The sequence below is a fragment of the Zea mays genome, chromosome 9, assembly GCF_902167145.1.
Source record: "Zea mays cultivar B73 chromosome 9, Zm-B73-REFERENCE-NAM-5.0, whole genome shotgun sequence".
Lineage (NCBI taxonomy): Eukaryota > Viridiplantae > Streptophyta > Magnoliopsida > Poales > Poaceae > Zea > Zea mays.
This window is the reverse complement of record NC_050104.1, coordinates 54,567,293-54,639,381: the sequence shown is the minus strand read 5'-3', so window position 1 is coordinate 54,639,381 and position 72,089 is coordinate 54,567,293. Positions and strand designations below refer to the sequence as shown.

Below are 72,089 nucleotides of genomic sequence, written 5' to 3'. Positions count from 1 at the left end.
TACACACTTTAAGTCTAGTGAATGTGCATTAGGTTTATAGGAGTTGCTTGGAAACCCTTTGATGCATTGGCTACCTTGAAATCCATTCCTTTTATAGATACTTCTGGTGAAGTATCAAAATATGAGTTTCAAAAAAATGCTTAGCCCTGCTTATAAGCAGATAGAGTTTGTCCTTTGCACTTATGCCTAGCTCAGGTTTATCCTGAGGAAGGATGACTCCTACCTGCAAGAATATTTTCATTAGGAGCATGGTGGAATCTTACTGCAAAGTTCCCTATAATGCTCTTTTCATCCTAAGGAACACAAACAATCCTAAGGGTGGAAGTACTTAAATCGGGACTTGGGCTAGGAACAGGTGATGTTCCGTCCGGGTCAATTAAGGATTGGATGCGTATGTAGGCCTGTATGATCAGGGACTATCTTAACTGGCCACATGCCCTGGAAATGGGACAGGGTAAGCTTGAACCCGGCTATTCCATACGTGAAAAGACAACCGCGCACTGGGCGTGGGAGATGGTGGGAGTAGCGTGTACCCTCCTGGCTAGAGGCTGGATGGAGGAGTACTGTGCTCCCGGGTAGCGCGGACCGGTTCACGTTGTGGAGGATCTGTGGGAATGGTTGACATATATAAGGGTTAAGTGCTACATATGTCGTGTGGTTAGAGATCCTCAGCTAAGTAAATCGATTCGGATCGCCTTTATATCCCCGGACAGTGGAGACTTGATCACTGACCTGCAACCTAAGTCTGGATGTGAACTTCATGAATAAAAATTATGTTGTACTGATGAGATGGTGAAATTAGACTAGGTGCAAACAGAGTCTATTAATATTTAATTTGGCGTTAAAATATTGAAAGTAAGGACTCACTTTAGTAAGCTATTTCTGCAAAAGTATCTAAGTTGATTTTTGCTAAAGCCTCTCCTTGATTCCCAAATCCAGCATATCCTTGAGAGTCTTTTCTTTAGTCGGGTAAGTCTTGCTGAGTAATTCCATACTCAGGGTTTTATTCCCTGTTGTTTTTCACGTTATAGTTTTGTGCTGCTGTTGATGGTGTTAAGTGCCGGTGGGCTCGGCCTTCTTATATAAGTATACCCCATCTTTATCTTCTTATTGAGGATGGTCACTTGAGCTAGCATATATTTCAAACTTATAAACAATTTATAACAATTCAAACTTATTTCTTTGAATCACTTTTGTAACCACTCCGATCATGTACATTGTAAAACTTGATGTAACATGTAAAATTTGGTAATAAGATTTCCGCTGTAAAATTGTTGGTGTGTGATTTGTGTTTACTTAATCCCGCGGTTCTGGTTGTAAGTGGTTTATCCGATGTCCTTGGGGCAATCAGACAGATCCTGTTAAGTTATCTGGTGCACATGCATAGCCGTCTGAGGTCTTTGGGACAAGGACAGGTGCATGTGGGCCCAATAACTTGGGAGGTTCTGCCACAGCAGAAAAGTTCGGTTAAAAAATATCAAGCCAGGGCACTTGGTACTTCGGAGAGTTGCCAACCCAGATACAGTAGGCAAGCTACAGTTAAAATGGGAAGGACCTTTTCTGGTAGTATCTTTGTCAAGACCCGGTTCTTACAGATTGAAGGATATGGACGGCAACGACATTCCTAGATCTTGGAATGCGGATGAGCTTCGGCGATATTATGTGTAGCTTGATGTAATCTTTTTTATTTTTCCTATTTTTTCCATGGCATCCTTTTCCTTTCTAAAGGGGGAGAAAAGTTTTTAATGGGGCCATAGCATGTAATTTCTCTCTTTCTTATTTCAGCTCTACAAGAGCAACATCCCCCAAAGATGTAAATGTAAAAGCTGAGCATGCACCATCGAGTGCAAAGAGAAAAGAAAAAACAGGGAGAAGCTCGAAAGACGTCCCTAAGGGGATGCAGAGCACGACGAAGCTACAAAAAGTCGCTCCTAAGGGAGCGCAGCGTAAGTTTTCTGCTCAAAAGTCGTTCCTAAGGGAATGCAGAGCTTACAGTGGAAAGTCAACGCTGATTCCACCGAAGTATAAGGCGAAGCGCGAAAAGTCATCGCGATACCGCCGAAGTAGAAGGCGAAGAAGTTTAAAAGACGTTCCTAAGGGAATGCAGAACTTACAGCGAAAACTCAGCGCTGATACACCAAAAAATAAGCGGTGATGCCGAAAAATAAACGACAAAGAGACTATGATTGTTCCTAAGGGAACGAAGGCTTTGGTTATGGCTTCGTATGTGTGGGTTTGACATTCATTTGCAAGATACATTACATCATACATTTGCATTCATAAACATTCATTCAGACATACATAGGATCATCATCATCATAGCATAAATAGTTGCTTCGGTTCTAAAGAGGAGATTTCGGAAAAAAGAAAAAAAAGAAGAAGCAGTTTTATGCTTCGCTGTGTACGAAAAGAAGGGAAGGTGTTTTTCGCCTTTGGCTCAAAAATCCTGATTTCGTTCACATCAAAGCACTTTACACATTGACGGAAGGGTAAGAATATATTGCAAGGTATGGACAAGGTCCACGAAGTAAAATTTACACTAGTAAGAATGTGATCATCAGTGACGATTTTCTAGTGACGCTGGTGACTTCAGTCACAGATTGATACATTTCTATGACCAAATTTACATCTTCGTCAATAATTACAAGTGACAAAGATTAGACTTGAATATTAATGACGAATATGAAAGGAACGTCATAGACACAAAGTTTGGACGCAACAAGTTCGTCACAGATTAGATTTGATATCGTCATCGCTAATTTGCCTTGATCGGCTGACGTAATGATGAAATAAATTGGTCACAGATGAGTTTTAGTAAAAAACGCCCCACGTGTACACACCACTTGACGGCGTGGGATCCTTGGCCTACATGGGCCGCAGTTTTTTGGGACACAGCCCCCACCTGGCGACGCGGCCCCGGCCCACCAACGGGAAGCGGTATTTGTTTATTTGGCAAAAAAACTTGTGCCGGCGGAGCTTCGAACCATAGACCTGCGCCTTTCTTCGAATCGGTGTTACCACCAGACTACTCACTTGTTCTTGTAAATAAATAAAGTATCGTTCTGTTAACGGGTGTTCCCATCTGTCGTTCTGTTAACAGGTTTTTCCAGCCGCCATTCTGCGATCTGCATGGTTGTTCGCCTGTTCTGCTTCTGCCTTCTGCGATCTGCCTTATGCGGATATTGGGCCCGGGCCACCTGGGCCGCGGCCCGGGTCGTAGCCCAAAAAAATTTATATATATAGTTGTGATTTTGGCCAAAAAAAACCCTAATAGTCTGTTTTCTGCGTTCCTATAGCAAAACCAGCCGCCAGCTGCGAGATCGACGAGAGCAGAGGGCGCAGCGCAGCCGCGTAGGGGCCAGACGCCCATGTCGCCAGGCCGCCAGGTGGCCAGGTCGTAGACTCGTAGCCGCGTAGCAACCGCGTGCGCGTAGGCCGAGGCACCAAGCAGCAGACTAGCAATAGCAGAGCGCCTCTGCTAGCTGCCAGGCAGCCAGACTAGCGTAGCGTGCCTTCTCTAGCTCTCTGCGCCATTGGAGCTCATGGTAATGGCATAGATCACAATAAGTCTAGAAGGTTATTGTTGTGTATGATCAAGTTATTGTTGTGTATGATCATCATTTCAAAAATGAGATATTTATTGTTGTGTATGATCAAGTTATTGTGGAATTAAACAACCGTTTCACTGAAAGATCTACTCAATTATTGAGATGCATTTCGTGTCTAGATCCAAGAAATTCATTTGCCAGCTATGACAAAGCTCAGCTGATAGAATTGGCTAAGATTTATTCTGCAGACTTCTCTCAATATGACCTCTTGATCCTTAGAGACCAACTCGATATATTTATTGTTGATGTGAGGGGTAATTCTGATTTTGCAAATTGTGAAGACCTTGGTAATCTGGCTATTAAGATGGTGCAAACCGAGAGACACCTAGTTTTTGCATTGGTTTATCGTCTCATTGAATTAGCCTTAATTTTGCCTGTTGCAACTGCCACGGTTGAAAGAGCCTTCTCAGCTATGAAAATCATCAAGACAGAATTGAGAAATAAGATGGGAAATGATTGGTTAAATCATAGAATGATATGCTATATAGAAAGAGATATCTTTGCAAGAATTCAAAGTGATGATATTTTATATCATTTTCAAGAATTGAAGAGTCGTATGAAAAAGCTACCTCCACAAAGTTCAAGTGGTATATTTTTGTGCTCACTTATACATTTTTGCATTCATTAGTTATATTGTCATGTTGTATCTCTCATTTTATACAAATATTTAACTTGCAATGTGTAGGTTCAAATTCACGTGCTAATGTTGATGAAGTTATTAGAGGCGGGGAAGGACCAAATCGTCTCTAATTAGGTATTTTTAAATTTTTTTACCAAGTTTATTGTATTTTTAGATGCTGAATTGAAGTAAATATTATCTTAGTCTATGTTTGTGCTATATTTTGTTTTAGCGGTATATTTAGCCGCACAATATATTAGAGGTTGTTTAAAATAACCTTAAAGTGGCCCGGGACGTTAATTTTATAGAGCTCCGCCACTGGTTGAAGACGGTCTTATAAACGAGTGTGAGAAACTATTTATGGGTGTGAACACAAAATAGAATTTACGCAAAGTATCCGGATACGTTCCTAGCACCAATCGAGTCCCTCCACTCTTGATCCGTCGGCTATGGGCCTGTGGCTGCTGCATAACACGGTGGCATCGCAGGGTCAGCAGATCATTAGAAAACGACGTCTCGCCGTTCTTCGTCTTCAGATCTAGGGTTCTCTCGTGCTCTGTTCTCATCTTCTGCTCGCTGGTGTCCCCTCTCTCTCACCCATGGCTTCGGCGGCAACTCAGGTACTCCCCCTATCCATCCCCCATGGGGTTAGTGGTGTAGACTGGGGAAGGATCTCCCTTTACCCTCACGCGAAGCAAAATCCTATCCCCTTAATCCCGCCCGCCACCCTCCGCGGCGGCTCATCGTCGTTAGCTCAGGGATTAATCTGCCCCACGCGGCCTGGGTATGGGTTCCGGTGGTTTTCGCGTGCGATGAGTTGATTATGCGGCCTGGCTATGGGTTCCGGTGGTTCCCGTGCGATGAGTTGATTAATCCGTGGCTTGGCAGGTGGGGACTTACTTCCTGCGGAACTACTACAACCTGCTGCAACAAACCCCCGATGTCGTCCACCAGTTCTACATCGAAGCCAGCACCATGGTCCGCGTCGACGACCTCACCGGCACGACCGCGGCTGCCAACAACATGATGGTTTGTCGCAACCTTTCTGTTCGCCCTCACTGTCCATCTTAGATTGCGTTTCTTCTTTATTTGCCATCGTATCCTTTGGTTTAGGATTTTTGCCTACTCAATCTACACATGAGCTATTGTTGTAATGTACCACTATTCATGGCCCATCACTTAGCTCATAGAACCTTACTCACTGCTATGTGGCACACTTACAGGCATATGTAAGTAAATATTACCTTGTACTACTACCTGCACTTTTGCACTCAACAACTTCTATTGCATTTGATCTGAGCAAACTTCGCTGTGATTGTTTATCCACGAAACAGAAGCAGAAGAGAAACCGAGAAGAACCCAGCTTAGATCAGACTGAAGAACTAGATGCGGTGGACGCCTTCAAGACCTGCTGACATGAGGGCTGCTATTCAGAGCTGCTGTTTTTGGCCTGTTCTTTGACATGAGGGTACCCAAAAACTCTAGTTGCTCGTGGGTGTCAACTTTTTATTATATGCTGTTATGTTTGTGCAAAATCAACTGAAATGTGAAGTCAAGTGGTGATGCTGCGAACTGAGTTTAGTGTTGTCCACTTAGTTTGTATGATCACTGGAATACTAGTTGTATTCATCTACGGAATATGGAATTGTGTGCTGATTCCTCTGTTCTAGTATCTTTTGCAATTTTCAATAAAATTATTCTCTGCACATCTGTGACCAAACTAGTGGCATATAATAAAACATATGCCACGTCAGCGCTGACGTCAGCTGCCACGTCAGCGCTGACGTCAGCTGCCACGTCATACGCCATCGGGACCTTTCAAACGGCTGTTAATGACCAAACCACGGCTCTATCTATGACGATATCGTACCGTCACAGAAACCAAACGACGTTAACAACGCCGTCAGGTTGCTCGGGCAGACGACGAATTATGACGGAAAAGTGCCTTCCTCTATGACCAAACCTGATCGTCATAGAATGAATTCACTTCCATGACAACGCGTATTTCGTCACAGAATGTATACACATCGATGACGAAAATGGGTAGTCCGTCACAACACAACAAATGTGACGCGACCCCTATGACCAAATCGAACTCGTCACAAATTCGTCACAAATCTTTATCTGTGACGATATATACAGATTCCGTGACGCAATACAAACGTCATCGATGATAAGATCTCTACTAGTGTTAATTACATCATTCTTTACAAAAATTATTACAAGAGTTTTTGAGTATTTTCTACAGACTATTCAAGCTTCGTCTGTGTCCATGGAGCTTCGTCTTTTTACTCCTCAGCTTCGGCCTCGACTTCGTCATCCTGTAAAAGTACTGTAAGCAAAATTCAATTTCGAAGGAAGAAGTAAGTACAAGGTATGATTCTGTTACCAGCTTAAGGTGACTTCGAGCTTCATCACCAGCTTGGCTTCGTCCACCCTTTGTCCATACCAATTTTATAAATCTATTGGCTATGCTTCGGGCAAGGTTCGGAATGTCATCCAGATCTGCTGGTGATAAGCTGAAATTGGGTCTACTGATAACCTTTTCGTGTTCACAGCCAGACTTCAGGAAGGCAACGGCTGTGCCCCGAGAAGCTACCAGGGCACAGAAGTCGCCATGCCCAGCTATAACTTCGTCAAGGTCATCAATTTCACCTTCAATATGTTCGAAGGCACCTGGCTGGTCTTCAGCCGAAGGAGTAAATTTCTCGCTGCTGGCCCCGACAAAGTAGAACACCTGCTTCAGCCGTTGAACGCATCGATTGCTGAATTCCAGACATTTATCCTGAAGGCTTGTCAATGATTTTTTCAAATCTGAGCTTTTTTGGACTTCGGCCTCAAATTTTGCATTAAGCTTCTCCTTTTCTTCTTTGAAATTTTCTGATTGAGAGAGAAGCTTCGTATTTAATTCTGTTATTTTAGCTTTAGCTGCCGCCAGCAAGCCTTCCGTCGTCGGAAGTTCGAAGTCTTTCTTTTCAATAGTAGCTGATTGCTCTTTTATTTTGCTCTCTAAATTTTCAATTATAATTTCGTGTTTTTTATCTTCCAAGTCCTGCTGCATTTTCAAAGCTTTGCTCAGCAGCATACTCTGCACACAAACAACCTTCGTTAGAAAACATCTCCGCCACTAAAATATATATATATATAATAAAAGTCAGAGAAAAGTTGTTTACCTTGAAATTGGAATAAAACAAACTACCGACGATGTATTGTCGTCGGTAGCGGCTGATATCTGTTTCGAGCTTCGGGAAACCGATACTCTTTGATAGAGTACCGATAACCTTCGCACCAGTTTGATCTCGCACGCAACCTAACCTTTCGTCATCTATGCCTCCGAAGAGAAGTGCTCCAGGCCGGTATCCGCAAGATATTGCATATTCTTTCAGCTCTTCTTTTTCAGCTTTGTCAGTTCTTGACCAACTAAGTTTTGAAACATAAAAGCTTCATCTTCCGAAGGGTCTTCGGTTATTTCTTTCTTTCTCTCGGGCTCTGAGGCCGTAATCTCTTCGGTGGCTGCGGCAGCCTCTTCTGCGGCAGCTTCTTCCGCGGCCATGTTTAATAGTATTTTATCTATATCAGCAACCATGCTTTCTAAATTAATGTCATCAGCTCCGGTAGCTTCGGCATTTGTAGCTTCAGTAGCTGTTGTGCTCTCAACAGCCGGCGCCTTCAGAGCCAAAGCTTGTGGTGGTGTCCCTTCGATGGCTTCTGTCACTGTAATAATTCTTTGCTTTTTTGGCCTAACCGCCTTCTTCGTTTCCGCGGGTTTTTTGTCCTTCTGAAAAAGCTTCGTCAGATGTGGCCCTAATGGACTCAGCTTGACAGGCAAGAATTCAGTCATTACCTTTAAAATTTCTTCCACATCGGTGGTAGAGGGTGATGCAGCAGTTTCTTCTTCTTCGATTGCTTTTTGCTTCAGAGTCGAAGCTTTTCTCTTCTTTGAAACACCTATTTTTGGTTTAGACTCCAGCTTTTTCTTCTTCGGTTGTTCTTCATCGTCTTTATTCAGAGCACCAGCTACTCTTTTATTCTTTTGGCCTTCGGCGTCCTTGTCTAGACGCTCGTAGTCAGGATACTCAAAATTCAGAGCATCCATTACTCGATTTAACCTCCGCTTCGGAGAGTGCCGAAGGCCGCAGTCATCAACTGGTCTTCTTTTTTGGAACAATTTCCCAGTATTTCATTGCACATTACTTCAATTGTGTCCAGCCACTCTTGGCAAGGCACTTTGAAATGTTTCTTGAATTTGTAATAGTAAGGCAACCAAACAAACTCCCCCTTCTTCTTTTCTTCTTTCAGCTTCGGCATTTCCCACTCCTTCAATGTTGGGAACACTTTGAAGGCCAAAAATTCTTGCACTAGGTCCCTAGTACCAATATGATCTGCAATAACTCGAAATTCAGCTAAGGCAATTTGGCTCGGGCTCCCAGGTGTCATATTGCACAGGGGCCTGATTTCTCCGAAGGTCAATTCCAACGGACTCTGGACTAGCTTCTCCTTCTCTTCGTCAACTTTGACATAGAACCACTCAGATTTCCAGCCAACTGGCCACTTGCTTCGGTAGCTAATCACTGGAAATTTTGTATTCTTGCGGTAGGCAAAGTTGTAACAGCCAAAATTTTCATGTAGCCCATCTCCTCTAGCCTTCGTCTGAAAATGTAGCTCATGTATCCGGCAGAAGCCCACACCGAATGGCTCCACTCCTTGGCTTCGGAGAGCCTAGATATAAACACTAAGCCTAACGATAGCGTTAGGAGTTAACTGATGAAGGTAAATCCCAAACTTATTCAGTACATCAGCGATCATCTTGTTCAAAGGAAATCTCAAACCAGCCTTGAAAAAACTTTTGAAGGCCACTACTTCGTCCTTTCCTGGCTTCGGAGTAGTCTCTTCCCCACCGAAATGAATCAGCCCTTTTTCGCGTCACTAAAATAGCCCAATTTCAACATCTTAGGCAGATCATCTTTGGAGATAGTGGATTTCCCGAAATCCAGATGGCTGGGTTTACTTGGCGCTGTGCTATAATCATCTTCAGACTCAGTCTCCTCAACTTCAGCTTGCTCTGTTTCGGCGACAGGTGCTTCCTCCGATGTTACCAACCTAGACCGCTTCATCGCTTCTGAAATCGGAACAGTCTCAGTAGCTTTGGTTTCATCTCCCTCACTACCAACCCTAGCAGTAGAACGAACTCTTGCCATTTGATTAAGAATTTCTTGAAATTTTGTTGTTGACTTTTTTGGTTTTTCCGAAGCTCTTCCTCTTACGACGAAGCAAAATCAAAAGCGGCGCTTCGTTTGAGCACGATGATCAAGCTTCGGCTATGGTTAAAATTTTGGCAGCAAAACAGTACAATAGCAATGAATGTTGTGGTAACTTAACATCTACTCATCTGTTTATATAGTGTTGTAGCTAGGAAGGTGAATCGTCAAGGTCTCTCGCACCGAACAAACAGTCACCCGCACTCGCTGAACGGTGGGCCACGGGGTCCGAGAGGGTGAATCGCCAGGGCGCGCGTAACTGCTGCAAGGTGGAGCCACCTCGAGCGCGGATTATTTTAATCGTTTCTCGCCAACGAGCTCAGGGAAGGTGTTTTTCGGATCTTCGGCATCCCGAAGCCTAGAAGACTTTTTCACGGATCAAGCTCGTTACGAAAAACGATCTAGCACCGCGAAGGGGCTACTGTTGGGGGTATGCTTCGTAGCCGAAGATCCTAAAGAAAGAGAACACCTTCGGCAGATCCTATCAGAAGCGGCGCCGAAGCTATCACCTATAAAGCTTTGACACAGTGACAGATCTCATGACGAAGGGGTGAACCGACTTAAAGATGAAATGACTTAAAGACCCACGATGTTTCGTGTCATTATTATAGTCGATTGTAAAGGACACAAATGTAATTCTACACAGGCTGCGCCCTGTGCCTATAAATAGATGAACAGTACCCCTGTACTGTTCACGCAATCTTGTAACTGCTGGCACATCACGCTGGAATTATTGTTTTCTGTCAGGACGAAGGTATAAATGTACCTAAATAATATGTTTTAACATTTGTGTTCACATAATAAAATATACTAGTAATGTTATCTATTTTTAATATATCTTTCTATAATGTTTTATGTTTGATATTTTTATATTGTCTTACAAATTTGATCACGAAGGTGTGACCTTCATGATATTTTGTTCATGGCCTTCGTCCGAAGCTCATTAAATCCTTGGGGAGATAACGCTTCAGCGGACGAAGGGCATTAATATTTAACATTTTATGTTGCCTTGTTCTTGATTCATAGCATTTGAGAACAAGTCCCCAACAATATTCACTCAGTCAGAGTTAAACATGAGGCAGCGAAGATGGCTAGAATTGATCAAAGACTATGAGCTGGAGATTCATTATCACCCAGGCAAAGCAAATGTGGTTGCAGATGCTCTTAGCAGGAAAAGTCAATTCAACATGTTGGCCGCTCATCCGATGTTGTTTGAGCTAGAAAAGGAATTCGACAGGTTGAGTCTCGGATTTCTGAATAACTCTCAAGGAGTGACAATTGAGCTAGAGCCCACTCTGGAGCAAGACATCAGAAAAGGACAGAAGGATGATGAGAAGATCAACGAGATCTGGCAGCTGATCATCGATGGGAAAGGTCCAGATTTCCGTGAAGATGTAGAAGGAGTGGTATGGTTCAAGGATAGGTTGTGCATTCCCAACATCATCTCGATTCGGGAACTGATTCTCAAGGAAGCTCATGAGACAGCGTATTCTATACACCCTGGTATTGAGAAAATGTACCAAGACTTGAAGAAGAGATTCTGGTGGTATGGTATGAAAAGAGAGATAGCAGAGTATGTGGCTAGATGCGACAGTTGTCAGAGGATCAAGGCAGAACATCAGTGACCCGCAGGTTTGTTGCAGCCGTTGTAGATTCCGCAGTGGAAATGGGATGAGATTGGGATGGACTTTATAGTTGGTCTGTCCCGCACTCGAGCTGGTTATGACTCCATCTGGGTAGTAGTGGACCGTTTGACAAAGATGGCCCATTTCATACCAGTCAAGACCACCTATAACAGTGCAGTGTTGACAGAGTTATACATGTCCCGGATTGTGTGCTTGCATGGTATTCCAAAGAAGATAATATCGGATAGAGGCACCCAATTTACTTCTCACTTTTGGCAGTAGCTACACGAAGCTTTGGGTACGCACATGAAATTCAGTTCAGCTTATCACCCACAGCCAGATGGTCAAACTGAGAGAACCAACCAGATTCTTGAGGATATGTTGAGAGCTTGTGATAGGAACGGGGGTGCCCGATCTTCCGTCGGGTGAAGGTAACTCCGGATGTCGCAGCACCAAAACAGAATCTGAATGTTGAATTGATTCGACGATTCCCATTGACTCCGAATGAATTTTAGGGTGGAACCAGTTGGGTTGGTTAGATAATCTCTTTATCTTTCCAACCATATCAAGCCCGTCGCAATCGGAGTCTGGATGCATCTTGGGCGTCCATTTTAGTGCAGACTGGTCCTGGAACCCGAGATGGAGTCGCAGCCGAGTCGGACTTGATCTCCTTCCTGTTGTGGGCACCCATGCTGCTCCTCCTCAACACCTAGGCCTTTCCCAAGTCCTTGCTGGTCCTCTCCAAGGTTCCTAATCATCAAAACATCCATGGCCCCAAGCGTAAACTCTAAAACACAATTGACTATGGTAGAACGTACCTGGAGAATTAGCTGTCGTGCACGCGATCGTGTTATCGATCCATTCATTGTATGTATAGAAGTGATGTCCTCATCATCCTCCCCCTCTTGAAGTGGAGTCGTCCTCGACTCAAGCTCATCTTCTTCCCCAAATACGGTTTCAAATCTGCAATGTTAAATGTAGGACTAACCCGGAAGTCGGGAGGCAACTCAAGTTTATATGTATTATCATTTATTTTCTCCAAAATCTTATATGGACCAGCAGCACGTGGCATCAATTTAGACTTTCTTAACTCTAGAAATCTATCTTTTCTCAAGTGCAACCACACTAAATCACCCACTTCAAGCTTAACTGGTTTTCTACCTTGACTACCAGCAATTCTATATTTTTCAGTCATCTTTTCAATGTTGGCTTTAGTTGAAGCATGAAGTTTCAAAATAAAGTCAGCACGCTCTTTAGCATCACTATGTACTTGCTCGGTAGTAGGTAGAGGCAAAAGATCAATAGGAGCACGAGGGTTAAAGCCATACACTACCTGAAAAGGACTTACCTTGGTGGTGGAGTATTCCGCCCGATTATATGCAAACTCCACATGCGGCAAACACTCTTCCCACATTTTCAAGTTTTTCTTCAATATTACTCGCAGCATTGCAGACAATGTTCTATTCACAACTTCTGTTTGTCCATCAGTTTGGGGATGACAAGTAGTAGAAAACAGCAATTTTGTCACCAATTTGTTCCATAGAGTACGCCAAAAATGACTCAAGAATTTTACATCACGATCTGAAACAATAGTAGAAGGCATACCATGCAAACGAACAATCTCTTTGAAAAAGAGGTTAGCAATATGAATGGCATCATCCGTTTTGTGACAAGGTATAAAATCTGCCATCTTAGAAAAACGATCAACGACAACATAAACACTATCGCTCCCCCTCTTTGTCCTAGGCAATCCCAAAACAAAATCCATAGAAATATCCGCCCACGGAACTGAAGGAATAGGAAGAGGCATATACAAACCATGTGGGTTCGGTCGTGACTTCGCTTTTTGACACATCGTGCATCTTGCTACAAAGCGCTCAACATCACGCCGCATTCGAGGCCAAAAGAAGTGTGTGGACAGCACAACCTCCGTCTTCTTGGCACCGAAATGACCCATCAAACCACCACCATGCGCTTCCTGCAACAACAAAAGATGAACCGAACCAACTAGGATGCATAGGCGGTTAGCTCTAAACAAGTATCCATCATTTAGCACAAATTTATTCCATGTATGGCCCTCTTTACAATTTAATGCAGCCTCTTTAAAATCATCATCAAAAGCATATTGTCCCTTAATTGTTTCAAGTCCAAAAATACGACAATCAAGTTGAGACAACATAGCATAGCGTCTCGACATAGCATCGGCAATCACATTATCATTCCCCTTTTTATGTTTAATGATGTAAGGAAAAGTTTCAAGAAATTCTACCCACTTAGCATGTCTACGGTTCAGATTTGTTTGACTACTAAGATGCTTAAGTGACTCATGATCAGAATGAATAACAAATTCCTTAGACCACAAATAATGTTTCCATGTTTGCAAAGATCGTATGAGAGCATATAATTCTTTATCATATGTGGAATAATTAAGAACATGACCATTCAATTTCTCACTAAAATATGCAATGGGTTTACCTCCTTGCATCAAAACAGCACCAATGCCAACTCCACTTGCATCACATTCGAGTTCAAAAGTCTTACCAAAGTCAGGAAGTTGGAGTAGTGGCGCGTGAGTAAGCTTCTCTTTTAAAAGATCAAAAGAATCCTCTTGTGACTGCCCCCAATTAAATGAAACACCCTTCTTGGTCAACTCATGTAATGGGGAAGCAATGGTGCTGAAATCCTTCACGAAACGACGATAAAATCCTGCAAGTCGAAGAAAACTCCGCACTTGTGTCACTGTCGATGGCATTGGCCAACTCTGAATAGCATGCACCTTGGCCTCATCAACCTCAATACCCTGTGGAGTGACAACATAGCCAAGAAACGATACGCGTTCGGTGCAAAAGGTGCATTTGTCAAGGTTAGCAAATAAGCGCGCGGCGCGCAAAGCATCAAAAACAGCACGTAGATGGTCAAGATGTTCAGATAAACAAGTGTTGTAGATCAAGATATCATCAAAATAAACCACCACAGATTTTCCAATAAATGGGCGCAAAACCTCGTTCATCAAACACATAAAAGTACTAGGGGCATTAGTTAATCCAAATGGCATTACTAACCACTCATACAAGCCGAACATGGTTTTAAAAGCAGTTTTCCATTCATCGCCTAATTTCATTCTAATTTGGTGGTACCCACTACGCAAATCAATCTTAGAAAATATTTTAGAACCACTTAACTCATCAAGCATATCATCTAATCAAGGAATAGGATGACAGTACCGGATAGTGATGTTGTTAATGGCTCTACAATCTACACACATGCGCCAACTGCCATCTTTCTTTGGAACCAAAATGATAGGAACAGAACAAGGACTAAGGCTCTCACGTATATACCCGCGGTCCAAAAAGTCTTGGACTTGGCGCTGAATCTCCTTAGTCTCCTCAGGATTTGCTCGATATGCAGCACGGTTGGGCAAGCTCACTCCAGGAATCAAATCAATCTGGTGCTCAATCCCACAAACGGGAGGAAGTCCTGGAGGTAACTCAGAGGGAAAAACATCTCGGAACTGCTGCAAAAGGTTAGTCATAGATGCAGGCAAAGTGCTAGCAATATCATCAATAGAAAAGAAAGCATCTTTGCAAACCAAGGCATAGCAACAAGCATCAGTAGCATTAGTTTCAAGAAGATCAGATTTTGTAGCAAGCATGACAGGAGCTTTCAATTTAATTTGTAGCTGAATTTCTGTGTCATTAGTTGGTTCCTTATGGGTACTTGCAGCTCTATCTTTATCAGCTTGTACAATTTCAGCAAGAGTCAAAGGTAGCAAAGTAATGTTTTTATCTTTATGCCTAAAAGTGTATGTATTACTCCTACCATGGTGACGTGCATCAGTATCATATTCCCAAGGTCTACCCAACAAAAGAGAACAAGCTTCCATAGGTACTACATCGCAATCCGCATAATCAGAATACATACCAATGGAGAAATGCACTTGTACCATGTGTGTTACCTTAACCTTGCCTGAATCATTGATCCACTGAATGTGGTATGGATGTACTAGCCGTGCTCACGGTCATGAGCAGCTCGGACCCTCACATGATTAATTTATGGAACTAAATTCAATTTGTCATATGCATTGCATCGCAGGTGATATTGTTACTTATGTTCTACTATTTAATTGGGTTGGTATTTACTTATACTTAGTAATTGCTAATAAAATTTTGACCAACTTTAAAAGCAATGCTCAGCTCTAACCATCCTCTTTGGTAAGCCTTACACTTCACATGAGCTCTCACTTTTGGCGAGTTCATGCACATTATTCCCCACAACTTGTTGAGCGATGAACGTATGTGAGCTCACTCTTGCTGTCTCACACCCCCCCCCCACAGGTCAAGAACAGGTACTACAGGATGAGGCGCTTGGAGGATGCTACGATGTGTTCGTGAGAGGTCTAGGCTGTCGTCTCCCAGTCAACTTTGGGTTGCTGGACCGTTGTCTCCTTATAATGTAATTATTTATTTATTTTGTATAGAACTCCTGTTATGTAGTAAAGATGTGACATTCGATCATGTGCCATGAATCATCATATGTGTGAGACTTGGTCCCAGCACACCTGGTGATTATGTTCGCGCCCGGGCTTTGGACCCCTAAAATCCGGGTGTGACAGAAGTGGTATCAGAGGAATGTTGACTGTAGGACGAAACCTAGATAGAACTGGACAACCATTCTTTACTTACCTTACTCTGATTCTTTCTAAACTTCTCTTAATCTTTTCTCATCTATTTCTGCTTTACTCTGATTACTCTTACCTTTCTGCTTCCAAAGACAAACGTGGATTTCACACTTTGAAATCCTGTGCCTAAAGTGATTTTAGGAATAGGAGAACTAATCTTAGGAACAAAAACAAAACTATTTTTAGGTATTTATACGCTTAAGTGCTTGTTCTTATGATACTTGTCTGATTTGGATCTTTGATTGATTGTGATGGGTTGTGGAGTAATGTCCATAATTACATCTGCATATACATATAAACATAAATAGAATTTATAAGATAACTAGACAATCTAGATTATCCCCCTTAGAAAAAAATACATATAGTATTCCGTATCTATCTCATCTTGACATATTCTATCCTACCTTTGGACATTCACCTCGTACAACTAGATACCCTAGTCTTGACATAAAATATCTGGTCAAGCCCTACCAAAGAATCTTCAGTACATAACCAACTATTAGCTCATTCATTCCGCCTACCAAATAATTCCCTTGCAAAACTATCTTACCATATGTATCTAACTCAGATGGTCAATACTAGGCGGGGTGGTGGAATTGATTTACCTCCTAATCGACACACTCGGCGGATATATAGACAACCCCAGCCACAGCCAGCAGAGATGAATCCTCCTAATCCTCCACCAGGCGGAGTTGACCCACTGATTGCAGCTCAAATGAGGATGATGCAGCAAATGGCTGACACTATGGCAGATATGCGCGCCCAAATGCAGCAAGAACGCCAGGAAATGCGCCAGGAAAGAGAGGATGCACGTCGGGAGATGCACCAAGAGCGGGAAGAGATACGCCAGGAGAGAAGGGTGCAACAACAGCAGCTGCAACAACAACTTCAACAACAGCAGCAACAGCAACAGGTGCCATTGCCTCCACCTCCACCACCAGTTCCACCCCGAGATAAGCATCGGGAATTCATGAGCCACAAACCACCAACCTTCTCCAACTCCACGGATCCACTACAAGCTGATGACTGGCTAAAGTCTATAGAGAAAATGCTCAACATAGCTCAGTGCTCGGACCGAGAGAAAGTACTCTACGCATCAGGTCGTCTCGCTGGTCCTGCTGCAGATTGGTGGGATGCGTACTGCGCTGCTCATGCTGCTGTCGATACAATTACCTGGGCAGAATTCTCCACACAATTCAGGAATTACCATATTCCTGCTGGACTCATGAAGATTAAGAGAAAGGAGTTTCTCTCCCTCAAGCAAGGAAGTATGTCCGTGAGTGAATATAGGGACAAATTCATCCAGTTATCTCGATATGCTCCTAGAGATGTTGAGGATGATGAGCAAAAGCAGGAGCTTTTTCTGGACGGTTTGATTCGACCCTTGCAATATCAACTGGTATCGCACACATTCCCATCCTTCCAAAGGCTACTTGACAAAGCTATTGCTGTAGAAAACAAGAGGAGTATATTTGGAGAGAAAAGAAAGGCTGCTAACCAAGGGCAGGCTGGAAGTAGTTCCCGTCCTCGCTATACTACCACTCCAAGTACACCAGCTAGTGGCAGTTCTGGACAACAAACTCAACAGGCACCAACTGCTCCTCCAAAAGCAAGCGCCCCAGCGGGACCCGTTGCTCCTAACACAACCACCAACAGGGCATGCTTCAAGTGTGGACAACCGGGACACTACGCTAACTACTGTCCCAATAGAGCTGCCTACACTACACTAGCTCCAATGAAACAAGGTCAGGCTTCGGCAGGAAAGAGTCAGCCCCTATCTGTCAACCGGGGACAAGCCCATCATGCAGAAGTAGAAGCTGAACCAGGTGAACATGAAATTCAAGAAGAAGAGCTAGTTGAAGATGAAGTAGTCGGTGAAGAAGTCGACGAACAACAAGAATAGAGATAAACATAAACATAGATACATATATACATACTTTACTATTTGTAAGACCTAAATATTAGTTTAGCTAGTAGTAGTATTTTACTCTTTTAGTAATAATAATAAGGTCTATTGACCCAATGTTTTGCTAATGAGTTATGAATCATGCTGAGATTTTGTTTGTGCATATGTTCTGAGAACAATATGAGTATACATTTCCTTTTTTCTTACAAATCTCGAGGTCGAGATTTCTGTTAAGGGGGGTAGGATTTGTAAGGCCCAAAATTGGTACAAAAAAATAATGAAATAAATAAATATATATTTAGGATAGCAATTCCAAAATTCTTGACAAAAAAAACCCTTTAGGAACCTTTCTATTTATAATCAACCGATAGTGTATTAAATTAGTTAAGTCATCAATAAATAGGTAAAGGATGGTTGATCTCTTGATGATAATTTTTGGTAATACATTTCTTCTTCTTTTCAAGTTATAAATTAAAAAAATTTATAGAATAGAAAATTAATGGGAAGGCAAGAATATATACTTATTAAAAATAAATAAATAATCCAAACAATAGAGTCTAAATTTCCTTCGGGATTATGTTTGATTTTTGGAATCTGAAATTCAAAATAAAATTTGAAATTGGTTTGAATACTTAAAATTGGATTTGAAAACAAAACAGAAAACATATAAAAGAAAAGAAAAGATCAAACCAGTGTTTGGGCTGAAACTTCCATTGTCGGCCCAGTCTCTCTTCACATTCGCGGCCCAACTTCATTCCCTCCTCACCGCGCCAGCCCAGTCCGCGCGTCCAACTGATGGTCACTGACACATCGGGCCCGCGAATCAGCCATCCCGCGCTCACGCCCTCTCCGTCACCGTCAGGTGGTCCCGCCTCGTCAGTTCGGTCTTCTCCAATTTCATCGCGCGACAGAAACGACCTCCGCGCAATTGCAGGCGGACTCCGCGCTCTGGCGCGTAGTATCCGGTTGGGGCCGCTGCTCCCTGGGCTATAAAAGACGACCGTCGTGACCCCCCCCCCCTCATCTCATCCACTTGTACCCACATCCGAGCACAAGCACCGTAGCCGCCATCGCCGCAAGCTCGGAGCAGGGTGGGCCGCCGCCGCGAGCAATTGCTTTGTTGGTCGCCGGTTTTGCCTTTGTCGGTGGCCTGGGAGATTTGTTTGGGTGCCTCGGTGACGTCCAGGGCATCGGTGCTCGGTGTGGGTACTTGCGTTGGGCGATTGCTCACCGGAGCATAACCTTACCGCAAGGTTGTGCTTCTCCGTGGTCTGTGCGCGGCCGCGACTAAACCTGAGTAAGCTCATCTTGTTCGCCTTGGTCCCATCTTCGTGTGCTCTCGCTTAATTAGGGATTGGGTTTGGGGATGGTGCACTTGACCGCCTCCGGCGTGGGGCGCGGCCGCAGACGGTGGCGCCGCCGTGTTGTGCCCAGCGGGGTTGGGGGTGATAGCTCGGAGCCGTCGGATTAGATCAACGGTAGGGATCAAAACATCATATCTCTTGATCTGTGCCGTTGGATGTAGAATGGTCGGTCGCGATTAGACGAGGGGTACCGTTTTGTCCAGGGCCATCTGGCACGTTCGTCGGCGATCGTGCGGGCCTAGGGCGATGCCAAGTGTTTAAAATCCGGGTCGTTGATCTCTGGGCGTGCGGTATGGATAGCGCACCGATTCAGGTTGGGGATGATTTAATCTTAGCCCTTGGTTCAGATCCAGCGGCCCAAATAGCCCGATACCCCTTCGCCCTGGCCTATTTGCTAAAGAGACCCCGTAATCTTTATAAATTAACCCGCCATCCACCGCGGGGTAGATCTGTGTCTTGGGACTTTTCGCGCATTAACCCCTGGACTTTCCTGTAATTGAGGCCCAGTCCAGAGAATTATAAAATCTAGAAAAAGGAATTAGAAAATGATTTTTATGCAAAAATAAATGCTAGAATTTGTTTAATTCATAGAAAATGCATATTTAGTCCAAATTAATTCATTCCAATTCCTATAATTTTATAAAATCATTGCTTATCATTTGGTACCATTGTTTTGACATAAAAGTCACATTAAAATTGTTATCTTAATTAATTTTGTACTAAGCACATAGAATCTTTGGAAAATCCATAACTTAAAATCTATAACTCCAAAATTAATAATTTCTGTTCCTCTGATCTTATTTCAATGTGTAGATTATTAATATGTATTTTGCATATATGTTTGGTGTAATGTTAATTTTGCATATACAATGTTTGTCTGTATTGCTACGACTAGCAGTGAGGTCACGAGTCATCTGAAGATCATCCTGGTACCTGGAATCTCAAGTCCCAGGCAAGTTGTGCCCTTGATCACTTCTTTTTACCCAGCCATGTTCTGATTAATCATAATGATCTGCATAGGTTAATTTTGATGGGACCCAATAGGTTACCCTAGTTTGATTATCTTTATACCTTGTTACCACTGAACTTTTTGGGTAGTACTTGCTAGTGCTTTATGTGGTTTTGGGTATGAAGATACATTACTCATGATTATACTTTTGTTATCCGTTGTTATTTATCGTTCATGATAAGATCATTATGTTAATTGGAACATGGAGCGACCACCCGGGAAAACAGTGCTACCACAAGGGTATAATGGGACGCCCTTGGCTGATTAATTAGGAAAGCTAGTGGAGGACTACCTTACCCGAAAGGGGCAAGGGCAGTAGGGGAGTGGTCAGTGTAGGGAGGCCCTCGGGAGGATTTTGCTGCGATGGCGGTCCTGCAAGGGATTCTTGCATTGGAGCTTCCTATAAACTGTAGCGGGTTTTCTGAAGCTAGTGGAACTTTGTAAAGGCCTCGTAGTGTTACCCTGCCTCGCCTCCTCGGTAGAGGTGTATGGGAAGTCGCGATCCCTTGGCAGATGGGTAACATGACTTGTGGGTAAAGATGCGCAACCTCTGCAGAGTGTAAAACTGGTATACTAGCCGTGCTCACGGTCATGAGCAGCTCGGACCCTCACATGATTAATTTATGGAACTAAATTCAATTTGTCATATGCATTGCATCGCAGGTGATATTGTTACTTATGTTCTACTATTTAATTGGGTTGGTATTTACTTATACTTAGTAATTGCTAATAAAATTTTGACCAACTTTAAAAGCAATGCTCAGCTCTAACCATCCTCTTTGGTAAGCCTTACACTTAACGTGAGCTCTCACTTTTGGCGAGTTCATGCACATTATTCCCCACAACTTGTTGAGCGATGAACGTATGTGAGCTCACTCTTGCTGTCTCACACCCCCCCCACAGGTCAAGAACAGGTACTATAGGATGAGGCGCTTGGAGGATGCTACGATGTGTTCGTGAGAGGTCTAGGCCGTCGTCTCCCAGTCAACTTTGGGTTGCTGGACCGTTGTCTCCTTATAATGTAATTATTTATTTATTTTGTATAGAACTCCTGTTATGTAATAAAGATGTGACATTCGATCATGTGCCATGAATCATCATATGTGTGAGACTTGGTCCCAGCACACCTGGTGATTATGTTCGTGCCCGGGCTTTGGACCCCTAAAATCCGGGTGTGACATCCTTGGTGCTGAAGCTTTCTTCGGCGGCATGACGAAGGTTAGTGCTTGCCGAAGGTGGTCGAAAATGGTTCATCGGAGGTGGGCGCCAATGTTGGGGACTTGTTCTCAAATGCTATGAATTAAGAACAAGGCAACACAGAAATATTAAATATTAATGCCCTTCGTCCTTCGAAACATTATTTCCCTTAGGATATAATGATCTTCAGACGAAGGTCATGAAGGACATACCTTCATTATCGCATTAAATGTTAATAAAAGGAGAAACATATGAAATATAAGAAATAACATGGACAATTATATAACATTATCAACTCATTACCACTTTATTATCATGGAAAAATAGAAATGATATGGAATTACAAAAGTACCTTCGGCTTGACAGAAGGTAAAAGTACAAGAGTGACGCACGAGCGAGTACAGGTCAGCGTGAACAGTACGGGGGTACTGTTCACCTATTTATAGGCACAAGACACAACTTGTGAGAAATTATAGTCATGCCCTTTACATTTACTATTGGCTTATAGAAAAATCTATGAGGACTGGATAGCTTTTCCCCCTTCAAGTCGGTTCCTTTTCCCGCGATTGAGTCGAAGCTTCCTTGTGCATAGCTTCGAAGAGACAGCAACCTTCGTCACGATCATGCCCTTCTCATCGTATATGCCTTTAATCCTGAATCCGAAGGTACCTGTCTATAAACCATGCTTGGAAGACATTGTTAAATTACGTTTTTGAGGACCTTCGGAGGACGAAGGCCCCCAACATGTGGCATTAGATTAAATTGCTCAATACATTTTGCTGTGCCATCAAGGCTAGAAACATTTACATCTCTTGTTGTTTTGATTAAATTTGTCTAGTGTGTTTTATTTTAGTCAAAACCGTCTATTCACCCTCCTCTAGACGGTGTCCTAGATTCTACAACAGGATGAATAGGCGAGGCTTGTTGTGTCGTCTTTCGAGCTATTTTATTCAGTCATTTTGTTCGGGGTTTCTTCGCTGCCCGATTGCATAGAACGACATTCTTGCTAGCATACTTGGAGAGCAATTGATCAAAAGTAGGCCAGCTTTGACTAGCCGACCATGTGTGTTACATGTGTTTTGCCCTTGCATCCCCTCTTTTGCTTTGTGTGGAGACTGGTGCCTTTGTCCATGTGCGGACTGTCTGGCTTGGTTGGCCGGACCATCTGCATGATGTCACACCCGGATTTTAGGGGTCAAAAACCCGGGCGCGAACATAAACACCAGGTGTGCTGGGACCAAGTCTCACACATATGATGCATAGTGGCACAGGATCGAATGTCACATCTTTACTATATAACAGGAGTTCTGTACAAAAATAATTAAATAATTACATCATATGAGGAAACGATCCAGCAACCCAAAGTTGACTGGGAGACGACGACCTAGACCACTCACGAACTCATCACAGCATCCTCCACGCGCCTCATCCTGTGGTACCTGCTCTTGACCTGTGGGGGGGGTGTGAGACAGCAAGAGTGAGCTCACATACGTTCATCGCTCAACAAGTTGTGGGGAATAATGTGAATGAACTCGCCAAAGTGTGAGTTCATGTGAAGTGTAAGGCTTACCAAAGAGGATGGTTAGAGCTGAGCATTGCTTTTAAAGTTGGTCAAGATTTTATTAGCAATTACTAAGTATAAGTAAATACCAACCCAATTAAGCAGTAGAACCAAAGTAACAACATCACCTGCGATGCAATGCATATGACAAATTGAATTTAAGTTCCATAGTTTAATCATGTGAGGGTCCGAGCTGCTCATGACCGTGAGCACGGCTAGTATACCAGTTTTACACTCTGCAGAGGTGGCGCATCTTTACCCACAAGTCATGTTACCCATCTGCCAAGGGATCGCGACTTCCCATACACCTCTACCGAGGAGGCGAGGCAGGGTAACACTACGAGGCCTTTACAAAGTTCCACTAGCTTCAGAAAACCCGCTACAGTTTATAGGAAGCTCCAATGCAGGAATTCCCTTGCAGGACCGCCATCGCAGCAAAATCCTCCCGAGGGCCTCCCTACACTGACCACTCCCCTACTGCCCTTGCCCCTTTCGGGTAAGGTAGTCCTCCACTAGCTTTCCTAATTAATCAGCCAAGGGCGTCCCATTATACCCTTGTGGTAGCACTGTTTTCCCGGGTGGTCGCTCCATGTTCCAATTAACATAATGATCTTATCATGAACGATAAATAACAACGGATAACAAAAGTATAATCATGAGTAATGTATCTTCATACCCAAAACCACATAAAGCACTAGCAAGTACTACCCAAAAAGTTCAGTGGTAACAAGGTATAAAGATAATCAAACTAGGGTAACCTATTGGGTCCCATCAAAATTAACCTATGCAGATCATTATGATTAATTAGAACATGGCTGGGTAAAAAAAAAGTGATCAAGGGCACAACTTGCCTGAGACTTGAGATTCCAGGTACCAGGATGATCTTCAGGTGACTCGTGACCTCACACTAGTCGTAGCAATACAAACAAATATGGTATAGGCAAAATTAACATCACAACAAACATAAGAATAAACTGAGTAATAATAATCTACGCGTTGCTACGAGACTAACGCAACTGGAACGAGTCAAATCGGATTTAAAACGAAGGAGATACGGATTTCCTAAGGTTTTATGTATTTGATACAAGATTAGTTAAGAAATAAATTTTAATACCATTTTCATGTTAAAACAGAGGTGCTATGTAATGAACAACATTATTACAAAATTTTAGGAACTGGAATGAAGTAATTTGGAGTTCATATGCATTTTCTATGAATTATTGAAGTTCTAGGGTTTATTTTCATATTAAAAATCCAATTTCCAATTCATTTAATCAATTTAACTCGGCTCTGGACTGGGCGCAATAAATCTGAGAAAGACAGGGGCCTTAGCGCAATTTATCTGAAGACTCAGACTTAATCCCCGCGCGGATGGCGGGTTGGTTTCAAAGTTTGGCGGGGTTTCTTTTGTAAAACGTACCCGCGAAGGGGTACGGGCCAATCCCGGCCGTTGGATTAAAGTTCTACGGCTACGATTAGACCGGCTTCGAAACGAATCGGTACCCAGTAGGCACCGCACGATTACAAATCTACGGTTTGGATTTAAAATCCCCTGCGATCGCCCCGACCCGTCCGATCGCGATCGGACGATCCGCATTTACCCTGGCCTGATCCGCCCTTTCGATCTAACCTGCACCCTTGATTGCTCAATCGACGGCTAGGCTCTCATCCCCAACCACACGCCACGGCAGCGAGGTTGCCGCACGCGCTACGGCGGCGCTCCTCGCCGGAGTAACCGGATACGGCAATTCAGGGCCCCAGAGTCCGATTGTAGGTAAACTATACAAATGCAGAGCTACGGTGAGACATAGGGGAAGTTGTTACCGGCAATTGGAACCGTGTTGCGGCCAGTCGACGGTGCAAAGCGGATCCGAGGCGGAGCTGGGACACCGGTGAGCAATCGAGGTGGCCCGAGCCAACCACAAGTCCAAAATAGTCGGCGATGAGGTTGCGCACGAATCCGCGAGTTCCTCCGGGCACAAAACAGGGGGAGCGGCGATATGGTGCGAAGTTTTGGCGGCGGCGGCACCCGACAATAGAGATTCAGTTCCGGTGAAATTTCGGTGACAGAGAGAGCCATCCCGCCCGGCGTCGCCATAACGAGCTTCAACGCGCCCTGGAGATCTTCGATGACCATGCCACGCACACCGAGCGAAGGTAGATGAGCGGAATCACGACGACGGCAAGAATAGCCGCGGCGGCATCCACTCCTCTCTCAGATTTGGTCTACGGGGATGGCTCCCAGCACGAGGCGCCTCGGTTGATTGTGAGGGGAGGCGGCCACGCTCATATACCGTCCAGGGGAGGTTAGAATCCCGCGATGCTCGTGATTCAGCTGCAACAGACGCGGGTTCGCCGGCAAGGTTTGTTACGGAGAGTTCCGCATCCTGGGCGCGCGACGCGGAGGAGACGGGTCCGACTCTAGGGCCCCACGCGTCAGTGTCACCAAGGAGAGGTAGGCGCGCAGGTGAACAGCTGGGCCGCGCGCGGGGAAAAGCGGGAGGTGGGCCGCGCGCGGAAGGAAGTGAAGTGGGCCAAAGAGGTGGTTTGGGCCCATGCACGTTTTTCACCTTTCCCTTTTTATTTTCCTTTTTCTGAATTTACTTTCCTCTTTGTTTTTATAATTCAAATTTGAATTCAATTCAAATTGTAAGATTATACTCATTTTAAATGTACACATTGAAACTAATAATATGAAAGGTCCAATTATTTTTATATCTATTTATTTATTATTATTTTTTTTATATAACATTTTCCTTCTCTTCTCTAACCTCTAATTTGCAAACTAGGGTTAAATTCCCAAACTTTGGTATTAATATATTACTTTTATATTGTCACAGAAGGCACACAAAATAAAATTCCAGCATGATGCATAATTTAGTGGCACATCATTTATTAATTATTTGTTTTTACATATGATATTCACATGTGATGATAAGTATAGTTCACAAAATATTGGGCTCTCCTCTATTTTCACTATTTACATTTTTTGGGTATTACAAATCCTACCCCCCTTAAAAATAATCTCGTCCTCGAGATTTGTAAGAAAAGGGATATAAAAGAATTGGTTTGTGATTTTAGCCTTTAATTTCTAATTGGTTCAAAAATTCAGAGTTTCACATTTTTTCCATAGTGGGTGATTTAGGAGAGCATAGGTATCCAACTACTTATTATGTAGGATATAAGAGATGGATAGGTTAGGGAAAGAATAGTTTGGTGATAAGAAGGTTCATGGTAAGGAAAGCTTTTCATCGCAAATGATGGGTCTTATCTCATTTGGAGATCTGGTCTACCTCCCTTCTTGCCTTGACGTTGATCTTTTCCTTTCTTTCGGTCTTGGTGTCTCCAGCTAGGTTTTAGGGTCATGTAGATATATGTGGGTAGGATAAGCCACATGAGGTAGGTCAAGATCTGGTTTGATGTTTAGGTTGGAATGGATGGTTTAGACAACCCATCGTGTATGTTAAGTAGTTGTGTACGGCCAAGTTGTTATAAGGCATCAATTTAGGTTAAAACGTAGCTAGTAGTGTCTAATCTATTTCACCAGTATTAATTATCATGTTTAAGTAGCCACATTAGATTAGATCATATAAGATTAGATGGGATCTAGATTAGATTGGTATGACTATATTAAACTAGTTAGTGTCTAATTACTTTGGATTAGATCATGGTTATTACTAGTGTAGGGTAAATATGCTTATTGGGGTAAGATGAATTCATAAGGATAAGGTAGAATCTTTTGAGGTCAGATAAGATAAATCTTTTCAAGATAAGATGAGAATCTATTTTCTTTTAGGATAAGATGGATCTATGAGTGTGGGATAGACTTTTTCAAGATAAGATGGATTTTGCTAGGCTAGATTCCTAGTTTATTTGGATATTTTTATAACGGTTTTTTTATATGTATATGCAGATGTGATTGTGGACATTACTCCACAACTAATCACACTCAATCAAAGATCCAAATCAAACAAGTATCATAAGAACAAACATTCAAGCATACAAATACCTATAAAAATAGTTTTGTTTTTGTTCCTAAGAGTAGGTCTCCTATTCCTAAAGTCACTTTAGGCACAGGATTTCAAAGTGTGAAATCCACATTTGTCTTTAGAATGAAAAGGTAAGAATAATCAGAGTAAAGCGGAAATAGATGAGAAAAGATTAAGAAAAGTTTAGAAAAGAATCAGAGTAGCAAAGGTAAGTAAATATTGGTTGTCCAGTTCTATCTAGGTTTCGTCCTACAGTCAACATTCCTCTGATACCACTTCTGTCACACCCGGATTTTAGGGGTCAAAAACCCGGGCGCGAACATAAACACCAGGTGTGCTGGGACCAAGTCTCACACATATGATGCATAGTGGCACAGGATCGAATGTCACATCTTTACTATATAACAGGAGTTCTGTACAAAAAATAATTAAATAATTACATCATATGAGGAAACGATCCAGCAACCCAAAGTTGACTGGGCGACGACGACCTAGACCACTCACGAACTCATCACAGCATCCTCCACGCGCCTCATCCTGTGGTACCTGCTCTTGACCTGTGGGGGGGGGGGTGTGAGACAGCAAGAGTGAGCTCACATATGTTCATCGCTCAACAAGTTGTGGGGAATAATGTGAATGAACTCGCCAAAGTGTGAGTTCATGTGAAGTGTAAGGCTTACCAAAGAGGATGGTTAGAGCTGAGCATTGCTTTTAAAGTTGGTCAAGATTTTATTAGCAATTACTAAGTATAAGTAAATACCAACCCAATTAAGCAGTAGAACCAAAGTAACAACATCACCTGCGATGCAATGCATATGACAAATTGAATTTAAGTTCCATAGTTTAATCATGTGAGGGTCCGAGCTGCTCATGACCGTGAGCACGGCTAGTATACCAGTTTTACACTCTGCAGAGGTGGCGCATCTTTACCCACAAGTCATGTTACCCATCTGCCAAGGGATCACGACTTCCCATACACCTCTACCGAGGAGGCGAGGCAGGGTAACACTACGAGGCCTTTACAAAGTTCCACTAGCTTCAGAAAACCCGCTACAGTTTATAGGAAGCTCCAATGCAGGAATTCCCTTGCAGGACCGCCATCGCAGCAAAATCCTCCCGAGGGCCTCCCTACACTGACCACTCCCCTACTGCCCTTGCCCCTTTCGGGTAAGGTAGTCCTCCACTAGCTTTCCTAATTAATCAGCCAAGGGCGTCCCATTATACCCTTGTGGTAGCACTGTTTTCCCGGGTGGTCGCTCCATGTTCCAATTAACATAATGATCTTATCATGAACGATAAATAACAACGGATAACAAAAGTATAATCATGAGTAATGTATCTTCATACCCAAAACCACATAAAGCACTAGCAAGTACTACCCAAAAAGTTCAGTGGTAACAAGGTATAAAGATAATCAAACTAGGGTAACCTATTGGGTCCCATCAAAATTAACCTATGCAGATCATTATGATTAATTAGAACATGGCTGGGTAAAAAAAAAGTGATCAAGGGCACAACTTGCCTGAGACTTGAGATTCCAGGTACCAGGATGATCTTCAGGTGACTCGTGACCTCACACTAGTCGTAGCAATACAAACAAATATGGTATAGGCAAAATTAACATCACAACAAACATAAGAATAAACTGAGTAATAATAATCTACGCGTTGCTACGAGACTAACGCAACTGGAACGAGTCAAATCGGATTTAAAACGAAGGAGATACGAATTTCCTAAGGTTTTATGTATTTGATACAAGATTAGTTAAGAAATAAATTTTAATACCATTTTCATGTTAAAACAGAGGTGCTATGTAATGAACAACATTATTACAAAATTTTAGGAACTGGAATGAAGTAATTTGGAGTTCATATGCATTTTCTATGAATTATTGAAGTTCTAGGGTTTATTTTCATATTAAAAATCCAATTTCCAATTCATTTAATCAATTTAACTCGGCTCTGGACTGGGCGCAATAAATCTGAGAAAGACAGGGGCCTTAGCGCAATTTATCTGAAGACTCAGACTTAATCCCCGCGCGGATGGCGGGTTGGTTTCAAAGTTTGGCGGGGTTTCTTTTGTAAAACGTACCCGCGAAGGGGTACGGGCCAATCCCGGCCGTTGGATTAAAGTTCTACGGCTACGATTAGACCGGCTTCGAAACGAATCGGTACCCAGTAGGCACCGCACGATTACAAATCTACGGTTTGGATTTAAAATCCCCTGCGATCGCCCCGACCCGTCCGATCGCGATCGGACGATCCGCATTTACCCTGGCCTGATCCGCCCTCCCGATCTAACCTGCACCCTTGATTGCTCAATCGACGGCTAGGCTCTCATCCCCAACCACACGCCACGACAGCGAGGTTGCCGCACGCGCTACGGCGGCGCTCCTCGCCGGAGTAACCGGATACGGCAATTCAGGGCCCCAGAGTCCGATTGTAGGTAAACTATACAAATGCAGAGCTACGGTGAGACATAGGGGAAGTTGTTACCGGCAATTGGAACCGTGTTGCGGCCAGTCGACGGTGCAAAGCGGATCCGAGGCGGAGCTGGGACACCGGTGAGCAATCGAGGTGGCCCGAGCCAACCACAAGTCCAAAATAGTCGGCGATGAGGTTGCGCACGAATCCGCGAGTTCCTCCGGGCACAAAACAGGGGGAGCGGCGATATGGTGCGAAGTTTTGGCGGCGGCGGCACCCGACAATAGAGATTCAGTTCCGGTGAAATTTCGGTGACAGAGAGAGCCATCCCGCCCGGCGTCGCCATAACGAGCTTCAACGCGCCCTGGAGATCTTCGATGACCATGCCACGCACACCGAGCGAAGGTAGATGAGCGGAATCACGACGACGGCAAGAATAGCCGCGGCGGCATCCACTCCTCTCTCAGATTTGGTCTACGGGGATGGCTCCCAGCACGAGGCGCCTCGGTTGATTGTGAGGGGAGGCGGCCACGCTCATATACCGTCCAGGGGAGGTTAGAATCCCGCGATGCTCGTGATTCAGCTGCAACAGACGCGGGTTCGCCGGCAAGGTTTGTTACGGAGAGTTCCGCATCCTGGGCGCGCGACGCGGAGGAGACGGGTCCGACTCTAGGGCCCCACGCGTCAGTGTCACCAAGGAGAGGTAGGCGCGCAGGTGAACAGCTGGGCCGCGCGCGGGGAAAAGCGGGAGGTGGGCCGCGCGCGGAAGGAAGTGAAGTGGGCCAAAGAGGTGGTTTGGGCCCATGCACGTTTTTCACCTTTCCCTTTTTATTTTCCTTTTTCTGAATTTACTTTCCTCTTTGTTTTTATAATTCAAATTTGAATTCAATTCAAATTGTAAGATTATACTCATTTTAAATGTACACATTGAAACTAATAATATGAAAGGTCCAATTATTTTTATATCTATTTATTTATTATTATTTTTTTTATATAACATTTTCCTTCTCTTCTCTAACCTCTAATTTGCAAACTAGGGTTAAATTCCCAAACTTTGGTATTAATATATTACTTTTATATTGTCACAGAAGGCACACAAAATAAAATTCCAGCATGATGCATAATTTAGTGGCACATCATTTATTAATTATTTGTTTTTACATATGATATTCACATGTGATGATAAGTATAGTTCACAAAATATTGGGCTCTCCTCTATTTTCACTATTTACATTTTTTGGGTATTACACATGAGCATCAGACAGTTTGCGCGTAGGTGCCGGATAGTCCGCAATGCTCAAGGCAGGGACCTTTGCTTGACTGTTCGATTGAGCCTGCACCCCCACGCCAATTCCTCCTTGTGATATATTCGACGTGCGAGGATCACCAATGATGATGTGTTTTCCTTTGCCTTTATCAACCACTTCTGGCTGAACCAGGACCCTTTTTTGCTAGCTCTATTGTATTGATAGGAAATGGTTGTGTGTACACTTGCATCTCCTGAAAACACAACCGGCCCTCATTTATGGTCGATTGTATCTATCTTCGAAAAACGTTACAATCATTGGTGACATGGGAAAAAGAATTATGCCATTTGCAGTAAGCTCATCTTTTCAATTCTTCGGGAGGAGTAATAGTATGCATTAATTTAATGTTGCCATTTCTTAACAGTTCGTCAAATATATTATCGCATTTTGCAACATTAAAAGTAAATTTAACTTCTTCTTGCCGATTCTTTTGAATCGACTGTAAATAAGAACATGAAGAAGGTTTAGCCTGTGTTGGTCAAACACGTTCGGCAGTATATACATCTATGGATTCATCATCCGAATTATCGCACCCTACTATATGCATCTTATGGCTAGCCGATTTTGGCGCTTCTTTACTTTGACTTTCACAGGTCAAAGACGCTAGTGCAACTGTACTAACGAAAGGATTGGGTGCCATCTAATTTCTCTTTTAAGTAAGGTCACAACCCATTGAAGACCAGCTCTATTAGTTGTTTTTCCGCGACATGGATCTGAAAGCATCGATTTCTAGTGTCCCGAAACCTCCGGATATAGTCATTAACCGATTCTTCAGGCCCCTATCGAATTGAAGCTAAATCAGGTAATTCTAACTCGTGTTCTCCTGAGAAGAAGTGTTCATGAAATTTCCGCTCTAATTCTTCCCAAGAGTTAATAGAGTTAGGTGGTAGAGCTGCGTACCACACCAATGCGATATCGGTAAGGTACAACGAGAATAAACGAACACAGTAGGCTTCCCCATCAACCAATTCTCCTAAGTGTTCTATGAATTGGCTTATATGTTCGTGCGTGCTTTTCCCACCTTCACCAAAAAAATTAGAGAAGTATGGTATCCTAGTCCCCTGTGGATACGGCACAGTGTCGAATCGGTGGCTATAAGGCTTCCGATACGATTGCCCTGTACCTGACACACTAACACCGACTTTGTCCCTGAACATCCCGGCTACCTCGTCTCTGATCCTCTTCGCCATGTCTAGTAACCATCCATTAAGTTTGTCGGTGGAAATCTCAGGTTGCCTGACATCACTCTGTCGGCTTTCTTCCCAGGGACGTCTGAGGTGTGTGTTAGGTGTCCTATTAATGTCACCAGCTCCTGCCCTATACCTCTCAGGCTCTCTAGTGGCCGAACAGTATTCAGCCCTATGTCCATGAGGTGGTATGGCATGGTTATAATGTGTTGCTGGTGGGGCACCATAATGTTGCTGCGATGAGTATGGGGACTTTGTGTATTGTGCAGCTCTCGGTTCTGCATACGCATACCCGGAAGGTCCGGTGTAAGGGGTCGAACAGTCCGCGACTGGGCTGAACGGTCCAAAGTTATATCCAGACTATCCAGCCGTATATGGTGCTGCCTGGGTAGTCTGGTACCCGCACCGTCTGTCGTAAAGGGCTGGACGGTCCGTGATCGGGCCGAATGATCCAGGGCTATACCCGGACGGTTCGGTCATATATGGTGTGACTTGGGCGGTCTACGCGTGGACTCGTGTAGAGTCAGACGGTTCGGCGTAATACGCTAGTCGGTTCATGCAATATCCGGACGGTTCGGTGTAAGGTATCGGAGGGTCTACGACATATCCAGACGGTCTGGTGTAATGTACCGAACGGTCCGCGACAGGGCTGAATTGTCTGGGGTTGTACCCGTATTATCTAACCATGCATGGTGTGACCTGAGCGATATGTGTGTGGGCTTGTGTCGGGGCGGATGGTCCGACGAAATACGCCGAACGGTCCACGATGTAGCTAGGCTGTCTGAGATGATGCTCGGACGGTCCGGCCGCGTCCAGAACCTGTCGCGTGCCTAGTGGCGGCGGCTGTGATGGTGACACGAACGCGTGCATCGGTATACCATATGATGGCCAGGCCATGGCGACCCATTTGTAGCTGATGTGCTTGGTGCGGGCGGCTCTAAATTAGACTCACGCGAAGGAAAACTAGGAGCAGTTGATTTCTCATATGAACGTATATGCATTTTAATAGATTCATCTACATATTGCTTTAACTAATCTCCTCGTTGATCCATGAAAGTCGTAAGAGATAGATCTGGAGCACTTACAGCATGACCCTGAAGCGAAGGTAGGAGAGATTCTATATCGATCTTCCCTTGACGGATGATCTTCTGGTGGCGATCCACTGTGAAGTGTGATAAGTACTTTTCCACCGCCTCTTTGCGTCATTCGGAGAGTTTATGCAGCAGTTCCGCCTCCTCCTTGGCGCGTTGTTCGTTCCAATGCCGCATCACCTCCTTCACATCGCGCATCACGAGGTCCTCAAAAGGTCTTTGGTCATCAGCCGGGAGTGCCTCCATGGCCAGCTTGATGATGTTGGTGGCGGAGACCTTGGTGTGATCCTTGGAACCAGCCATCTATGGGTCGATTTTTAGCAGATCTAGACACCCCCATCGGAGTCGCCAAAAAGTGTGTTGGCACCGATCCGGCGCCAAACACGAGAACAGACCACCTGGCGGGGCTCTCTGTGGAGGAGCGGACGGTTCGCGGCACAGGGTCGGATGGGTCCGCGATAGTGCAGAGGGTCTTCTTCTCCACGAAGAACCCTAGAACTCGTCCTAGGAGAGAACCCGTCGAGGGGGAGAGTTCCAAGGGGTTGCTCTGGGTCGGCAGGCTGCCCGGTGCTCCTCTGATTGGCATAGAGCCGAGTAGAGATTGTTGTTGAAGACTAAACTATATCTAATCCTAAGGCTAGATTACTTCTACTCCTAGGAATTGGAAGAACGAAAAGGTAAAACTGATAAATAGATTTGATTTGATCAATTGTGGGAGGTTCAATCGGTCGTAGCCCTTCATCTATATAAAGAGGAGGTCTGGACCCGTTAGAAGCTAATCTCCCAAGTTAATTCCGTGAATTTAGCTAACAATCATAGCAAGAAACTCAAAACCCTAACTGGCTCTGCGCGCGCGGACCGTTCGCGCTACTGTCGCGGACCATCCGGACCATGGACCGTCCGCCCTTCCTATTTTGGCACTCAACAGAGAGTGACAACAATCAGCAGGTTAATGGACATTTTTCCAGCCATCGTGCTTGAGTGAATGTTTTTTTGCGTGTGTGTAGGTGTGCGTGTGTGTTTAATTGATATAAAATAACCCAACCAAACATCTCCTAAGATTTCCATAAGACAGAGAGGTGAGGAATAGTATTAGTTCTCAAATGAATTCAATCAACTAAATATCACCATCATATCAACATTAATAATAGAACAATAAAATTTTCATGATAGAGAGGCTGGTAAACTTTATTTTTTCATTTGATTCCAGTGTAGAAAATAGTAATATAAGCAGTAAATTTTTTCTTAAAAAAGAGTGGAATATTCACCTTTTTATATAAATTAGTTATTCTTCGAAGCGTCACACACGGATGTCCTAAAGATATTCTTCAACTGCAACACAAGCATTCTGAAAAGGTTAGTAACAATCAGATTAATGTTGTAAAAATATGTGACACGAAAATTTAAAGAACACGAAGTACAATACATTGGTAAGAAATCAAAGACACATATTAACCAACTATTAGAGAACATATACATGTTTCTTCTAATCCTGGTTAGGACATAGGACGAGGGTTTCACTTCTATCACAATGTGCTGCAACTTTCAGAGTTAATCAAATCTGTTATTCAGTGTTATGCAGCGACAAATTCCAAATGTATAATCCCACGATGATTCATGTGACTCCATTTCGTCTGTAATTGATGCGAAACTGCCGAATTGTTACTGCTCCCATAAGTTAATTGTACCACGCTTGATGAAGACGTTCACGTATCTTGTGTTCGATTTATGTAGCCGTTATTCAGACCATTGCAGCGCTGAGCTTCAAGGCAATTAGTTTTGCCCCGCGATGTGAGGCAGGTGATGACACGCGCCCTTCGGGCCGATGCCGACGCGCCACCGTGCAGACTCTACCGAGGATGAGAGCAGCGATCGAGAGACGTGGAGCGAGGAGGAGACTTTAGGAGAGGAGAGACCAGAGCCTTAAGCGGTGACACACCCAATGATCAGGACCACGCTTGCACGTGTCAGGTGCCTCTCCTCCACGCGTCGCGCGCATCACACTGATACTGTCATCCAGCTCGACGCTATATAAAGTGGTAAGCATCTTCGTCCTCGGGGCCGCCCCAACGGCCCTTGCGATCGCCACCACGTCAGCGCGGAGGATGCACGGCCACCAGCAGCAGCCGTACCCATACGGGCTGCGGCAAGACCCGCTGCGGCGGATGCGAGGTCTGGACGTGAAATCGGCGCTCCAGGCCAGCCCGCGCACGTCCACGGTGGCCACGGCCGCACTCGTCGTCCCGCTGGGTGCCGCGCTGCTGTGCGCGTCGGGGATCGCGCTGGCTGCGACCGTGACCGGTCTCGCGCTCGCCACGCCTCCCCTCGTGATTTTCAGCCCGGTGCTCATACCCTTCGCGCTGGCCGCGGGGCTCATCGCGTCGGGGCTCCTCGCGTCGGGCGCGCTCGGCGTCGCGGGCGTCTCGGCGCTCACGTGGGCCGTCGGGTACGTCTGGCAACGGCAGGGCGAAGGCGGCGGCGGGGTCACTGGGATGGTGGTGCAGCCGCTGGACCAGGGGTCGAAGCGCCATGGTGTCCAAGGCGCCGCCGCGTTCGTGGGGCACCGCCGCCTGCCACGGGACATCGACGTTGCTGGTGAATGATGGTTTGGCGGCGTGTGTGCAAACTTTTCTATGCTAGTTTAGTTTGCAGGTGTGTATGGATTTTGATTTATGGCCTGGATGGATCACACTATGTAGCGAACGATGTGTTCAATTTACTGTTGGAATAAAACTGCAGATTGGTGTTACTTAATAATAACGTCCTAGGGAAAATTGAAATACTCTCAGCGTCCTAAAAAACTTTATATTCTAGAATTTAATAAATACTGTATGATGTTTTTGGAGAATATTGTTTTTTACACAAAAGACTGGACCTTCCAGATTTATTAGCGCGTAAAAATAAAATTTGCTACCTGGCACTCTTTGAAATTTTTGTCTCAACTGACGCACTCAGCTCGCGGTGTTCAGTTACATTCTTGTGAAGAAACATTTTCTAGCTAGAAAAGTCAAATCCCCTTCCAATCCCTATTCCAATCTATTACTCAAATCCCCTTCAAATCGGATCCACGTTGCGGAATGGGACGCCTTCCTCCCGGCCAGCCGCGGGGCTCTCCACAGGTCCTGAAAGTTCGTCAGGACAGTTGCATCCAGGGGGCTAGCCCGACTGTCTCTAGCAATGTTATATATATATATATATATATATATATATATATATATATATATATATATATATATATATATATATATATATATATCCTATATTAGGAGCACTTGACTTCCAATAACTAAAAGGAAGCCCAGGCCAGACAGTGCAATCCGACAGGTCTAGACGTCTATAAAAGAAAACCCGCAATGCTAGGGATCAGTTTTTCACGCCCCATATCGATTCATTAGCGATGGCGGTTGACAGGTATAACGGAAGCCTGAGCTTCCAATAGTTAAAGTAAGCTCAGGCCGACCACCCCTACAAACTGGTTCAACCCAGCGCGCCCAACCAGCATGTCAGGTGTGCCACCTGCCCCACGTCTGTTAGCGAAAAAAAGGAATGCATGCATGAGTCAAACACGATCCAAAGCATGCGTGTAAATTTAGGAAAAATATGTGTGGCGGTTTCTATTTTTAAATGATTTATTTACTTCATAAATTTAGGATCGCTGCAACAGCCATGCAGCTAAACACGTAAGGACCATTTAATGATATATACTGAGACTAAATATGCTACACTGTGTAGATAATTATGCAATTCAGTTTACTGCGTAAAAATCTGTTAATAGCTGCATGCGCACGAATTTATGATGAAAATAATGTGCAATGAAAGGAAATGAATTGCATGCATAGAAACAAAAAATCGTATTTAATGTTTAATTTGCTTCATAAATATAGTATCCCTCCAACAACCATGCAGCTAAACACATTAGAACTAGTTTATGATTTATACTTATACTAATTATACTACACGGTGTAGCTATTTATGCAATTCGGTACACTGCGTAAAAAAATTTAGCATGTTGTTCAGTGGTGGACGCATCTTCAGGTTGGAGCGTAAAAACCTTAAGTTTTAAGCATAAAATCTCTCAATTATAAGCGTAAATACCTAGACAATGTGAGAGGTTGATAGCTCTGGTAGGTTGTTATTACGATCCTACTTTTATGGCAGATTCGAAAAATATGGCAGCCGCATGCATGCAGTTTCTATTTTTATACAGATCCAAAAATTATGGCAAAATGCATGGATGAGTTAAACACGTTCCCTTGCATGCGCGTAAATTTAGGAAAGATATGTGTGGCGGTTTCTATTTTAAATGCTTTATTTCCTCCATAAATTTAGGATCGCTGCAACAGACATGCAACTAAACTCGTAATGACCATTTTATGATATATACTGATACTAATATGCTACACTGTGCAGATAATTATGCAATTCGGTATACTGCGTAAAAATCTGCTACCAGCTGCATGCACACGAATTTATGATGGAAAGAATATGCAATGAAAGGAAATGAATTGTATGCATAGAAACAAAAAATCGCATTTAATATTTTATTTCCTTCATAAATATAGGATCCCAACAATAGCCATGCAGCTAAACACATTAGAACTAGTTTATGATGTATACTTGTCGGGGACCATAATTAGGGGTACCCTCAAGACGCCTAATTCTCAGCTGGTAACCCCCATCAGCATAAAGCTGCAGAGGCCTGATGGGTGCGATTAAGTCAGGGATCAGTCCATACGAGCGACTCGATCACGCCTCGCTCGAGCTTAGCCTCGGGCAAGGGCAGCCGACCCCGAGGGATTTCCGTCTCGCCCGAGGCCCCCCTTTAACGACGGACACATCTCCGGCTCGCACGAGGCCTTGCCTTCGCTAAGAAGCAACCCTGACTAAATCGCCGCGCCGACCCACCGAGTCGTAGGAGCATTTAACGCAAAGGTAGCCTGACACCTTTATCCTGACGCGCGCCCCCCGGCAGAGCCGAAGTGACCGCCGTCACTTCGCCTCTCCACTGACCGGTCTGACAGAAGGACAGCGCCGCCTGCGCCACTCCGACTGCAGTGCCACTTGATAGAGTGAGACTGACAGGCAGTCAGGCCCTGCCAAAGGCGCCATAGGAAACTCCGCTCCGCCCGACCCAGGGCTCGGACTCGGGCTAGGCCCCGGAAGACGGCGAACTCCGCTCCACCCGAGCCCTGGGTCGGACTCGAGCTAGGCCCCGGAAGACGGCGAACTCCGCTCCGCCCGACCCAGGGCTCGGACTCGGGCTAGGCCCCGGAAGACGGCGAACTCCGCTCCGCCCGACCCAGGGCTCGGACTCGGGCTAGGCCCCGGAAGACGGCGAACTCCGCTCCGCCCGACCCAGGGCTCGGACTCGGGCTAAGCCCCGGAAGACGGCGAACTCCGCTCCGCCCGACCCAGGGCTCGGACTCGGGCTAAGCCCCGGAAGACGGCGAACTCCGCTCCGCCCGACCCAGGGCTCGGACTTGGGCTAGGCCCCGCAAGACGGCGAACTCCGCTCTGCCCGACCCAGGGCTCGGACTCGGGCTAGGCCCCGGAAGACGGCGAACTCCGCTCCGCCCGACCCCAGGGCTCGGACTCCGCCCTGGCCTCTGCCGAACGACCTCCGCCTCGCCTGACCCAGGGGCTCGGGCTCGGCCTCGGCCATGGAAGACAGACTCGACCTCGGCTTCGGAGGAGCCTCCACGTCGCCCGACCTAGGGCACAGGCCCGCCACGTCAACAGGAAGCGCCATCATCACCCTACCCCAGACCGGTGTCCCATCTGGCTAGCTCCGCCAGATAGGCAATGATGGCGCCCCGCAAGCCCTGTGACGACGGCGGCTCTCAGCTCCCTTACGGAAGAAGGGGGACGTCAGCAAGGACTCAACCGCTCCGACAGTTGTCCCTCCACCAGGCTCTGTTGCTCCTCCGACAGCCACGACATCACACCAGCAGGGTGCCAAGATCTCTCCGGCTGCCACATTGGCATGTACTTAGGCGCTAGCTCTCCCTCCGCTAGACACGTAGCATTCTGCTACATCCCCATTGTACACCTGGATCCTCTCCTTACGCCTATAAAAGGAAGGACCAGGGTCTTCTTAGAGAAGGTTGGCCGCGCGGGGACGAGGACAGGACATGCGCTCTCTTGGGGCCGCTCGCTTCCCTCACCCGCGTGGACGCTTGTAACCCCCTACTGCAAGCGCACCCGACCTGGGCGCGGGACGAACACGAAGGCCGCGGGATTTCCACCTCTCTCACGCCCGTCTCCGGCCACCTCGCTTCCCCCCTTCGCGGGCCCACGCGCTCGACCCATCTGGGCTGGGGCACGCGGCACACTCACTCGTCGGCTTAGGGACCCCCCGGTCTCGAGACGTCGACAGTTGGCGCGCCAGGTAGGGGCCTGCTGCGTGCTGACGAACAGCTTCCCGTCAAGCTCCAGATGGGCAGCCTCCAGCAACCTCTCCGGCCCAGGACGGTGCTCCGTTTCGGGAGTCTTGAATTCATGTCCTTCGTCGGCAGCTACGACATGATACTCCTTCCACCGCCGCGCGGCAACGACAATGGCGGCCGACAACCCGCCCGCCGGCGGCGGAATCGACGATATCTTCCCCGCGTGGTGGAAGAACAACATTCGAGCTCGCCCCGTCCTCTCCCCCGCCAACGGAGGAGGAGGCGGGGCAACCAAGGCCAAGCGGGAGGCCGCGCTTCGTCGGCTGTCGAGCGAATCGACGTCCCCAGCGCCCCAACGGGGGGCGCGTCGGGTGTCGACCTCGCGTTTGAGACGAAGGCGAGCGCCGTCCCCCCGCGACACACCAATCCCGAGCAAGTGGACGACGCCAGCGCGCTCGCGGAGGGCTTGCAGGACATCGCCCTCGTACCTAAGATGACGGTGCAATGAGTCCCCGACGTGACTATGTCACTCCTCGTCGACCAAAAGGTACTGACTGATTCCCATCCTACGTCATTTCGACTCGGCCTCAACCCGCCTAGCGACCTCGCTTTGGCGGGCGCTCTCGTTGAGGCGAGTGCAACCCCTCTGGGGTTTCGTATGCGGTCGCCTTGGGACCGATTGACGGACGTCTCGACCTACGGGCCCTCTGGGTCCGAGGAAGATGACGATCCCAGCATATGTTGGGATTTCTCTGGATTTGGCAACCCCAGTGCCATGCGGGACTTTATGACCGCATGTGACTACTTCCTCTCCGACTGTTCCGACGGTAGCCGCAGCCTTGACGACGAGGACTGCGGCCCAAGCCGCGAATGTTTCCACGTCGAGCTAGGGGATCCCTCCGAAGGCAACCATCTCGGCATGCCGGAGGACGGTGATCTCCCTAGGCCGGTGCCTCACGCTGACATCCCGCGGGAGCTAGCTGTGGTCCCCGTTCCGGCGGGGGGTCACGACCCATAGCTCGAGCAAGTCCGCGGGGCGCAGGCCAGGCTCGAGAGGGAGCAGGAGCGCTTGAGTCGATCCGCCAGGACGTCGGGCAGGTATGGGCGGGCCAACCCCCGGCCGGAGAAATACGTCACCTGCCCCAGGGTTTCCAGCACCGCGTCGCCAACGACGTCAGGGTCAGGCCGCCACCTGCATCCAGTGGGGTCGGTCAGAACCTGGCAGCCGCAGCGATGCTCCTCCGCGCGATGCCGGAGCCATCAACCACCGAGGGTCGGCGAATCCAGGGAGAGCTCAAGAATCTCCTGGAAGGCGCTGCGGTCCGACGGGCCGAGAGCTCTGCCTCCCGAAGGCAGGGATACCCCTCGGAACCTAATGCCGCGACTTCCCGATTCATGCGGGAAGCCTCGGTCTACACCGGGCGCACGCGCAACACCGCGCCTGCGGCCCCGGGCCACCTCGGCAACGAGCACCATCGTCGCAACCGTCGGGCCCACCTCGACGAAAGGGTGCACCGAGGCTACCACCCCAGGCGTGGGGGACGCTACGACAGTGGAGAGGATCGGAGTCCCTCGCCCGAACCACTCGGTCCGCAGGCCTTCAGTCAGGCCATCTGATGGGCGCCGTTCCCGACCCGGTTCCGACGCCCGACTACTATCACAAAGTACTCGGGGGAAACGAGACCGGAACTGTGGCTCGCAGACTACCGCCTGGCCTGCCAACTGGGTGGAACGGACGACGACAACCTCATCATCCGCAACCTCCCCCTGTTCCTCTCCGACACTGCTCGCGCCTGGTTGGAGCACCTGCCTCCGGGGCAGATCTCCAACTGGGATGACTTGGTCCAAGCCTTCGCCGGCAATTTCCAGGGCACGTACGCGCGCCCCGGGAATTCCTGGGACCTCCGAAGCTGCCGGCAACAGCCAGGAGAGTCTCTTCGGGACTACATCCGGCGATTCTCGAAGCAGCGCACCGAGCTGCCCAACATCACCGACTCGGATGTCATCGGCGCGTTCCTTGCCAGCACCACCTGCCGCGACCTGGTGAGTAAGTTGGGTCGCAAGACCCCCACCAGGGCGAGCGAGCTGATGGACATCGCCACCAAGTTCGCCTCTGGCCAGGAGGCGGTCGAGGCTATCTTCCGAAAGGACAAGCAGCCCCAGGGCCGCCCATCGGAAGAGGCTCCCGAGGCGTCTACTCCGCGCGGCGCCAAGAAGAAAGGCAAGAAGAAGTCGCAAGCGAAACGTGACGCCGCCGACGCGGACCTTGTCGCCGCCGCCGAGTACAAGAACCCTCGGAAGCCCCCCGGAGGTGCTAACCTCTTCGACAAGATGCTCAAGGAGCCGTGCCCCTATCATCAGGGGCCCGTCAAGCACACCCTCGAAGAGTGCGTCATGCTTCGGCACCACTTCCACAGGGCCGGGCCGCCCGCAGAAGGTGGCAGGGCCCGCGACGACGACAAAAAGGAAGATCACCAAGCAGGAGAGTTCCCCGAGGTCCGCAACTGCTTCATGATCTACGGTGGGCATGCGGCGAATGCCTCGGCTCGGCATCGCAAGCAAGAGCGCCGAGAGGTCTGCTCGGTGAAGGTGGCGGTGCCAGTCTACCTAGACTGGTCCGACAAGCCCATCACCTTCGACCAAGCTGACCACCCCGACCACGTGCCGAGCCCGGGGAAATACCCGGTCGTCGGCGACCCCATCGTCGGCGACGTCAGGCTCACCAAGGTCCTGATGGACGGGGGCAGCTGCCTCAACATCATCTACGCCGAGACCCTCAGGCTCCTGCGCGTCGATCTGTCCTCCGTCCGAGCAGGCGCTGCGCCCTTCCACGGGATCATTCCTGGGAAGCGCGTCCAGCCCCTCGGACGACTCGACCTTCCCGTCTGCTTCGGAGCGCCCTCCAACTTCCGAAGGGAGACTTTGACGTTCGAGGTGGTCGGGTTCCGAGGAACCTACCACGCGGTACTGGGGAGGCCATGCTACACGAAGTTCATGGCCGTCCCCAACTACACCTACCTGAAGCTCAAGATGCCGGGCCCCAACGGGGTCATCACCGTCGGCCCCACGTACAAACACGCGTTCGAAAGCGACGTGGAGTGCGTGGAGTACGCCGAGGCCCTCGCCGAGTCCGAGGCCCTCATCGCCGACCTGGAGAACCTCTCCAAAGAGGTGCCATACGTGAAGCGTCATGCCAGCAACTTCGAGCCAGCGGAGACGGTTAAGGCCGTCCCTCTCGACCCCAGTGGCGACACCTCCAAGCAGATCCAGATCGGTTCCGGGCTCGACCCCAAATAGGAAGCAGTGCTCGTCGACTTTCTCCACGCAAACGCCGACGTCTTTGCGTGGAGTCCCTCGGACATGCCCAGCATACCGAGGGATGTCGCCGAGCACTCGCTGGATATTCGGGCTGGAGCCCGACCCGTCAGGCAGCCTCTGCGTCGATTCGACGAGGAGAAGCGCAGAGTGATAGGCGAGGAGATCCACAAGCTAAAAGAAGCGAAAAGTGTCAAGCTCAGCCCTGAAAGGTGAGTCCTCGGGGCGTCCCAGGGCACGGTCTTGGAGTTCATTATCTCCAAACAGAGCATCGAAGCCAACCAGGAGAAAACCCCGACCATCGCACGGCACCTCGAGCCCTTGCTGGGGGTACCCGGGGGCTGCACACACCCCCGAGAAAGGCCGCCTGTCATCGCCGACGTTCTGGAGCCCAGAACGTACGAGCTGGCCGGCGGTCAAGGCGAGGTCTACGGCAACGCTTGGAACGTCCGACAGCTACGTCGCTTCTACCCTTAAGATGTTTTCAAGCTGTTCGTATACCTCGCTCATACACAAGTATCAGTCGTCAAGGAAGGGTCGGCCTCGCCTCAGCAGAGCCCGACCCTCCCTCGGGGGCTAAAAAGGGGGAACCCCTCTGCGTCGAGATTGGGTGTACTTCTCCGCATCAAAAATTTTCGATCAAAAAGGGGCTTTTGCGTTCTCCCGGCTATGTCAGAAGCAGGGTCCCGAGGAGCGAACGTGGGTACATGTAAGTGGCGAGGCCGACTGAGCCGAGGAACTCCTATGCCTCCGGGTTAGGGACACCTCACTCATCACCTGCCACGAAAAATGACCCAACTCGAGAAGCCACCCTATTATTGACAAGCTAGGCCGGACACGCAAATTGAAAGAAAGGAGAGTACGACTTCATGCAAGAAAAACAAAGTGTTCAGGCCTCAGCGACCGCGGTAAGACGCACATCCAACAGAAACTGTTCCAACAAGAGTTAGGCGCCGCCTTGGGAAGGAGCCGCGCCCTCAGTTCCGTCCCCGCCGTCGGTAAGGTCCATCTCAGCTTCCGGCGACGGCGCAGAGGGAAGGATCTCCGCCTCAAAGGTGGTTGCCAGCGCCGCGCTCGGACCCGCGGCTACCGCGTCGAGCCGCTGAACTTCTGCCAGGGCAGCTTCGTCTTCGTCAGGAAGACAATACCCCTCACTAACCCGTTCCAGGTCCACAACGTAATGGGAAGCGAGCACGGCGAAGGCCCGCCTGACGCCGTGGTGTAGCGCCTCGCGGACTCTGCCGCGCGCGTGATCACCCAAGGCTTGAAGGCGGCTTTGAGGGGAGCTTCCTGAAGGGACGTCGCCAGAGCCAAGGATCCGATAAACGTCCGAGACGGCCTCGGACATGGCCGCGAGGTCAGCCTCCCTCTGCTCGGCAGCTCCGGCAAGCGCCTCGGCGAGCGCCTTGGCGGACTCGTCAAGGGCGGACTCGAGCTCTGCGAACAACCAGAAGAAAGACCTCAAGCACAAGCAGAGGAAACAGACAAGAACAAGAACCAGGGACGGCCAAGGCGTACCTCTGGCTCGGGCACGCTGCTCCGAGGCCGCGACCTGGGCTGCGGCTAGGTCGGCCGCGAGGGTCTCAGCCCGGCTTTCGGCCTCGGCAGCCCGACCCCAAGATTGGTCCCGCTCCTCGACGACCTGGACGAACTCCGACCGCTGCCGTTGCGCCTCCGCGCGCGCTGCTGCCGCCTCGGCTCTCAGGTCAGCGCAGAGCAACTGGAGGTCCGCTACCTTGGCATCCTGCTGAGAAAGGCGCGCAGTAGCCCCGGCGAGCGAGGTCCTCAGGGATCGCAGCGAGCCCCAGACATCGACCTCGCGGCGGATGAACGACGACTTGGCGGCGCTCCGATCCGTCAGATCCTGGGGGAAGGAAACAGGGCGTCACGACGAACGCCTCGCTCACAGAAAGGAAAAGGTATGCCTGAAACCGTTACCTGGAGGATTTTGGGGACGTCCCTGCAGAAAACCTCCAGCGACGACCGGAGCGACCCCACCGTTGCTTCAGCACGCTCGCGGAGCTCATCCCAGGACTGGTCCTCCTGTTCATCGTCGAGAACGAAGATAGGGTCCGAGGCCTCGCGGGTCCGGAATCGGAGCAACTGGCACCGGGCCTCGGGGCTCCGCCGCACAGCGATGAGGCTGCCGCCCGGCTGGACGGATCGCGCGTCCACGCCCACCTCTTCCGAGGCACTGGGCACCGACGCATCAGCCATCCCGACGCTGGCAGCAACCGGTCGCTCTCCGACTGGGACGGCGGCGACTTCGGTAGCGGCAGGCGCCAGCATGGCCGGCATGACAGGCGGGCTCGGGACCACGTCGACGTCAGCCGCCTCCCCTATCACGATGGCCGCCTCGGCAGAAGAGCCAGCCTCGGGAACCTGCTCCCCAGAGACAGGCGACGCCCGAGCCCCCTGCGGTGAAACGCCCTGCGAAAGGGTCGGCTGAACGACAAGGCCCGGGGCGGCGCTGGCCGCACAGACCGGCGCCGTCTTAAGGGCCTTCCGGGGTGCCAGGTCGGTCTGGCCATGGCTTCGCTTGCTGAGAAAAAAAAAGAAAAGGAAAATCACGGCCGAGACATATGAATGGGAAGCCAAGACGAAGACATTCCGAGATACTTACCCACTTCGGGCCATGATCCACCGCGCATGGGGGGAGGTTTATTGGATCCCGGCTCCCGGAACAGCCGCTGAGGTCCGCTTCGCCGGCAACTTCGGCGCCACCCTTGCTTTGGATGCCCGGGGAGCAGATTGCCCGGGCACGGTCGCGATGACTTGAGGGTCACCCCCATGCGCTGCCGGTACGAGCGGCGGCCCCTGGGGAGCAGACGCCCTGACCTGGCCCTCCGGAGCCACCTCAGCTCCTCCAGCCGAGGGGTCAGGTGACCTCTCGGGTCGCCCCCGTGCCTCGGGCCGGGACCCCGACGCCCCAACTCCGGGGACTGACGGTGTCGGCCCGCTCGGGGGCTTGCTCGACGGCTCCTGGCCACACCCCAAGCCGGGGCTGAGGCCGAGACGGGCGGCCATGTCGTCCTCCTCCTCCTCATCATCGTCATCGTCGTCGTCGGGCGTCTCCGGCGACGGCTCCCTTGGGAGTCCCTCCCTCTCCTGCTGGCGACGGCGCTTCTCCAAGGCGTCCCGAGCCCGCCTCCGCTCGCGGGCCCGGGCCTTCTCCGCGTCCTTCTTCTTCTTCTTCTCATCCGCGGCGACCCGCCGCGCTGCTCGGTCCACCGCGTCCTCCGGGACCCGTGGCAGGGAGGGCTTGTGCCACCCCACCTCCTAAAGAAGGGGGGAAAGAAACCCGATCGTAAGAACCAGGAGCAACCCAATGCATGAAGAAGGAAGGAGCGAACACTCACCAGAGTTACGCACCCCTGGTCGGGGCGCATCCGAAGCTGGGAGAAGGCGTGGGAGTCCGGCTTCCCCATCGCAGCCGACACCCGCCATTGGAGGGCGTCGAAGGGAAGAGGATCAGGGGACATTCGTGAGCCCTCCCAGTCAGCCTCCGGGGTCATCTCCCAAAGCGGCAGCCGCCGCTTCGCCAAGGGAAGCACCCTCCGACGGTGGATGGCGGCAACCACTCCCGCAGCGGTGAGTCCCCCCTCCCGCAACGCCTCCAGGGCCTGGAGAAGGGGTTCGAGGTTCTTCTGTCTCTCGTGCGGGGTCCCATGACGCCAGGCGTCGGTGGCGGCGGTGACTACTCGCTGGGAGAACGGCGGGAGCAACTCACCGTCATTCCGGAGGTAGAACCACCGGCGCTGCCACCCCTTGTTCGAGGACACGAGGATGGCAGGAATGTACTGCGACGCCCGCGACTGCCTCAGCAAGAGGGTGCAGCCGCCGGCCCGCACCACTGCACGGACCTTCCTCTCCCCCGTCGGCGAGGCAAAAAGCTCGGCGAAGAAGAGATGAGTCCACAAATCCCAATGGGGGGCGATCCCCAAATACCCTTCGCACACCGCTACGAAGATAGCGGCCTGCGAGATGGAGTTAGGGGTGAGGTTGTGCAACTCCACCCCATAGTGGAACAGGATTGCCCGCATAAAGCGGCCCGTCGGCACACCGAATCCCCGCTCGTGGAAGGAGACGAAGCTCACGACGTACCCCGGCGGTGGGGATGGAGCGACTCCGCCCATGGGAGGAATCCATTCTGGTCGCTGCTCATCGATGAGAGGGCGAAGCAAACCCTCGCCGACCAGCTCCTCCAGATCGCTCGCCGTCACCATGGAAAAGGGCCACGGATCGCGCGAGGAGATTATGGTCACCCGATCAGCCATCACCAAAACGGAAGGGATGGCGGCGCAAGGGGCAGGAAGGGCGGTTTCCTCTTCTCTGGCTAAAGTTTCTCGGGTTGCGAAAACCTAAAGGAAGAGGCAGGAAGCGGAGCGAAGAACTGTCACCAGACCCTCTCCCGGGTATATAAAGACCAGGGCGAGACCGTTTCCAGCGCTCCGCCCGGACCGGACGCGGGATTCAAAAAACGCGAAGCGAAACAGCCGTTCCTCGAACGGCTCGCGCACGCGCAACGGCCGCCCTGCCAACAACTCACCCCGTCGCATTAACTCCGCGGCGGGACAGGCGGCGCTTCTGGCAGGAGAAGCGGGCGACGCTTCGCCTTCGCCGTAATAACCGCGCCAAAAAAGGTACGCCACGTCGTTCGATTTCATATCCTTTTCCTTTTTTCCTCTTTCTCTATCTCTTGCAACAGGGACCGGGAAAGGGGGATACCCCGAAAAGGATCCTTCCCTGTGAAGGAACCGGGCTCCGAGCCCCCCCTACTGATCAGAGGTTCGAAGGCTGGCCCCCCGAGGGGTTCAATAGTCGCCTCAGATCGCGTGGGCCCTACACCCACTACTGGTCAGAGGTTCGAAGGCCAGCCCCCCGAAGGGCTCCACGGCCGCCTCAGGCTACTCGGGCTCCACGCCCATTACTGATCAGGGGTTCGAAGGCTGGCCCCCGAAGGGTTCACAGTCTCCTCAGACGCCGAGCGAGGGATGACCAGGGGTACGTTCGATACATAACCAAGGCTCGGGCTGCGCTCCCGAGGTACCCTAGGACATTTCTGAGACCAGCGGGAGCGATCTTGTAACGGAATCCCATCGGAGGGAGGCATCGAGCCCTCGGACCCCGTCGCCAGGGGACCGGGTCCGGCAGATCACCCGCAGGTACTTTTGGGCGTGCCTCTGGGCCCCTAGCCGACCCCCAACGAACGGGGCACGGACGTCCACTCGGATTACCCGCTTGCAGCTCACCGGAGACACCATGTTCGGTGCCCATCGAGGGTAACATGGCGCTCTCCCCCCCTCCTCCTTGCGGAAAGGCGACGTAGGGGCGTATGTAAAAAAGCCGAGTCTGTCCCTGATCGCCCTCTCGCACTGTGCGGAGGCTCGGGGGCTGCTCTCGCAAACCCGGCTCCGGCCGAACCGTTGACAGCGTCAACATACCAGCCCGAGAACTTGGGCCCCGACCGTGCACCCGGGCTACGACCAGTTCGCATGAGGGAACAACCAGACCAGCCGAAGCATTACGCAAGGCATTAAGACCTCGGGGGAGTGAAACCACTCCTCCGAGGCCTCGGGAGCTACACCCGGCGGGTGCGCTCACGCGCACCCACCGGAACAAAATGCAACCGAGAAAGGCTGGTCCCCTTGCAAAAAAGTGCGACGAAAGCCTCCAAGCGAGTGCTAACACTCCCTTCGAGGCTCGGGGGCTACTGTCGGGGACCATAATTAGGGGTACCCTCAAGACGCCTAATTCTCAGCTGGTAACCCCCATCAGCATAAAGCTGCAGAGGCCTGATGGGTGCGGTTAAGTCAGGGATCAGTCCATACGAGCGACTCGATCACGCCTCGCCCGAGCCTAGCCTCGGGCAAGGGCAGCCGACCCCGAGGGATTTCCGTCTCGCCCGAGGCCCCCCTTTAACGACGGACACATCTCCGGCTCGCCCGAGGCCTTGCCTTAGCTAAGAAGCAACCCTGACTAAATCGCCGCGCCGACCGACCGAGTCGCAGGAGCATTTAACGCAAAGGTAGCCTGACACCTTTATCCTGACGCGCGCCCCCCGGCAGAGCCGAAGTGACCGCCGTCACTTCGCCGCTCCACTGACCGGTCTGACAGAAGGACAGTGCCGCCTGCGCCACTCCGACTGCAGTGCCACTTGACAGAGTGAGACTGACAGGCAGTCAGGCCCTGCCAAAGGCGCCATAGGAAACTCCACTCCGCCCGACCCAGGGCTCGGACTCGGGCTAGGCCCCGGAAGACGGCGAACTCCGCTCCGCCCGACCCAGGGCTCAGACTCGGGCTAGGCCCCGGAAGACGGCGAACTCCGCTCCGCCCGACCCAGGGCTCGGACTCGGGCTAGGCCCCGGAAGACGGCGAACTCCGCTCCGCCCGACCCAGGGCTCGGACTCGGGCTAGGCCCCGAAAGACGGCGAACTCCGCTCCGCCCGACCCAGGGCTCGGACTCGGGCTAGGCCCCGGAAGACGGCGAACTCCGCTCCGCCCGACCCAGGGCTCGGACTCGGGCTAAGCCCCGGAAGACGGCGAACTCCGCTCCGCCCGACCCAGGGCTCGGACTCGGGCTAGGCCCCGCAAGACGGCGAACTCCGCTTCGCCCGACCCAGGGCTCGGACTCGGGCTAGGCCCCGGAAGACGGCGAACTCCGCTCCGCCCGACCCCAGGGCTCGGACTCCGCCCTGGCCTCTGCCGAACGACCTCCGCCTCGCCCGACCCAGGGGCTCGGGCTCGGCCTCGGCCATGGAAGACAGACTCGACCTCGGCTTCGGAGGAGCCTCCACGTCGCCCGACCTAGGGCACAGGCCTGCCACGTCAACAGGAAGCACCATCATCACCCTACCTCGAGCCGACTCGGGCCGCAGAGAACAAGACCGGTGTCCCATCTGGCTAGCTCCGCCAGATAGGCAATGATGGCGCCCCGCAAGCCCTGTGACGACGGCGGCTCTCAGCTCCCTTACTGAAGCAGGGGGACGTCAGCAAGGACTCAACCGCTCCGACAGCTATCCCTCCGCCAGGCTCCGTTGCTCCACCGACAGCCACGACATCACACCAGCAGGGTGCCAAGATCTCTCCGGCTGCCACATTGGCATGTACTTAGGGCGCTAGCTCTCCCTCCGCTAGACACGTAGCACTCTGCTACATCCCCATTGTACACCTGGATCCTCTCCTTACGCCTATAAAAGGAAGGACCAGGGCCTTCTTAGAGAAGGTTGGCCGCGCGGGGACGAGGACGGGACAGGCGCTCTCTTGGGGCCGCTCGCTTCCCTCACCCGCGTGGACGCTTGTAACCCCCTACTGCAAGCGCACCCGACCTGGGCGCGGGACGAACACGAAGGCCGCGGGATTTCCACCTCTCTCACGCCCGTCTCCGGCCACCTCGCTTCCCCCCTTCGCGCTCGCCCACGCGCTCGACCCATCTGGGCTGGGGCACGCGGCACACTCACTCGTCGGCTTAGGGACCCCCCGGTCTCGAGACGCCGACAATACTGAAACAAATTATACTACACGGTGTAGATATTTATGCAATTCCTTACACTGCGTAAAAAATCTGGCATGTTGTTTACTGGTGGACGCATCTCCGGGTGGAGCGTAAAAACCTTAAGTTTTGAGCATAAAATCCTTCAATTATAAGCGTAAATACCAAGTCAATGAGAGGTTGATAGCTTTAGTAGGTTGTTATTACGATCCTATTTTTATGACAGATCCGAAAAACATGGCAGCCGCATGCATGCGGTTTCTATTTTTATACAGATCCAAAAGTTATGGCAAAAATCGTGGGAGTTTCCATTGCATGCGCGTAAATTACGAACAACATAAATCAAGGAATTGCCTTTCCAATGTGCATGCAGTAAACTGATATACGAACTCTGTGTTCAAGCATAAAATCGTACAATTTTTAGCATAAATAATACATGTGGTAGGCATAAAACACAATAATCGAAAAGAAAACTGCGCCGGATCGGAGGATGTCACGCGCAATCATCGCTGCGCGCATCTCGCGCCTTCCGTGACGTCGCTCGCTCGAACATCGCGCCTCATGCGTCGCTGTCGCTACTCACACGTCGACGGGCGTCGCTTGCTCGCCGGCCTTGGAAGTGCCGCCTCCTCGGGGCTTCGGGGATGCCGCCGCTTGCCCGCACAAGGGCCCCGCTGTCGCTCGTCCTCTGGATCGGGGAAGCGCCGCCACTACTCCGGATCGAGAAACCTCTGCCACCGCGCGTCGAGGTAATGGAGTTGCGGCCACCGGCCTGGGAATCGCCGCCACCGCACAAGGGCACTGCCGTCGCTCGCCCTCTGGATCGGGGGCCGCCGCCGCCGGCCTGGGAACCGCCGCCACCGCATGTCGAGGTCGGGGAGCCGCGGCCACCGCAGCCACCGGCCGGCGATCCACCGCCATGCGCGCTATCGGGCAAACGCCGTCGCTAATGAATCGAGATGGGGCGTGAAAAACTGATCCCTAGCACTGCGGATTTTCTTTTATAGACGTCTGGACCTGGTCCGGCTCGACCGGATTGCACTGTCTGGCCTGGGCTTTTTTAGTTATTGGAAGCCCAGGGCTCCTAATATACAATATATATATATATAGGGTAGGTATAACGGGAGCCCTAGGCTTCCAATAGTTAAAGGAAGCCCAGGTCGATCATCCCTGCAACCTGGTTCAATCCAGCGCACCGACTGGACCAGGTTGTCGGTTGTACCACCTGCGCCCACGTCTGTGCGCGCAAAAAAAGGAATGCATGCATGAGTCAAACACGTTCTCTTGCATGCGCATAAATTTAGGAAAGATATGTGTAGCGGTTTCTATTTTTAAATGCTTTATTTCCTACATAAATTTAAGATCGCTGCAACAGCCATGCAACTAGACTCGTAAGGACCATTTTATGATATAAACTGCTACTAAATATGCTACCCTGTGTAGATAATTATGCAATTCAGTATACTGCGTAAAAATCTGTTACCAGCTGCATGCACATGAATTTATGATGAAAATAATGTGCAATGAAAGGAAATAAATTGCACGTATAGAAACAAAAAATCGTATTTAATGTTTTATTTCGTTCATAAATATAGGATCCCTCCAACAGCCATGCAGCTAAACACATTAGATCTAGTTTATGATATATATTGATACAAATTATACTATATGGTGTAGCTATTTATGCAATTCGTTACACTGCGTAAAAAATTCGGCACGTTGTTCACTGGTGGACGCATCTCCGGGTTGGAGCGTAATAACCTTAAGTTTTGAGCATAAAATTCTTCAATTATAAGCGTAAATACTGAGCCAATGTGAGATGTTGATAGCTCTAGTAGGTTGTTATTACGATCTTATTTTTATGGCAGATCCGAAAAACATGGCAGCCGCATGCATGCGGTTATACAGATCCAAAAATTATGGCAAAATGCATGCATGAGTCAAACACATTCCTTTGCATGCGCGTAAATTTAGGAAAGATATGTGTGGCGGTTTCTATTTTAAATGATTTATTTCCTCCATAAATTTAGGATCGCTGTAACAGCCATGCAGCTAGACTCGTAATGACCATTTTATGATATATACTGATACTAAATATGCCACACTGTGTAAATAATTATGCAATTCGGTATACTGCGTAAAAATCTGTTACCACCTGCATGCACACGAATTTATGATGGAAAGAATATGCAATAAAAGGAAATGAATTGCATGCATAGAAACAAAAAATCGCATTTAATGTTTTATTTTCTTCGTAAATATAGGATCCCTCCAAGAGCCATGCAACTAAACGCATTAGAACTAGTTTATGATATATACTGATACAAATTATACTACGTGATATAGGTATTTATGTAATTCGTTACACTACGTAAAAAATCTGGCATGTTGTTCACTGGTGGACGCATCTCCGGGTGGAGCGTAAAAACCTTAAATTTTGAGCATAAAATCCCTCAATTATAAGCGAAACTACCGAGTCAATGTGGGAGGTTGATAGCTCTAGTAGGTTGTTATTACTATCCTATTTTTATGAAAGATCCAAAAACATGACAGCCGCATACATGCGGTTTCTATTTTTATACAGATCCAAAAATTATGGCAAAAATCCTGGGAGTTTCTATTGCATGCGCGCAAATTACGAACAACATAAATCAAGGAATTACCTTTCCAATGTGCATGTAGTAAACTGATATACGAACTCCGTGTTTAAGCATAAAATCATACAGTTTTTGGCGTAAATAATACATGTGGTAGGCATAAAACACAATAATCGAAAAGAAAACTGCGCCGGATCGGAGGATGTCACACGCGATCATCGCTGCGCGCATCTCGGGCCTTCCGTGACGCCGCTCGCTCGAACATCGCGCCTCATGCGTCGCCGTCGCTACTCGCACGTCGACGGGCGTCGCTTGCTCGCCGGCCTTGGAAGTGCCGCCTCCTCGGGACCTCAGAGACGCCGTCGCTTGCCCGCACAAGGGCCCTGCTGTCGCTCGCCCTCTGGATTGGGGAGCCGCCGCCACCGACCTGAGAACCGCCGCCACTACTCCGGATCGAGGAACCTCCGCCACCGCGCGTCGAGGTCATGGAGTTGCGGCCACCGACTGGGGGTCCACCGCCGCGCACGCTCTGAGGCAACCGCTGTCGTCGCACGAGGCGTCGCTAATGAATTGGGGTGGAGCGTAAAAAACTAAACACTAGCACTCCGGGTCCTATTTTATAGACGTCCGGATGTGGTCCGGCTCGACCGGATTGCACCGTCCGACCTGGGCTTTCTCTAGTTATTGGAAGCCCAGGGCTCCTAATATATATATATATATATAATATAATATTCATATCCGTCTTTTACTGTCTTCTCTTCTCTAAAAGATTCTACTTCAATATCTTGTTTCTTGTCAACAACGTTCTTTTAAATTATGTCCTCTCTTTAAATTATGTCCTCTATCTATATTAGAGATATTTTTATTTTTTATTTTTTATACATACGTATTTATTATACTCTCAAATGTATTGTACATATTTTAGTTTTGTTAAACCGGTTGTTTAAATTACTAAAATAGATAGAGGACCGTTTAGAGAAACTCCATATATAAAGAATCCAGCAGCGTTCTCTAAATTTAGAGGATCGTTTAGTGGACGCTGTTGGGGGAGTAGAAGACGACCTGATCCTCTAAATTTAGGATACATCCTTTATAGGTCCTTGTTGGAGAGACTATTTACAACGCTATTAATTAAATTCTCTCTATATCGTACTATGTAGCCATGTCACCTAGATTTCTATTTTCTACTTTTCTCCCATCTAAATTCTCTATGTATACCTCACTATATAATTATAAAATATTATTTTCCATACCTATTCATTATTATTACATTTTTTCTATAAAAGGGTCACCAAAATTTCTATTTTCTACTTTTCTCCCATCTAAATTCTCTATGTATACCTCACTATAATTGTAAAATATCATTTCCATACCTATTCATTATCTATTACATTTTTTTATAAAAAATAGGGGCATATAGCTACCTACTCGGTAGATCAGGAGGAAGTCTGTGCATCGCGTTATTACTGTAGCTGCTAAAGGGTGCAGTAGTGTTGAGCGTTGCAGCGATAAAGGAATCCTATACACCAACAGTTCTAAAGTAGGAGACGACTAGTGGAAATATATATTTTTTTTATGAAAATGAGTTTCTCCAACAGTTCTAAAGCAGGGGACGGCTAGCGGATGCCGGTGCATGTAGCCTAACTCTCTCGTATTGTTATATAAAATATATAATTTTTTTTCAAAATGAGCTTCTCCAACAGTTCTAAAGGAGGGGATGGCTAGCGGACGCCGCTGCGCATAACCTAACCCTCTCGTATTGTTATATACAATACGAAATATATAATTTTTTTTATCAAAATGAGTTTTTCTATCAAGTAAAAAAATTATTGTATTTTTAAGCATCAAATTAATCGCTAATAACTAAATCAATAAATTTCAGTCTAAAGTAGTCATTGATGGTTGATGTCCATGCGACAAATTTAATGCTTCACCTTGAATATACAACCATCTAGAGTCAAATACATTACGGTCACTTGTTGATGTGATAAAAAGCGTCATCAAATTATATAGAAGTTCCATGTATTAAATGGTTTACAGATTGTTAAGATTAATGGTCACCCTTTTCGTCTGAACTACAACTACTGAGAACTATTGACAGGACCATTTAGCTACAAAACTTATCAAAACACATCTATGAAAAAAAATGGGAGATGGTTTTATGTGAAGTCACTTGATCATCTATATTGATATGATGTAAGTCTTTCTTTATTAATTTATTATCTATGCTATACGAAAATTTGTATACATATGTCTATATATCCTACGATATTTTCTCATCTTATAGTATTTGATGAACACACGACCTCTGCAGCTGGAAACCATAGTCGGAGAAGAGAAGTCTTGAATGGAATCCGAAGCCTGGTATTCTTGATTATTACAAGAACCGCTTCTATATATCCCTTTCGTACTTTCTATTCATATTAACACCTCGACCTTGACTAGTTTTCTCGTATTTTATATCTTCTCCAATAATTCTCTCTATTCAACTTCTCCTCCTTAACTATTTTTCCCTTATTTCATATTTTCTCCAACAGTTCTATCTATTCAACTCCTCTTTACACTTTAAGTGAGCTATTTGTCTTTTTTACATCAGTTTTAATTTTTTTTTAAAAATACTAAAATATTTATATTATCATAATACACATTGTTATCAATTAATTAAACCTAAAAACATTAATTTTGTAGTTAAACGTGTTGATTAATGGAAGGGAGAGATTAGAGTTTACCATTCACATGGTGCCCGTGACATATAGAGGGAACTGTTGAACACAGTATAATATACTGGGACGGAAACGACGTCCAGCTCTTGAACTAGTCTTTGATGTACTTCTCGACTTGTAGATGCCAGCGCTACTTTGCCCGGTCCTCCACCGGCCTGGTATGCACATGCGTATACAGGGATACTAGTCGGTTGTCCGTGTGTTGCGACGGCTCACAATAATACCAACATAAACTATCTACCAAAAAGATCTTAAGATTTTTTATTGATTGTCTCCGCTCTCCGTATAATATTTTTTGATTTGACTAACTAACACTGTTGTTTACTACATCCAATATGTCTTGGTACAACATGACCAATGAAGGGAGCGATTAGAAGAGAGTTCACAACGATTGACTGAACGAACAAAGATTATAGAATGACATGATTCCACCATATAGAAACTAAATAAGAGGAAGTTTGTGAGCTTAAGTTTCTAAAATAAGTCACATGAACTCAAACTTATAAAAAAGATAGATCAAAATATGGAGTGGTTGCTAAAGTCAGACATCCATAAAACCGGGATGCGCTCCATACAAATTATGGTACTTCGTAGCAATTACTAACATTTAACACCAAAAAATAACTTTTACTTTTACTTTTTGCGTGATAAATCATTGTTGCTCCATCCAATTCAGCAACCTCAAACACCATGGAGTCCATTGCGCCAATGTGGTCTCCGAAACGACCTAATGCATGCAAGAGCCAAGAACACAAGGGATGAACACCCTGTGGTAGTGCCCGCATGGATCTCCAAATCCTAACACATATTTTGCAGGATCCATGATCCATCATAACCATGTGCAGACAACAAATAAAGTATTAACAGACCCAAATTATGTCCAGACCTTAGCACAACAAAATCTAACACCCAAAACAACAAAGAAACAACACAATAATTTTTGCAATGACAAAAGGATGGATGACAGTTACATAGAAGTGGTAGAAGCATACCGAGTTGACACCGTGGTAAGGGAAAGGCAATGTAGACAGGCGATGCCGAGCCATCGAACGGGTACCATAGGCAGCAAATCAGGGACCCCCATCCCTCGCCTTCTCCACTTCCAAGGTTTCGTAGAGCATGAAGGGAAGAGAAGAGGCGGGCATACCTGTTCGTTGTCGGAGAGGACACGACGAAGACCTGGGCATCTGGAGGCGACATAGGTAGTATACCGCTAGATACATATAGGGAGAGAGCACGCAAGCGGAGAAAGAAGCCCAGCCGGAGCAGCTCCAAACCGATAGGCACCCGCACGAGCCATCAGTCCGAGAAGGGCGAGACAACACCACCACCAACTCCATAGCTTATGCCGACTGCTACCGCGCTACAACCTTTGGTTGTCCAATATCTCAGACCTGGACTCCTCATCGCCATGATAACCTAAGCGTGGCAGGTGCCACCGTGTCCTCCTCGGTGGCACGTATGGAGAAAGGCTAGGAGCAAGACCGACTCGCCCCGTACTCGCGTCGACGAGCATCGGTCGGCTCGGAAAGACGAATGGGGCATTAGACGACGGCAAAAACGTTGGTGCACGCATGCTGTGAAACGTCCTTGTGGACGTGCAATAGCCACTGTGTGGGTCGGTGTCGAGGCTGATGTCGGACGAATACAGGGAGGAGGTGCCTGCTCCCACGTCCTCTGCCGAGAATGGGGTGGCACGGAGGTGGAGGCATGAGGGGAGAGAGAAAAGAAGAAGGATGGCGAATGAGGTAAGGCGAGGACCATCATTATCGTGCGAAGATATAAATGGCTAAATAGGCCATGTCTGGCGGGCCGGCCCGAGGCTCGACCCATTTAATAGTGCCTGGGCCAGCCTGGCATGAGTGCCCCGCCATGCTTGGGTCGTAGCCTCGGCCCGACACGATTATATTTTTTTATTTTACAAAAAAATCATATATCCATATGTACAATTTATATTCAATATTAAAAACACTTGAGCAAAATGTTCTACTGGTTAGATGGCTTCACCCATTGTCTCTCGCCCATCTTCCATCAGGGTGTGGGTTTGAACCCCACCTTTTGCACAACTTTTTAACATTTTACGCTGATTTGCCAAATTGCCCGATGGGCTAACAGGCCGATCCAACATGGTGAGTAGGCTGGGCTGGAGCTGTGGCCAGCGGGCATTGGGCCTAGCGGGCAGGCGGGCGTTGGGCCTAGCGGGCTCGTGTCGGGCCGCAGTTTAGCCATCTATATGCGGAGGTGTGGTTTGGGATGCAGAGAGGACAGACGTGCATCGAGTTAATTTGAAATAGATGTGAGGGGTTATTTGTAAAAAATGACGCGAAACGACCGTTGAAACTGGTAGTTTAATATAGTAGAGATGTGCAGTTTCATTTATCGATTATCAAGGCGGAAAATAGAGACATGAGGACCAAACTATACTTTAGAGATGAGAACATATACTTATTCGTATAACAATTTTCCAGTCTTTTTTCCTTTGATTATGAATCTTTTTGAGTTTTAGCTATAGTTCAAAAAACTTAGTGCTTCAAAAAAAATAACGATTTAAAAATTAATGCTTTTAAAAATTTCTCTTTGAAAAAGTTAATAATGTTTATATTCGCTAAACTATACACATCTCATAATCTTGGCCCATAAATAACATGTCATAGGTAAACTCCAGTCCAATGCGTAATTCACCCCACTAATCCTAATAACAAGGAGGACTGCCTAAGGTTAGCCTATGAAGATGCAAGAACACTAGAATACACAAGGTTTTGAGCTCTTGTTCTTGTCCTTTTGGGTCTTTGGTCTTGTTATTGTTTGAACAAAACAGAAATAAATGAAACAAACAAACAATATAAACCATACACCTACTCTTAGGGGTGGTGGTGGTGGAACACAAGTTATGAAGTGTCTTACCCCGCTCTAACAATGTTCTTACCAGCACTGCAGGTGACAAACGGTGGCCGGTGTGACTGACTAAAGAGCACGGGTGTGATTGCAAAAAAGTATATGTTCTGCTCGAGAGAAAGGTAGAGCTTTGGGAGGACTCACCATACACTATATATATATATATATATAGCCCTAACTGTCGATCTAGAGAATGTATTAACACAATTGGAGGAAGATACAAAGGAGGTAACAAGGATATAGATACAGCAAGGGAACAAGTTGGAAAGAAAAAACAATCACAGAGGTGCACAGATCAATAATGTTCCTGCTTATGCGCACTCTTTTTTTCTCTTTTATTTAAATTTCATCTTCTTTTTTCTTTGTTTTGCGCGAATTTTTTTGCACTTACATTTTTATATTCTCTTTTTTTATAAAAATATCGAAAACAAGATATAACACAAGAGTATAAAAAAACTTCGTCTGTCCATCACATATTTTATTCTCTAACTTCAACAAACTGTTTGACAAATTTAGAGATCTCAAACGCAAAAAATTCACAACATGAAAACTGCAGGTCTCCTTTTTCTTTTTCTATTAAATATATGGAACACCTATTTTGATTGAAGGAAGTGTGAGATATTGACCCCGAAATACAGTCTGCCCAAAATTTCAGGATCACAAATATATTTACTTCCAATACAGTTAACTCATTGATACTGATGTTTTCTAGAAATCTCTTAAATAAGAAAGTTGTAGATAATTCTCTAAGCTTTCCTTAAAGTACCATAACACTAAATCCTGAGTTCGTATGCAAGATTGATGTTCGAAATACTGAACTGGACAAAAACTAATTTCATAAAGACGAGATGATGAGATGAAAAATGATGGAATCTATTTTGGAGATTAAATTTGTGAGATGGCAGCAGATGAAAAGGATTAAACTAAGCCAAAACAAATCTAAACCAGCAGCCAATCTCAACCTAGGACACAAACTCAAAACTACGGACTCTGAAACTGAATTGTGCAAAGGCTAAGGCGATAGTTGTAGGTCGGTGAACAAGCGATCTATATCCTTGTTGGATTTTGTGGACTATGGGATGAAACAAAATGAATCTAAAGGTAAGATTATACCTCACGGGAAACCTAAATCTTGATACCACTTGATAGAGGGCGAGGCCCGATGTTCCATGAGGTAGGATAACTTGATTGGGTGGAGATGTCGATGTTGATAATCCAAGGTTTCGAGCGAACAGATCCTCGCGATCACTACACCACTGCTCCATTGGTTATCACCCGTGACACACAAGTGACCTTGCCATGAAGGCTTATCCTTACAAGCACAATCAAGAACACAAGTGTCGAGGAAAAGATCCTTGGACCCCTGGGGCCCACCGATAAGGGAGAGCGCACGAGGGAAGGACCTCCGACAGTAAGGGGCCACCCATCAATAAGGAAGCAGTGAATCGTCTACCTAGGAAGCACCCACCCCTAGATAAGCCCCGAGGCACTAAGCCTGGTGTTGGGTGTTCAAAGTAGCAAAGGGGCAACCGAGCGAACCAGAAGGAAACCATTCGAGTGTGTTCCTCGCTCGATCCGAGACCGACCCAAGGTAAGTCATTGGCCGCCTTAACTACACCTGACGCTAGGTCACACAGTAAAGAGCTGGTCCACCCCCACTCAACCGAGCAAACTAGAAGTAAACCATTCAAGTGTGTCCCTCGCCTGATCCAAGACCGACCCGAGGTAAGTCATCGGCCACCTTAACTACACCTGACGCTAGGTCACAGTAAAGAGCCAGTCCACCCCCACTCATGACCTACGCAGTCTCTCGGCTTACGACCCACTCATGACATGCACAACACTCTGGTCAGCGGTGCACTCATGACCTACAAAATAGACCTGAAGACCTAGAGGCCGGAGCAAGGCTTAGTGTAGGACTCCAGTTTCATAGTCTTTTGGGCCTCTCCCTCATAAGAGACTTGGGAGCCTTTCATCCCTCTCTCGCTCGCTAGTAACCTGATTGTAACCCCTACTACGAGTATCGAGCAACAGAGGTGTCGGTACTGCGAGCCGCCAAAGACTGGATGTAGGGACGTTCTACCCGAACCAGTATAAACCTTGTGCCCACCAAGCACACCGTTCGGAGCCTAGAACATGCACATAGAAATTTACTTGTTGGAGCGAAGGTTTGAAACACCGATAGTTGGCGCGCCAGGTAGGGGGCTTGCGCGTTCTCGACGAACTTTCCATGCTCCAGATGGCTAGCAATGACGGTGGCGTGGTTTGGACCCCTAGAACGACCATTCGGTTTGGGAGTCTCAACTTCATCATTAGCGACGAGGGAACAATGAGTAGGACCCCGGAAGCCTTGGTTCCCCTGATGTGTGACTCACTTGACATTACCGAAGGCCTCAGAAACCTTTGGCTAGGTTCCCCATGAGGAGGTGACGGGCAGCGATGTGTGCTACAACCCATTTTCGCCAAGATTATGGGGATGCTAGACCCCGTCTAGGAAATGTTACATGACCTCCTGTCAGGGTCAGAAGGTGGACTCAGTTCCCCATCAAGCAGGAATAGCCACATCCTGGCCTAAGAATGCCTCATGGTCAACTCAATGGGGGGGCCCTCCCTACTCATGGCGAGCCTCGAGGGACCTACACCGGTGCCATGATGTATGTCATGGCATCTGCCTCGCCTCGGCTTGACATGCCTTCCTAGTAATCCTCGCTAGGGTAAAGCCCCTATCGGGGCAACCGAGGCCCCGCAACTGGGAGGCGAGGATTCCCATGATGGAAAACAAGGTGGTTACGCTGGGGCGCTTGGCAAATGCATGCCATGACAACTAGCGTCCGCCGCCGCTTGACCTATTGTGGGACCGGCATGCCGTGATTCCATTGGGCGAGCTAGAACATTGCAGCCGTTGCGAAGCTCCTGGACAAACTCCTCGAGTTGGGAACTCTGAGCGAATGAAGAACCCACCAAGAAATTTGTGGCCTTCTCGACTGCGCCGTGTAGCAGCAGGCCGAGAGTTCCATGTCACGGCATTGGGACATAGAGGATGACTAGTATACCGCGTCCATACTAGCGGGAAACGACACCTTGTTGGGGAAACCGCCCGAGCCCGAGGAAGACACGGAACGAACCCCATCCCATCGGTACCTAAGGGAAAGCGAAAGCATGAGGAGCGTGCCTCTAACACCATAAAAGCCATCAATTAAAAATATTGAACTTAGTTATTATGTTAATTAGGGTAATAATTTTTTTAAGTGTTTAATTATTTATTTGCATTTTGATCATTTTTCTTTGTATGCGCATGATTGATGATCGGGTGTTTTATAGCCATTCTTTTTTAAAAGGAAAAATCCTAGTAATTAATATAATAATTAAATAATATAATAATTACTAGTATAAAAATAAATATGTTATTTATAAATAATTTTGGTGAATTTTTATGAATTTTTGAGCTATATAAAAATGTATTTCGGAATTAAAAAAAAAAGAAAAAAACAAAAATCTTCTAACCCTAGCCGGCCCACCAGGGCCCATCTATTTCCTATGCGCGCGCGCGCCTGGCACTCAATTTCCAGCCGCCGCCGCCTGTGCTTCTTCTCTCCCCTATCTCTCTTCTCTCTCTCTCCCCTACTCTCTCTCTCCTTCTCTACCTCGCTGCTCTCTGTCCCACACACGCGCAGGGGTCGAGCGCCCCAGCAGCGCGACGCCCGCGTGCGACCCCGGCTGGCGAGCCCGCCCAGGCGCGTTCCGCGCAGTAGCCGCACACCACGCGCCCCAGCACCTCGCGCACGGACGCCCGTGGCCCCTGCGCCTGCGCCCACACTGCAGCGCCCCTGCACTTGCGCGCCAGGGAGCCCGACGGCCGAGCCCAGCTCCGGACCCGACGCCGACCAAGCCGCGATCATGAACAGACCCGCGCGTCCGTTCGCCTGCTACGTTAAGCATCATCAGTGCTTCTGTTTCTTCCTCCCTCGTTATTCTCTGGTAACTGACGCATCGATGGCCATTGAAGACGCCGACCGTTCTCTCTCCCTGGCCAACCTTCTCTCTACCCCCTGCTCTCTATAAAACGCGAGCTCATGCCCCGTGGAGTAGTACATGTCCACTCCATTATCTCGCCGTGCCATACTGCTCCCTGTGTTCTCCTCTCTCTGCTGCACAGCCCGCCATCGCCAGAACACTGCTCGCCACCACGCGCCCTGCTCGCCCGAGTTCGTCATCGCCGAAGCCCGTGGAGTTCCCTGGAGCTACGCCATCCGCCGTCCGTAGTCGAGCCCCTGCTCCTCTTCACCCGGCCGAAACCCCGTCGAGTCCTCCCCGTCACACGTGCGAACCCAAGGTTGAAGACGACCCAAATTAAATTTTGTGTACTTTACAAAATACTTTTTGATTCGATTCATGAATTGTATATTTAGTTTGTTGTAATATGAACACGTGTGATCCATCATTTATGTGTATGTGCGTTATGGAATTTTTGGTAGAGATATGCGATCGTTAGTACACCGTGATAATTCATGTTAATCGATGCGTTGATTTTTGGATTAGAGAAATATGATGTAGATTTAGTAGTCACACGTTGGTGATAAAAATACTAGATAAGAAACTTTGTAGTCAAATTTGGTCACAATAAACTTTAGAATCTATTTGGAGAATTATAGTCATAGGTTCATTTTAATGGATTTAGAAAATGGTATAGAACTCATGTCATATAATCAAAATAGGATTTTTAGATGATTTATCACTAGGTTATTTTATTAATATTTTCTTTTAGAAAGAAAGAAGAAAATATCATTAGTAGGATGGAAAATAGATTTGTGCTAGTCAAATAAACATGTTCGCAAATTTAGCACTTAAATTTTTAGAGTATGCAAAATACTAGTTTATGTCAAAATAACCTCTCTTGTGTTATAAAAAGTTCAATTAGTATTTATAGGGATTTTTTGAATGTTAAATTAATTTTTGCTATACTCAATAATTTGAGTTAGAAATAAAAAGGATAAAAGCTATTAATTTATTTATTAGTATTAAAGACGATAATAATCATTTGATTTCATTGATGATGTTAAATATAATTTATTGCACCCACTCATAAATTCATCATTTAGGACTCACAATAATAACTATAATTGAATTAATAAGTATTTACGCGTTTAGGACGTATTTAAGGTGTGATAAGTGCGATGTGTGTTTATTTGTGTAATGGTGTATGTTTATGTAATGGTGCATGTTTATTTATTGGTGTATGTTTTATTTTTGTATGGCAACGTACGACGTTATTAGAAGCTGAGTTTGTGGTAGAGGATCCGAATTTATTTGAGGACGATCCACCAAACACTTTTGAGCAAGGCAAGGGGATTCTCTCTCTGCATATTCTTTTTGTACCCAATCATTGCATATAATAATGTTTACTTTTTGATATATTGCATAATTTGAAGGGTTTTACCTAATTAAGGATTTCCTAGATTTACCAACTGTATTCCTTTGTTTAAATGGGATACTTGGGATTCACACTTATTAGTAAGACAGGTGTTGTTAATAAAATGTTGACCAACTAAAATGCTTACTGCTCAACCTTAGCCTCACCTTGTTATACCTGCATTAATTTTCCCCCCACTTGCTGAGCCCCGACCATAAGTGAGCTCACCCTTGCTAATATTTTGATCAGAGGGTGATGCTGGAGACTTTGATGGAGATTTTATCGACGACGATGAATTCTAAGTCTAACGATGCGCCGGTCATCTTCCTGTGGGAGATTGCCCAGTTGTTTATTTCTGCCTTACTTTGATGTGATACTTGTTAAAGATACAATGTTTCAGATGATGTAATAAAGTATTATACTCTCTTTACGCCTTTATTGCATTGTCTTTTGATATATTACACTTGTGACATCAACATATGTGTGGAAATGGATCCTGGCACACATATGCTATGCGCTCGGTTCTACCCCCTGGAACCGGGTGTGACAGAAGTGGTATCAAAGGTATGCTGACCCTAAGTCGTTAGACTAGTTAGAAATGGAAAGCCTAGTTGTTCAAAACTTGCTAATTTCATTCCTATAAATTATTTTATCAGCCTTACCTCTTTAAAATTTCAACTGAGTTGACATTTCTCTTGTAGATGGTTCGTACCCTCCAAACTACCCGCATCAACACCAGCTACGCCCCTCAGCCCCGGTAGATCCTGGTCTACCCAGTGGTAGTCGAGGAAGTTCCGGCGGATCTCCCTCCCATCCGAGTGGAGAATGTAGTCATCCTGGAGGACAGCTCGGAGGAACAGCTGCCGACGCCCACCCTGTTGGCAGAGTCCTTGGACTTTGCAGCTGGGTCCTCGACATCGGCCCCGCCTGCACCAGCCTTCCAAGCACCTGCACCCAGAGGCGACGACCCCGACGACTCTGGAGATGACGATGACGAGGATGACGACGAAGAAGAAGGTGGAGACGAACACGTCAACCAAGAAGCCGACTACGCCCAGCAGGACTACTTCATGGGGTTTGGGCCTGTTGTCGAACATTACACATCAATGTTCGAGACGAGGCACTTCCCCAACCTGCTGCAAGTAGTGCTGCACGCGCTAGGAACCTACGTCTGCCCCCTGTACGAAACAAGGTGAGTGAGCGAGCCTCCCCGGGCTTGCTACTACATCACTCGCATCCACGTTAGGGTGATGGATGCAGGGGGCAGGGGATTCAGGATCTATCTGCTCATGAGTCCCTAACACCACTGTCCACCTACACTGCCTCGGTCAGCGATGCTACCCGTCGGACCCTGTGGTCGCTCAGCCACACCTACCGGCAGCAGCTGCAGAACACGAGGTTCAGGCATCTTCCTCAGCGTCTGCGTGGAGGAAGTCAGACCAGCATCGTCCCAGGTGAAGCTGGTGAGGATCGCCTCAACACCCTAGCTGGTGTAGTGGCCGGTCTCAACACCGACCTGGACAATGCCACCCTGGATCTCTCTAGGGTGCACTTGGAGCTGGAGAATGCCCATGCCAGGATTGCAGCCCTGGAAGCCCAACTGCAAGGACTGGATCCGCCCGAAGCTCAGGTCCCCGCCATGGCGTTATCTCCTCCCCACAAGAGGCTGCGCTATGGAGAGCCCGGATCCGTCACTAGGCTGCTTTAGGTGTTTTGAGTTATGATGTAATAAGTTATACTTCGCGTTAGACGTTGAACACTCTTTTAAGTTATCCTATTAATAAATACCAACCATGTGATGGTGATTGATTGAAATGTTTGATTTGGATCTTTGTTTGAGTTCAATGGTCTTATGGAATGATGGCCATAAGAACATATAAAAATTTTAAAACATAGGCTATTTCCCCTCTAGAATCTTTTCTACTCCTCACTTTTCTAAGGACTTCACCTCCTAACCAATTAGATGGTGAACGCTCGTCAAGGACCCAACAACAACTGGAACCAGCGTGGTCAACAAGTACCACCACCACCGAATCCCAATATGGAGCAGTTCATCGCCGCCTAGATGCAGATTCTGCAAGGAATCACTGCGGTTGTTCAACAAATTCAGCAGAACCAGCAGAATCAGCAACATCAGCAGCAACAACAGTATGCACCCCGGCCAGAGATAAGCACCGGGACTTCATGAGTCATCACCCGCCGAAATTTTCTCATGCGGTTGATCCTCTGGATGCAGATGACTGGCAAAAAGTCATTGGAAAGAAGCTTGACATCACCCAGTGCAACGACTGGGAGAAGGTCTTGTACGCCTCGGGAAGACTCGAGGGAGCCGCGTCTGACTGGTGGGATGCCTTCACAGCGGCACACCCCAACGCGGATACAATAACCTGGCAGGAGTTCCAAGCAAACTTTCGCGCTCATCACATTCCTTCAGGGATTATGAAGTTGAAGAAGAAATAATTCCTTTCCCTTACTCAAGGGAATATGACTGTCAGCGAGTATCGTGATCGCTTCACTCAGCTTTCACGCTACGCACCGGAAGAAGTGGACACGGATGAGAAGCGCCAAGAGCATTTCCTGGAAGGACTGATTGGACCACTGAATTATCAACTTCAGAGCCATATTTTCCCCAATTTCTAGACCCTGTTGAACAAGGCAATTGGCCTTGAAAGCAAAAGAAAGGAATTATCTGACCATAAAAGGAAATTTCAAGGTCAGTCTAGCAGGAACACATGCCCGAACAACGCTCAAGGTTCACAGTTCCGCTCTGGAAATCAAGGCGGAAATAATTATCAACTGCAACGCTCTAGACAGCAAAGCTAGAGAAATAATCAGAGTCAGAACCAACAAAAGAGCAACTCTCAGACCAACCAGAGGTCTGGTGGGAGTTCACAGAACCGTCAAGGTGTTGCCAGTAACACGCAGGCCAGAAGCAACAACGCACCAGTCCAACTCAATGGCTGTTTCAAGTGTGGTGAGCTAGGCCACTATGCTAGCAACTGCCCAAAGCGCAACCAGCAGACACCTCACAAAAGCAATACTCAGAGGAATGACCAGAACACCCCCGCTCGTGGATCTGCTCAGAACAAGACTCTGCAGAACCAGATTAGAGGAAGGGTCAATCATGTCACAGCAGAATCAGTACCTGAGGATGCCGACATAGTGTATGGTATGTTCCTTGTTAACTCCATACCTGCATCAGTTTTATTTGACTCTGGAGCATCGCATTCATTTATAACTCAGTCATTTGTGAAAAAACATAACATACCAAAGTACCCTCTTAAGAAGATATTACATATTAGTTCACTGGGAGGTAACATGAAGGCCACACACTCATGTCCCCATGTTAATATCAAGATTCAAGGAATAGATTTTTCAGTCAACCCAGTGGTCCTAGGATCCAACGGTATTGATGTGATTCTTGGATGCAAGTGGTTGAAAAGTTGTGATATAGTGATACAGTGTGCCAATGGAACAATTATGTTGACAAGTCCTCAAGGTGAAAGAATCCAAGTTAACATAGACAAGTCAACAGATGAAAAAGGGAAGACAGTGATCAATCACTTGGAAGAAAAGCCCTTGGAAAATATCAAGGTAGTGTGTGAGTACCCAGACGTATTTCTGGAGGAATTACCAGGTATGCCACCTGACCGTGATATAGAGTTTTCTATTGAGTTATTACCCGGAACCGCACCTATCTCGAAAAGACCTTATAGAATGGATGTCAAAGATTTAGTAGAACTGAAGAAACAAATAGAGGAATTACTATAAAAAGGTTTCATTCACCCAAGTTCATCCCCTAGGGGAGCACCAGTTCTATTTGTGAACAAGAAGGATGGTTCGAGGAGAATTTGCGTTGATTATAGAAGTTTGAACGAAGTAACCATCAAGAATAAATACCCATTACCTCGGATTGAAGATTTGTTTGACCAGATGAAGGGAGCTAATATATTCTCGAAGATAGATCTAAGATCGAGATATCACCAGTTAAAGATTCGAGCAGAAGATGTACCCAAGACAGCCTACACGACGAGATATGGATTATATGAGTTTTTGGTCATGTCGTTTGGACTGACTAATGCACCTGCATACTTTATGAACTTGATGAATAAAGTATTCATGGAATATCTGGAGTAGTTTGTGGTTGTATTCATTGACGACATACTGATAAATTCTCCGAATGAAGAAACACATGAAGATCATCTAAGGCTAACAACCAGCTATATGCGAAGTTCTCGAAGTGTGATTTTTGGTTGAAGGAAGTTGCTTTCTTAGGGCATATCGTTACCGATGGTGGAATTAAAGTGGACCTAGGAAAGATAAGTGAGATACTAGATTGGAAGCAACCAAAGGATGCGTCCAAGATCAGAAGTTTTCTTGGATTGGCAGGATACTATAGAAGATTTATTGAAGGTTTTTCCATGTTAGTGAAACCACTTACCTCTCTACTGGAGAAAGGTAAAGAGTTCAAATGGGATGAAGCTTGTCAGAATTGTTTTGAGGAACTCAAGAAAAGGTTAACCACTGCACCAATATTAGTAATGCCAGACATCCACAAGGGATTTGATGTGTATTGCGATGCGTCACATCTTGGACTTGGATGTGTGCTAATGCAAGAAGGAAAAGTGATAGCTTATGCCTCAAGGCAGTTGAGGAAACATGAGAAGAATTATCCTACGCATGATTTGGAACTAGCTGTCGTAGTGCATGCTTTGAAGATTTGGAGGCACTATATGATTGGAAACAAGTGCAGAATATTCACGGATCACAAAAGCCTGAAATACATATTCACTCAGAAAGAACTCAACCTCAGGCAGAGAAGATGGCTTGAGTTGATTAAGGACTATGATTTGGAAATACAATATCACCCTGGAAAGGCAAATGTAGTAGATGATTCTTTGAGCCGTAAGGGTCAAGTGAACAACATCACTACTCATTTGATGTCACAGGAGTTGTGCTGGGAAATGGAACAACTCATCCTTGGTATGCTTTATAATGTAGAAGCAACAGTTGTTGAAGTTGAATCTACTCTGGAAGAAGAGATTCGTAAAGGACAAGAGTCCGATGAGAAAATCAAGGAAAGGAAAACTTTGATTGGGATGGGTAAAGCCTCAGATTTCACGGAAGATGATCAAGGCACAATATGGTTTAAGAAGAGAATCTGTGTACCAGAAATCGAGCACTTGCGCCAACTTATTTTGAGAGAAGCTCATGATTCAGCTTACTCTATTCACCCTGGAAGTACAAAGATGTACTAGGATCTTAAGGAAAAGTATTGGTGGTACGGATTGAAAAGAGATGTTGCTACTCATGTTGCATTATGTGACGTGTGTCAGCGAATTAAAGCCGAACACCAAAGACCAGCAGGATTGCTACAACCTCTTAAGGTACCAGAATGGAAATGGGAAGAAATCGGTATGGATTTCATAGTTGGACTACCCCGTACTCGGGATGGCTATGATTCAATATGGGTCATAGTAGATAGGTTGACTAAAGTGGCACACTTTATACCTGTGAAGACAACCTATTCAGGAGCCCAGTTAGCAGAATTGTACATGTCGAGGATTGTTTGTCTGGATGGAATACCGAAGAAGATCGTATCAGATCGAGGAACCCAGTTTACCTCGCGCTTTTGGAAAAGACTTCATGAGTCCATGGATACCAAGCTAAACTTTAGTTCAGCTTATCATCCGCAAACGGATGGGCAAACGGAAAGAACAAACCAAGTGTTGGAAGATATGCTAAGAGCTTGCGCTCTAAAGCATGGTAGAAGCTGGGATAAAAGTTTGCCTTATGCAGAATTCTCGTATAACAACAGTTATCAGGCAAGTCTAAAAATGGCACCATTTGAAGCACTATATGGACGAAAGTGTAGAACACCACTTTATTGGAATCAGACAGGAGAAAGTCAGGTATTTGGTCCAGAAATTCTCCAAGAAGCGAAAAAGCAAGTGCAGATTATTAGAGAAAATTTGAAGATAGCACATTCAAGACAGAAAAGCTATGCTGATAATAGAAGAAGAGAGTTGATGTTCGAAGTAGGAGACTTCGTCTACCTTAAAGTTTCACCGATGAGAGGAATGAAAAGGTTTAAGGTTAAGGGAAAATTATCTCCTCGCTATATTGGCCCATTCAAGATTTTGGAAAGAAAAGGTGAAGTAGCCTATCAGTTAGAGCTACCCGATAGTTTGTCGGATGTGCATGACGTATTCCACGTATCACAACTTAAGAAGTGCTTAAGAGTACCGGAAGAACAGTTACCCATGGAAGGACTGAATGTCAATGAGGATTTGACTTATTCGGAGTACCCAGTCAGAATTTTGGAAACATCTCGCAGAATTACACGGAGTAAAGTTATTAACATGTGCAAAGTTCAGTGGAGTCATCATTCGGAAGATGAGGCCACTTGGGAAAGAGAAGATGAACTCAAAGCAGAATTTCCCCAGTTATTCTCGGAAGTTTCTTAATCTCGAGGACGAGATTCTTTTTAAGAGGGGTAGGTTTGTAACACCATAAAAGCCATCAATTAAAAATAATGAACTTAGTTATTATGTTAATTAGGGTAATAATTTTTTGAAGTGTTTAATTACTTATTTGCATTTTGATCATTTTTCTTTGTATGCGCATGATTGATGATCAGGTGTTTTATAGCCATTCTTTTTAAAAAGGAAAAATCCTAGTAATTAATATTATAATTAAATAATATAATAATTACTAGTCTAAAAATAAATATGTTATTTATAAATAATTTTGATGAATTTTTATGAATTTTTGAGCTATATAAAAATGTATTTCGAAATTAAAAAAAGAAAAAAAAACAAAAATCTTCTAACCCTAGCCGGCCCACCAGGGCCCATCTATTTCCTATGTGCGCGCGTCAGGCACTCATTTTCCAGCCACCGCCGCCTGTGCTTCTTCTCTCCCCTATCTCTCTTCTCTCTCTCCCCTACTCTTCTCTCCTTCTCTACCTCGCTGCTCTCTGTCCCACGCACGCGCCAGGGGTCGAGCGCCCCAGCAGCGCGACGCCCGCGCACGACCCTGGCTGGCGAGCCCGCCCAGGCGCGTTCCGCGCAGCAGCCGCACGCCACGCGCCCCAGCACCTCGCGCACAGACGCCCGTGGCCCCTGCGCCTGTGCCCACCCTGCAGCGCCCCTGCACCTGCGCGCCAGGGAGCCCGACGGCCGAGCCCAGCCCCGGACCCGACCCCGACCAAGCCGCGATCATGAACAGACCCGCGCGTCCGTTCGCCCGCTACGGTAAGGATCATTAGTGCTTCCGTTTCTTCCTCTCTTGTTATTCTCTGGTAACTGACGCATCGATGGCCATTGAAGACGTCGACCGTTCTCTCTCCCTGGCCGACCTTCTCTCTACCCCCTGCTCTCTATAAAACGCGAGCTCATGTCTCGTGGAGTAGTACATGTCCACTCCGTTCTCTCGTCGTGCCATACTGCTCCCTGTGTTCTCCTCTCTCTGCTGCACAACCCGCCATCGCCAGAACACTGCTCGCCACCACGCGCCCTGCTCGCCCGAGTTCGTCATCGCCGGAGCCCGTGGAGTTCGCTGGAGCTACGCCATCCGCCATCCGTAGTCGAGGCCCTGCTCCTCTTCACCCGACCGAAACCCCGTCGAGTCCTCCCCGTCACACGTGCGAACCCAAGGTTGAAGACGACCCAAATTAAATTTTGTGTACTTTATAAAATACGTTTTGATTCGATTCATGAATTGTATATTTAGTTTATTGTAATATGAACACGTGTGATCCATAATTTATGTGTATGTGCGTTATGGAATTTTTGGTACAGATATGCGATCGTTAGTACACCGTGATAATTTATGTTAATTGATGCGTTGATTTTTGGATTAGAGAAATATGACGTAGATTTAGTAGTCACGCGTTGGTGATAAAAATACTAGATAAGAAACTTTGTAGTCAAATTTGGTCACAATAAACTTTAGAATCTATTTGGAGAATTATAGTCATAGGTTCATTTTAATGGATTTAGAAAATGATATAGAACTCATGTCATATAATCAATATAGGATTTTTAGATGATTTATCACTAGGTTATTTTATTAATATTTTCTTTTAGAAAGAAAGAAGAAAATATCATTAGTAGGATGGAAAATAGATTTTTGCTAGTCAAATAAACATGTTCGCAAATTTAGCACTTAAATTTTTAGAGTAAGCAAAATACTAGTTTATGTCAAAATAACCTCTCTTGTGTTATAAAAAGTTCAATTAGTATTTATAGGGATTTTTAGAATGTTAAATTCATTTTTGCTATACTCAATAATTTGAGTTAGAAATAAAAAGGATAAAAGCTATTAATTTATTTATTAGTATTAAAGATGATAATAATCATTTGATTTTATTGATGATGTTAAAATATAATTAATACTAGTTAAAACTGTATTTATTGCACCCACTCATAAATTCATCATTTAGGAC

At 47.2% G+C, this 72,089-nt stretch overlaps 1 protein-coding gene and 1 long non-coding RNA gene across 2 annotated transcripts; both read left to right on the top strand.

Moving 5' to 3' along the window:
* The first annotated feature begins 4,709 nt into the window (after positions 1-4,709).
* Positions 4,710-5,257, top strand: LOC109942326 (uncharacterized). The gene is made up of 2 exons (XR_002265064.1): positions 4,710-4,847; positions 5,116-5,257. It is a non-coding gene; the product is annotated as an uncharacterized lncRNA (long non-coding RNA).
* A 29,625-nt stretch (positions 5,258-34,882) lies between these two features.
* Positions 34,883-35,555, top strand: LOC100286327 (uncharacterized). Its single transcript, NM_001159214.2, has one exon. The coding sequence runs from the start codon at positions 34,928-34,930 to the stop codon at positions 35,423-35,425; it is 498 nt and encodes a 165-aa protein (NP_001152686.2). The 5' UTR covers positions 34,883-34,927; the 3' UTR covers positions 35,426-35,555.
* The last annotated feature ends 36,534 nt before the right edge of the window (positions 35,556-72,089 follow it).

Bases quoted from the DNA above. Each gene is read 5' to 3' on its own strand.
- LOC100286327 (NM_001159214.2), top strand. From the start codon at position 34,928: ATGCACGGCCACCAGCAGCAGCCGTACCCATACGGGCTGCGGCAAGAC.